Below are 72,089 nucleotides of genomic sequence, written 5' to 3'. Positions count from 1 at the left end.
AACCACTGTAGCAAAAGCAAGCCGGGCCCCAGGCCTGAACACCCCCATTTCCAAGGGTGGAGGGCAAAGCCCAGTTTCTTGGAATCTGAATCACAGTGAAGAAATGGTGACAGATGGCAGGTAGGCCAGGCCTGGAGCAGGCTGAGGTCTGGTTCTCTTAGAGGGGAAAGGAGTTGGACTGGAGAGGAGACAAGGGGGCCTATCTTGACCTCATCTGCCCAGGAGGCAGATTTGTAACAGTAATGTCCTTGAAGCTAGAGATCCTAAGACTTGGAACCTAACAGAAGGAGATCAATAAAATGACCTCATGAATTACACACTCTAGGAACAGAGCCAACTCCCTAGGTCCTGCTCCCTCTTAGGAAAAGCAGGGTTCCCACAACACCAGGTTCTCTGTGTGTGCTGCCCAGGACCCCAAGTCTCACTGGCCTCAGAGATGATGTTCCAATGTGGCTATTAGCTGGGCATTGTGGAGCTTGGGTGTGTGAGGGGCATCCTTTAGGCTCAGAGGAGAACCAGGATAGTTTGAGGAGGCACAGATCACTCAATTCTGGAAACAGCTGAGAACCGAGAAGTTTCCACCATGGTTGGGGACCAAATCTAACTACAGCCGGTGGGGCTGCAGGAGTCATGCCATGGGTTTCCAGTCTGGCAGCCTGGATCTAAGGCGCCCTCTCGCCCTGGTCTCACATCTGTCACTGGCCAAGCAGGGCAGGTGGCTCGGGTCAGCCATCACAGCCTTCCAAGCCGACGCTCCATCCCAGCTGCGGGGCAGCTCCCAGGCCCTCCCTTCTCTGGGCCATCCTGCAAGCGGGGCTCTTGGGTGCTAAAGACCCTCTCCTACTGAGCCACCCTCCCGGCCTCCGGCCGGACTGGCTCGCGCGGCCAACTAGTCCCCGGCGGAGACCGAGGCTGCCATCTAGCGGGTGCCGCGGGTGCCGTCGGGAACTCGAGTCCGCCCCAGAGCCAGAGGCTCCCTGGTCTCTGCGCTTTCTTGACTGGTTTGGAAGCCAGGACTCTGGGCCTGTCAGAGTCCAGCTCCAGCTGTGTGACTTCATCTCCCGAGCCACTCTGGGTCAAACCTCCTTTCCCCGTAAACCAGAGGGTTGGGGGGGGGGGGGGGCGACTCCATTCTGGTCGTCGGAAAATTCGGGACTTGGTCGTCGCACCCTCCTTCTCCAGACCACTTGCCCCACATTCTTTCTCTCTCCAAGCAAACAGCCCATCTGGTCCCCCAGACAGGAGAGATGGAAGGAGGCGCTGCGGAAGCCCGCAAAGCAGAGATCCGCTCTGAACAGCAGGATCATTTTCTAGGAATTGTAAACCCAGAACTGTAAATAAAATGCTAATGATTTATTCGTGCTCAAACTCCGGGGGCTGCGTTGCAGCTTTTGAAGACAATTCCAAGCGTGGCTTTCCAGGAAGGCGGGCCTCCCTGCGGCGCCTCCTTAGGCTCTTCCCCACTTGCTGTGGGTCGGGCTGAGGATACCGGTTGTGTTTACCTGAGACCCTGGAACCAGGTCTGTACTGAGACCTGGACCAAGTCAAGCAAAGTAGTCTTTTCCTCCAGCCAGTAACTCCCCAGGACTCACCCTGTCTCCACTCACCCAAGTAAAACGACCTTGGTAGTCAAAACAGTCAGTCTTAGGATTCATATCTTCTAGGGAAGCTCGATTAAATGAACAACCTCACAAATAAATACATACTTAAAAATTACATCAGACAGGCAAGATGGCTCAGCAGGTAAAGGTGCCAGCCACCAAGCCTGACGACATGGGTTCAAAACCCGAGACCACCCACAAAGTGGAAAAAATCAATTCTAGATCAATTCTAGCACTTTGTTCTCTCTCTCTCTCTCTCTCTCTCTCTCTCACACACACACACACACACACACACACACATTCATGCGCACACAGTAAACTATTTTTTGTTTAATTACAGAGATGGGCAGGAGATGTAGTTCTCTCGATAGCGTTAGTCTAGCAAGCACAAAGCCTTGGGTTCCATTTCCAGTACTGCATAAACAGAGCATGGTGGAACACAGCAGAAATTCCAACATCCTGGGGGTGGAGGCAGGGGGATCAGAAGTTCAGGGTCATCCTACATAAGGAGTTTGAGGCCATCCTGGACACACAAAATCCTGTCCATCCTCCCCCCCCCCAAAATAGGGGGGATATGCACTGGTCTTTTACTTCTGGCATGGATTCCATGAGAGTTATGGGAACCTTCATAGACTTCTCTGTAAGCCTTGATTGTCCTGCCTGTGCTTATGTATTTCTTTAAATGGTGAGCTTTAAATAAGTAAACAGACACTTGAAAGCTGCCCATGGAGCACAGGTTTATCTGTGGCTGCTACTGGGCTGCCCAATGGTTGGGTATGCTAGGTAAGCTGAGGGCCAGAGGGTAAAGAAAGAGCTCAGAAGATTGCAATCCAGCCAGCCCAGCTGACAGGGACAGCAAAGATGGCTCCACTTCTCCCCATTCAGCAGAAGGTTCTGAGAGAGCTCCTGGAGAGAATCGGCAGCTGTTGCGGGATTTTTGTACACCTTGTGAAGATGTATTGCTGTGATTGGTGTAACAAAAAGCTGAACTGCCAATAGCTAGGTAAGAGGTATAGGCGGTTTTTCCGGGGAGAGAAAGGAAGAGGAGGAATAATCTAGGCTCAAGAGAGAAGCCAGAGACACAGAGAGAAAGCAGGAGGTGCAAGATGGAAGAGAGGTAACACCACGTGATAGAATGTAGATTAATAAATATGGGTTAATTTAAGTTATACGAGCTAGTTAGGAACAAGCCTATGCTATGGGCTGAGAGTTTATAATTAGTAAGAATCTCTGTGTCATTATTTGGGAGCTGGCTGGTGGGACAGAAAAACACACGTTACATGCAGCCCCAGGCTCAGAGCCATAAGCCCTCAACCAAAGGCAAAAGGCACTCCCCACAAAGGCACACCGATGACTTTGCTTGTTTTAGCAGACTTCTCTTCCCCAGACTCCTTTTACAGGCTCTCTGGAGTCATGGTGAGTCTCTGGTTCACACAGCCATTTCTTCTATAGTGTTTGGATGTAAGATATAGTGACCCAAGGGTGTTCAAGACCCTTAATGCCGACATCAAGAGGATACAGTGCAGGCTGACTTGAAACCCACTCATGATCCCCCTATCTGAATCTTGCAGTGCCAGAATTGCAGGCATGCACCACCACACATATGTGGCAACCCTCCACATTACCAAGGGAATGGTTAATGGCCACCAGTAGATCTGTATACCACACCACTGGGGAAACGTGTGTGTGCTACAGAGGCCTGTGCAGATAGCTTTACTCCTCCATTCACTGGAAAGCATATTGGTTGTGAGCCTTGGGGATATCATCAGATAGATAAAACAGCTGCAGTCCATCGGGGATCCTGTTATTTACCTGTCCCCACCCTCCATCATGGAGTTGTGGATCCTAGCACAATCGTGTGTTCCCAAAACTGGTGGGTATTTAAAGGTAATTCATGAAATAATCAGGTCTCTGAAGCTTAAAATAAAATGAAAAGTCAAGACCAGGTTTAAAAAAGAAAGAAACAAACAAAAAACTCTTTGGGACATCCAATACCCACCCTGAAGATGTACTATCTCATACTCCAGTTCATGTGGCAGGATTGCAATAGGCTTTTTAGAATAATTTTTATGGGCTGGGGACACAGCTCAGTGGTGAGACTCAGAGTTCAGATCCAGAACCCATGCAAAGCTAGACACAGTAGAACATCTGTCACCCCAGTGTTCCACTTGAAAGGTAGGAGGCAGAGACAGGAGAATGTCTGGAAGTCTGGTCAGCCACCCTGGTGTAGACAGCAAGAAACAGGAGACCCTGCCTAATACAGGGTGGACAGAGAGGACCAGTACCCAACATTGTACTCTGAATTCCACATATGTCATGGCATGCATGCATGGCACTCACGCACAAACACAAAAGATTGAAAAGAATTCCATGCAAAGGAAAATGAAAAAATATAATAGCAAGGAAAATGAAACAAATTCAGCTATTCACTACAGAATGGATGATTTCTGCACTGTTGAATCAAAGAGAAAAATCAGAGAAAAGCACATATCCAGTGTGGTTCTACTTATATAAAGTTTAAACAAACAAAACAAGGAGCTATAAAATAATGAAGACAAACAGAGAAATGGTCATCACTAGAATTGGAGATATAATTCAGGGATAGAGTCATTATCTAATGCTACACCTAGTCCATTGTGCACCATGAGGAAGGAGTGAGAGAACACTTGTGGGTTCCAAAGATTTTAATAAATCACCACGTAAGTGGGTCATTGATTGATCAGGGCTGCAGGACAAGGACTCAGGACCCTAGTTTCTCCTGACAGCCCTAAGCAGGGGCAGAAGTGGGGTTTATAAGCACAGAAACCAGAAATATTTGTTACCAAGTTACAATTACAATTTCCACCAATCAGGCTTTAGAAGTCAGGGGCTTTCCTTTTGTGTTCCATCATTGTCAACCGACATACTATGCAAGTCTTTTAGTCCAACCAATCAGATCATTTGTTCTTTCTGTTGTTAGGAACAGCCATAATGTTTCTAGAGAACTAAAGACACACAACAACTATTTCTCTGGTTTAGGGAGGAGGTTGGTCAGCTATGGGAAGGTTCTCAGTTCCCCTAGGACTTGGGAACCTGAACTTTATTTCACCCTACAGGTAAATGGAGTCTGAATTTAAAATGGCAGTACTTAGGCCAAGGGTTTCATGCCTGCTCCTTTCACTAGCACTGGTGGGGGCCCTGGGTTCTGTCTGCATCACCACCCCAAGACAACAAACAACAAAAAGTCACCAACATCAAGGGTTAGCTCACACCTGGGCTTTTGTAAGGCTGGAAATGCTCAAACTTTTTGTTTGTTTGTTTGAGACAGAGTCTCACTGTGTAGCTCTGGCTTCCTGGAACTCATTCTGTAGACCAGGCTGGCCTCAAACACACAGAGATCTAACTGCCTCTGCCTCCTAAGGGCTGAGATTAAAGGTGTGTGCCACCACACCCAGAATAACACTCAATTAAAAAAAAAAAGATTTACTCATTTTATTTTATATGTTTGAACCTTTGCCTGCATATATGCATGTGCATCGTGTGTGCGGTGTCTAAGGAGGCCAGAAGAGGGTGTTGGATCCTCTGGAACTGGAGTTACAGCAGTTATGGGTGCCATGTGGGTGCTGGGGACCAGCCTTGACTCTCAACAGGCAGCAAGTGCTCTAAACAACTGGGCCATCTCTCCAGCCCCCACCCCATTTCATTTTTTTCATTGTTTTGAGACAAACTCTCAGGGAGCCCAGGCTGACCTGGAACCCAATAATACATAGCTGAAGATGGCCTTGAGTCTTGAATTTTCCTACATCCAATCCCTAAGTGCTGTAATTATAGGTATTTGCCATCCTGCCCAATGGCTCCTATCTCTGCATAAACTAAATGGAAACTTTAAGTTTTATTATACACACACACACACACACACACACACACACACACACACACACACACAGAGAGAGAGAGAGAGAGAGAGAGAGAGAGAGAGAGAGAGAGAGAGAGAGAGAGAAGAAGGAATAAAAGAAATGTCCAGCCTTTTTTATTTTGGGTCTTGTTTTGTCTGAGACATGGTATCATGTAAGATGGCCTTAAATGCCACATGCAGCCAAGGATTACCTTGAGCTTCTGATCCTCCTGAGGGCTAGGATTATAGGCATGAATCCACTCCTGGCTTATGTGGTACTGAATACCAAGCCCAGGAGTTTATGCCTCCTTGGCAAGCATTCTGCTAATGAGCTACATTCCCTACTCTCTAGACTATTTTCAATATTTTCATATTTTGTGTGTATGTGTGTGCATGCATGTGAGTGCATGTGCATGTATGTGCATGTAGGCACACTATAGCATGTGTGTGGAGGTCAGAGGACAACATGTGTGTCAGCTTTCCCCTTCCACCATGTGGATCCTGGGAGTCAAACTCAGGTTGTCAGGCTAGATGGCATGCTCCTTTACATACTGAACCATCTTGTGGACACCCCCTCTAGTCTGTCAGTCTATCTATTCATCCATCCATCCATCCATCCATCCATCCATCCATCCATCATCTATTTATCTACTTGAGATAGGGTCTCACTTTGTAGCCCTGGCTGTCCTGCAACTCACTATGTAGACCAGGCTGGCCTTGAACTCACAAAGATCCGCCTGCTTCTGCCTCCCAAGTACTAGAACCAAAGGTATGAGCCGCCATACCCAGCTCAGTCTTTTTTTTTTTTTTTTTTAATATAACTTTCTTAAACTGAACTCTTCAATCCAGGTATCCACACTCAGCCTAAATTCTCTATAATTGCTTGTGTCAACCTTTTGTTGGCTGTGGCCATTTCTAACTCTACTCAGCCTTAGACATACAGGGAGGGTAGAGAGGGCTTTGGGATAACCTTGCTAACTCACGGCAGGGTCTTTGGTGCAGCCTTTCCCTCTGTTGGCCTCACTCCCCTAGTATACTGTAAGGAAGAGTAGAGAATGATTTCCTAGGCCTCTGCCTATGCAAAAATGTGCCTTGTGTGCCTAGTGAGGTTTTCCCTATTCTAGACACCTATCCCCAGAGCCCAGCGAACTCTTCAGTAGCATCCCATAGCCAGAGCAAGTGAGTACCCTAAAACAGACAGCCAACACCCTGGGAGCATCTTTGAAAAGGTCACAAAGACTGCTCCTGGGGGGCAGGCACCCATGTCTTGTCTACTACCAGAACTCACAGATGGAGACTCACGGATCCTTCCTTCTGCTGGGGGCAAGAGCTATCTTTGGGCCTCCTGTCCCTTGGGGGAGCAAACACGGCTAAAATCCCATTGATTAATCGGGTCCCACCCTCAGATCAATGGCTGGCATTAGTCAAGCTTAGCACCGTTTTATTAGTCTGGCTGCCCTCTTGCAGATGTTATAGATGAAGAAATAAAGTGAGAAGGAGAGGGAAAAAGGACAAAATCATTAGTCTGAAAGGAGTAAAGAGCATCTCGTCTGTTTTGTATTCTGATTCAGAGCTGGGCCGTCCACAGCAGGAGCTCACACAACAATCCATTTCAAAGCTATTTCCAGAAGTTCTGCCCAGCCTCCTGATTTCCCATATACTCCGGATAGCTAAGGTCCCAGGAGCATTTGGTCCATAGCAACCACCAGCTCTGTCTCTGAAGCCATTTGACAAGGCTCCAAAAACACCTGCAGTCCCAATTCATTCATTCATTCATTTCTCACAAGGGTCAAACTTTTGCAGGATATAGGAAAACAGGCCTAACCATCGGCCAGACAATCTGTCTTGGAAGTGTCATCTCTGCCCGGAAGGGACTGGATCCTTCTGCAGGACTCCAAGAGGAGCCTGCTACGTGGTCCCCACCCTGCCAAAGCTTTGGTTCAGCAAAGGAAACCCATGGGCCTACTTCCCAAAGCACTCCAGAGAGGTGCTTTGAATTAAGACCAGAAATGCTTTTAAAAGACTCCAGTTTCTGGTCTTCTAACGATGACCTCTTCCTTAATTTTGTGATAGCTTTCTCTGCCTTTTTCGATCAGCTAGGTAGCTATAAAAAGCTAAGCACCTCCTGCTAACCCCATCAGGATGAAAGCGGAGGATTTTATTATTCATTTTTAATAGGAAGAATCTCAAGCCCCCCATCCCCAGAAGTATAAAAGGTAGGGTTTTGATGTATCTGGTTATGGAGAGAGGTTACAATGGAGTTCACCCTCCAAGAGTGGGAATGCTGGGGAAAGCTTGAGTGACCTATCTGTGCGCGAAAGGAAAGTGGGTAACCTCAGCCATTAGTCCCCTCCAAGGAACCTCTGCCCCACCGTACAGGCGGGCTGACTTCAGGACCTGCCTGAGAAGCCAGGAATCACCCAAACCCCCTAGAGCACAGCCTCCTGGTACTTGTGTGTTAAACATTTGCAACACTCACACAAAGGTAACTAAACCGAATGGCTACACCCCCCCCCCCCCCCAGGACTGTGCTATTCATAACGGCAATAAAGCCCTCGCCACAGACAGTGTCATTATCCAAACGCCATCAACATCAATATTGGTATCAAATTCCATCTGGCAAAGGAGTCCACAAACTGAAACCTCTCCTTCTCTGGGACTTCCCAGCTTAGTGGGGAGGGGTAGCCCACAGCTTCCTCCTCCCTCCACTGATGTCCAGGGCACAGGGATCCAGGCCTGCCTGAGAACCTTGGGGCCAGGCTAACAGCTGTGCCCTGGGGAGAGGACCACGGGATTCAGGGAAAAGGAGGCTGCAGGAGAGTGAAAATCACAGAAGTGTACTGTTTCTCCTTGTCATTGACTTCCCTTCAAGTCTTAATTAGGAAGATGCAACCAACTACTCTTTCATGTTGTCATAATAGGGAACTGATTGAGTGTTTATAGAAACCTCAGCGGAGTCATTGTTGTGTAAAGAAACAGAACTTAACCTCCCGCCAGTCCCCAGGCTGCCTTGAAGACAGCAGCACGGTACCAAAGCCTATACTTAAGCAGAGGGAGCTCTCTATGGGGACTAATTCTGTGACCCCGGAACATCAGCTCTTCCTGGAGGGAGAGGTATGTGCCTGGGCCACTACCAGGCTCCTCTTGTAGACTAGAACTGACTTCCTCAGCCACCACATCAGGTTACCCTTGAGACCCAGAGATCAACCCACCAGCCATGAATCTCAGCAACCTCAAGCCTGGACTCTGGCAGGAAAGGAAGAAAGCTGAAACCTTGGCAGAAGTGCTGCTAGGCACAGGCAGGAAGCAATTCAGGAGCAGGCTTTGAGGAGATCCACTAAGCACGGCCCAGCCTCATCTGGCCCACTGTGGATGTTAGCTATTGTGATTATCAGGGAACACATGAGTACCTAGCATGGGGGTCCGGGAAGATGTGGACAAATAAACAGTGATGATGATGATGATGATGATGGTGGTGGTGGTGGTGGTGATGACGATGGTGGTGGTGGTGGTGGTGGTGATGACGATGGTGGTGGTGGTGGTGATGATGATGGTGGTGGTGGTGGTGATGATGATGGTGGTGGTGGTGGTGGTGGTGGTGATGATGATGGTGGTGGTGGTGGTGATGATGATGGTGGTGGTGGTGGTGATGATGATGGTGGTGGTGGTGATGATGGTGGTGGTGGTGGTGGTGGTGATGATGATGGTGGTGGTGGTGGTGATGATGGTGGTGGTGGTGGTGGTGGTGGTGATGATGATGGTGGTGGTGGTGGTGGTGGTGATGATGATGGTGGTGGTGGTGATGATGGTGGTGGTGGTGGTGGTGATGATGATGGTGGTGGTGGTGGTGGTGGTGGTGATGATGATGGTGGTGGTGGTGATGATGGTGGTGGTGGTGGTGGTGGTGGTGGTGATGACGATGGTGGTGGTGGTGATGATGGTGGTGGTGGTGGTGATGATGGTGGTGGTGGTGGTGGTGGTGGTGGTGATGACGATGGTGGTGGTGGTGATGATGGTGGTGGTGGTGGTGATGATGGTGGTGGTGGTGGTGGTGATGATGGTGGTGGTGGTGGTGGTGATGATGGTGGTGGTGGTGATGATGGTGGTGGTGGTGGTGGTGATGATGATGGTGGTGGTGGTGATGATGGTGGTGGTGGTGATGATGATGGTGGTGGTGGTGGTGATGATGGTGGTGGTGGTGATGATGATGGTGGTGGTGGTGGTGATGATGGTGGTGATGATGGTGGTGATGGTGGTGGTGGTGGTGGTGATGATGGTGATGATGAATCACAACTACCCTGCTCTACACATAAAATCAATTCACATTTTTCTGCTTAGTCCTCATAATCACATGAAGTTAAAAGGTAGTTATTCCCGTTTTTTTAAAAAAAGATGGAGAGATTCTGAGAAATCAGGTAATATGGCAGAGGGAATCATGGAGTTTCAGACTTCACCTCCTGAACTCAAGGTCTGAACACTGAACCATTATTCTGTCCCACTCAAAAGCATTTTGTAATCTCTGATGTCCGGAGCACAAGACCCTGGCTTCTGGCTCTACCATGTTCCACCTGCATAACTTTAATTGCTTTGCCTGTCTGGGTCGCCTGCCTCTCGGCAGTGAGGATGCCCTTCTGCAGTGAAGGCTGAGATTGCCTGTGCCTCCTTACAGGTAAAGACTCTTAAGATGAGGGCCAGGGCTGTAGCTTAGTTGGTCGAGAGCCAGACTAACATGCGTAGAAACCTGGGTTCAGTCCCAAATTCTGCATAAGCCAAGTGTGGTGGTTCATGCCTAATCTAGCACTGAGATGGAGGCAGGAGGACCTAGGAGCTTCAAGGGTCATCCTCAGCTGCATACGGAATCTGAGGCCAGCCTGGGCTACATGAAACTGCTTTTTTTTAAAAAGGCAAGCTTTACAGATGAAAACATCAGTCATATCTGGCTTCCCAGAACATGGCACAGTTGTGAACAGCTGGGAGACAGATGGGGTGGTGGCCAAAGGGAGTGGCTTTAGATAACACCAGGGAAAGAGGCTCTATGAGCAGGGCATCCATCGCCAGCCCAACAGACTTTCAAAGGAATACTCATGGGCCAAAGAAATGCTTGGGCTATGTGCTGCCTGGGCCCCTAAATAATCCACACCTCTAGAATCAGGCACCTGATCACTGGACACAGAGGACACAGCTGCGGTCACACCGGCTGGTGCAGCATCTTTCATATTACGACAAGACTGGCTGGCACCATGCTGTCTAGACCTGCACTGGGGCCAGAAGGGAAGATGCATGGGCATGCTTTTCACCCTCGACTTAAACCCTTTCTTACCAGGCGATGGTGAAGCATGCAGAGGCAGGCAGATCTCTGTGAGTTTGGGGCCACTCTGGTCTACAGAGTGAGTTCCAGGACAGCCAGGGCTATGCAGAGAAACCCTGTCTTGAAAAAACAAAAAACAAAACAAAACAAAAAACACCCTTTAAGGAAACACACAGAGGTCAGAAAATCCAGAAGATTAAAAGAAGTGAGCTTTGCAGTATTGGAGGCCGAGACTCTCAGGTAGGTGTCCCTCCAGGAAGACAGCAGGCCTTCGAGCCTAGGACTAGATTTTAGAATGGCCCAGCACAAAGCCTTCCCACAAGAGACAGTAATAGGCTGAGGAAGGGGACACTCTACCCTCTGGGACTCTTGGGTCTTTGGATTCAATATGATACTACTCATACAGTGTCTGTCTCCCACTGCAAAGTCTAACCAGCCATCAGCCCCGGCAGCAACCGGCATGGCCCCTGGAGCGTCAGAGCAGAACAAGTCAGAGCTGGGTTTCCCTGGCCTGGGAAGGCAGAGGGGAGCAAAGTCAGAGCCTGGCTCACAGCCAGATCAAGGTTATAGGCAGAGAGAGGCTGATCCGGATCTGAGAAGTGAGCTCATCAGAGGCAGCTCACACCCACCCACCCACCCACCCAAGCTCACCTTTCCGGCAGGCAGTGAGGACGTGACTCACGGCTTTGTCAGCACTGTGCAAACACTGGGGAGGGCGTGTCCTTGGAGCAAAGAGAAGCAGCTCTGCCACCAAGGGCACAAGTGCCCAACCCTGCCCTTGTCCACTTGACCACCTGCAGTGGCCACTGAAGAGCCTGGACACTGTGTCCTCGGAACCCAGCGTCCTTTTCTTACTGCAGCGAGACAGGAGCGCCATTAATACTTCACAAGGAATGAAAAAGCAAAGGGGGAAGCCTTTCTTCACTGTATTTTTTAAACATTTGGGTAAGGAAAGTCAGATGTCAAAGAAGAAAGTCCCCATTTACATCTTTTAAAATATGAGCAATTAATATTTTCTGTGGAGGTTCACGCTTCCTCCCTTCATTCCGTTTGCAGGGCATTGTTCAGCCCAGCTTTGTAATTTGTTGCGTGCTTAAATATTCAGTCTGTATTTCATTTGGGCTACACATTTAATTCAGCCAACATGTTCATTTGAAGATCAATACTGTCATAACTATGTTGAAAAATTAAATTATTGTAACTTTATTTACATTTCTTAAAAGTACTGTGAAAATTATTCTTAACCAGGACCTAATCAATGTTAGAGTCTAAAAATATGCCACTCTGCATGAAGCTATAAAAAGATTAATGTACATTTTTTTACAAGAAATTAGTAGCTTAATGAAGTGGATAAAAACGCTGTCACAATTTTTATTGGATCTAAATTGCATAGTAGTGGAGGTACAGTAAGTGCCTTCTACATAATGACATAATGAGTCATGACTAGCGCTGGAAGGCTAATTTGCCCTTAACTGACACAAAACCAAGGAATTAACATCCTAGTCGCTCTACGCCAATAGCAGATGCATTATTTCATTGCCCAGCAGGGTTTTTAACTAAACTCTTAACTGTAGAAATATTGATCCATTCTTCTGTGAAATGATGAAATTGGAATTTTTTTTAAAAAGGACGTCTTAAATTATGGCTGCCACGGTGACATTTGCTTTCACACTCCCGTTCCTGCCTACAGAGCAGATGCAACTGGAGAAGTTATGGAGGTTCCCACCTGTGTCTCAGGTCCCCAGTCAGAGGAGGAAGGAAAGGGGGAGGGGTGTTGCATGGAAGTAAAAGCTGGCACAAAAAAACAATTAGACAGCCTCTGGGAGAAGCTGGGAATGTGGCTCAGTCGGTAGGTGTTGCCTGGAGTGCACGAAGCCCTTGGTTGGACCACCAGCCCTGCATAGAGTGGGTGTGGTACCTATGACCTGCACCTATAACTCGAATGTAGAGGCAGACGAATTAAAAATCAAGGTCATCCTGAGCTACACTGGAGTTTGAGGCCAGCCTAGACTACGTGAGAGACCCTGTCCAAAAAAAACAAAAACCAAAAAAATCAAAGAGCAAAACACACACACACACACACACACACACACACACACACACACACACACACACACCCATTGAGAACATGACAGTGACAGCCCTTCTACATGGACCCAGGTTCTTTAATGAATGTTCTTGAGCATTCTCTAAGCCCACAAGTTGGTTTACTTTGAAGATGATTTAGTGTTTGCTGGTCACTTGGGTACAACATTCCCCCCAAACAGTGACATCCACCTCATGCCCCAAGTAAAAGTTGAATGGTGTCAAGTGGAATTGAAGGGGCTGAAGGGGCTGGAGAGCCTAATAAGACAAGCAGGAAGTGAGAGATGCCATCCTGTCCTGGCTTTCGGCTTCTCATGCATCCATTCACCCTGTGTTTATTGGTTACCTAACGCAGTGCCAGCGAGGAGGAAGTTCACTACCCTTGGTGGATAATTATTGCTTCTGTCAATAGAGTGCCATGGAACATATTTCTTTGTTCAATTAAGTGAGTCAAAATTCATCTTGCTTTGAAATTCTCACAATAACCCTTGTACTGACTCCTGGTACTCTGAGCTGTCACAACCCAGGAATTCAGAAGAAAACAGAGCAATGTACTGATTAACAGGTACACATCTGATGCCTCATGCACATCTGTTTGGCACACACACACACACACACACACACACACACACACACACACACACATTGAACCTTTGTGTTTGAAGTGCTGGGAGACCAAACCCACTTATTTCAACAAGCCTACATTCTGTCCCACCACTGAAGCCTAGGCACAAATGACTAGATACAGTCATCAAATGTCTGAGGGCAGCACTCCCAACACCAAATGACAATAAGTCACATGGCAGCAGCCTTGCTTGGCTGGAGGAGGATGGGCCTGGCATCACTCTATCTTAGTCACCCCAGGAGACTAGGGAGTACAGCTAGGTAGGGTCATGTCACCATGGAAAACATGAGCAATGAAGGGGTGAGCTCTGCATGCACAGGTCCAGGACTCCCGGCATTGACGATTGGGCTCCAAACAAGAGCTGAGACAAGGACAGTCGCAGAGGGTGGACAAGAGCACACAAAGGAAGGGCAATGTGACACTTTGGAAACTGCAGATGAGAACTCTGCCCCCTACTGAGTTGAGAACCTTATTCTGATACTTGTAAAACCAATAAACATCTCCTCGTTTCTCTTCTATTTTTGTAGTCTTTTAAAAAAATGAATATATGTATATTGTTAATTATAAAAAGGATACATATTCATTTACTCTAGAAAAACTGGAAGACGTTGTTAATATGGTTTAAAAAACCCGAAAGTTATAAAGCTTTTCAAATCTATGTTATTTTTATAAAAGTAGAAGAATCGATCTATTTAAGAACATCCTAAAATGGGTTGCTGAAGCTTGTCTGAAAGATCCCATTTGTACCCCCATCAGCATGGAGTCTCGTCCTTTGAAAGAGCGCCCATTTGATAAAGGGAAGGAAAGCTCATTATTTTAATTAGCGTTTCTTCTATCATCAGTGAGTTTATGGTTCTTCATATTTTTGGTCTCTTCTACTTTATCCATGCGTATCACATACTAATATCCTTCCCTGTTTTATTTTTGGAGTGTAATTCTTACTGATTTGTGAAAGTGTATAAAAATATTAACTTTGTCTATTATGCACGGCGAACATTTCTCCTGGTTTCCCTTGTTTTGTTTATAGTACATCCTGACAGAAAGAAGCTTTCGTTCTTACATAAACACAAACACACAATCAACACAGTTCTTCAATCCCCTCCCCTGGCTTGCTTCCCCTCCCCCTCTTTGGTAGGTTGGTAAGCCCATACAACTTCCAATCAGAAAATCCACATTCACTCACCAGCTGCATGATTTAGGGGAAGTCACATCCCTCCTCCGGAGTCACTGTCTTTCCCCTCTGTGTCCTAACTTTCGTCACGATGAAACTCAATCAACACTGTTATATATATATATATATATATATATATATATATATATATATATATATATATATATATATATATATATATATATATATATCACTGAGATAGCTCCAGAGCCCAGAACAGAGCCCTGTGACTGGTAGGCACTCCATAAATACATGATGGATGCGTGACTAAATGTCTGGCTCTACCCCAGCCCACAGCCACAGACAGTCAGTTCTTGTGATTGAGCCTGACTGTCGTCCACAGCAGAGCCCGGAAGTCGCGGCTCCTATGCAGTCTTCCATTACGCAGGAGCCACCTCTGGTAGTCCTGTTGACAATGGTGCCATCATGCCCAAGCTCAGTAAAGTGAAGTCTGGACTGACTGCACAGTGGAGCCCAGAGGGAGCCCAGTACTGCTCTGAGGGCAGCACAGAGAGGAACCAGAGCCCAGGCCTGCCTTCAGCCTAGTGCTAACCTTGTCAGGTTTCATTAAACACACTGCACCAGAACACCACAAGTGACTATTGAGTAGGACACTCTCATCTTCCGAGGCTCACGAAACACAGGGATATGAGAACAAAAAGAAGATGTGAGCCAGAGGAAAGGGTGGCATGCTGTAGAACCCAGAGGTCTGAGTGGGGACTGGCTCTCCACAGCTGTGTATTACCTGTACAAGATTCAGTCCATCAACATTCTGTCAGAGGAGGTCGGCTCATGAAGACCCAGCCTTCCCTGAGGGTCTATAGGCAGTTAGTGGTTCCTGCAAAAAGGACAAGATATTGTCTCAGTGGTTTAGCCACTGGTAAGGTGCACACGCTCCTGTAAACAGCCCTCAACAAGCTCCTCTAGGTAGCTGATTAAATGTATAGATACACACACACACACACAAACTAGCCAGGTGGTAGTGGTGCATGTTTTTAATCCCAGCACTCCACAAGCAGAAGCAGGGGGATCTCTGAGTTAAAGACCAGCCTGGTCTAAAGAGCAAGTTCCAGGACAGCCAAGGCTACACAAAGAAACCCTATCACAAAAAAAGAAAGAAAGAAAGAGAGAGAGAGAGAGAGAGAGAGAGAGAGAGAGAGAGAGAGAAGAAAGAGAAGAGTGGGAAGAGAGATAATGGTGAATATGATCAAAATACATTATATGCATGTATGAAAATGTCATAATGAAACCATTATTGTGCATAATTAGCATATGCTAATAAAATGTTTGTTTGCTTTAAACATCAACACCATGAAAAGAGGAGCTGAGCCAGATACAGTAGTGTCCACCTGTAATCCTAGTATTTGGGAGGCTGAGGCAGGAAGATTGTAGGTTCAAGCAAGCTTGGGCTACCTGATAAGAGACTAGGAAAATGACTCAGTGGGTAGATGTAAATGTGGCTTTGCAACACCCGTATAAACAGCCAGATGAGGCAGCAGGCATGTGTACCCTCAGCACTGGGGAGGTAGAAGAAGGTGGATCCCTGAGGTTGCTGGCCAGATAGTCTAGCTCAGTGGTTTTCAACCTGTGAGTTGCAACCCTTTGAGGGTCAAACCTTTTGTTTTGTTTTGTTTGTTTTTCAAGGCAGAATTTTTCTGCATAGCTTCAGATCCTGTCTTAGAACTCGATCTGTAGACCAGGCTGGCCTTGAACTCACAGAGATCCACCTGCCTCTATCTCTCGAATGTGGGGATTAAAGGTGTGCATCACCACTGGCCAGTTCGAACAACCCTATTACAGGGGTTGCCTAAGACCTTCAGAAAATACATGTAAATACATTTACATTACAATTTAAAATTATAATTATGAAGTAGCAATAAAAATCATTTTACAGTTGGGGTCACCACATGAGGGACTATATTAAAGGGTCACAGCATTAGGCAGGTTGCCCTGGTCTAGCTGAATCAATGAGCTCCAGGTTCAGTGAGTCTCAAACAATGAAGAGAAAGACAGCAACATCTAGCTGACACAGACACAGAGGGAGAAAGAAAGGGGGAGGGGAGGAGGAGGGAGGGAGAGAGATGGGGGAGGGAAGCCAGGAGACTTACTAAGAAGGGAAATCAAATCGAGGAAAAGCAGAGTCTAAAGGCTCACTAGGGGAAGAACATGACCAGGGACCCCAACAACTGACAAAGGACCTCAAATGTCGACCAGACAGGAAGAGGCTGTTGGCCGAGAGGTAAAATAATGACAGATGCTTGCTTTGGTCCCTAAGACTATCGGCTTAATGTTCTACTTGACCACAGGACAGTTGGTTTCAGACTCATGACTTCCTTCCCCCAGACGATTGCACTTGCTCAACAACACTTGTGCCAAGTGCTAATGTATCAGTTTCAAGAGAAACTCTCCTTTTATAGATTTTACATAGATAGGGGCAGAATTGGAAACCTCAAGGGGAAAAAAATGTAAAAACCTGAACGTGCAGCCAATTCTGATTTTGTATTTCTGGTCTAAAGGAGCCTCCCAAACGGCTTATGCTTAGACTTACAGCCAGCTGTTCATCTTCTTGAATGCAAGTGAGGTCAGGCAGGTTCTGGCTAGCAGGTCCAGAGGATGTTGCACACAAGTTCAGGGGCTTTCAGAAGCCTGTGCCCCGTCCATTGATCCCTACACTCATGTGGTGAACTCCCTGTACTAGAAGTTTATCTTAAAGAGCATTTCCCTGACCTCAGCCTTCATATTCTATGATTTGACAGACTGGTTCTGGCCAAGGAGTTACATCATTGTTGAATTTTTTAACTTGACACAAAAACTGGATCTTTCCAGTTCATTTCTTTGCTGAAAAACTAAAAATAAAATATTGAGGGGACAGGGTCTGTATAGTCTAAATTGGCCTTGAACTCATAATCCCTCCTGCCTCCACCTCCCAAGTGCCACAATTACAGGCACCACTGTGCCTGGTTCTTGGCCATGATTATTTCCTCTCCCACTGACTACCTGTCTGAGTTCCTAACCAAGGATCATAACAGTGTGCAGATTTATATGTCAGGCAATGAGGAGCTGCTATAACAAACTCTCAATCTCAAAGGCTCAGCACCAGAAAAATCTGCCCTGCATACATATCCATCCATCCAATGTGAGCATTTGGGATGAGCCTTCTACAGTAGATCCACATATCTAGGGTCCTTCCTCACGGAGACTGAAGTTTTAGCATTTTTGTGCTCATCTGCGACACTCTAGGCAGAGGGATCAGGACTGGGGCCTGGACCTTGAAGCAATTCCAATTTCTTCATCCCTCTGTGTTGCTAGAACTTGCACAAGAGCCCCTAATGACAAGAGAGGTTGAGAAGACCTATCTTGGTCACAGGTCTCTCCTTGTGACCAAGAAGAGAAAGTCTGTCTGTCAACCAGATACTAGGCCTCTGCCCTGGGTGGTGCAGATACCTCAAAGAGTTCTAAGATGCACTGTTCCAAGTCCATATGTAGCCCTTCTGCCACCAAGATGTGGAGCTCTGCTTGGGCATTGGACAGATGAGACTTCAAGTCCAATCTCTGCCAATAAAATTAACAATATGCAACAAAGAGAAGAAAAATCTAACAATATGGAGCTGGTTGTGGTGGCACATGTCTTTAATCTCAGCACTAAGGTGGGATACATGAGATCATGCTTCAAATACGCACACACACACACACACACACACACACACACACACACACACGTTCTTACAGGTTCCTCCTCTCATTGCCTCAGTTCCCTCATCTGTAACATAGACCCTAACAACAGTTCCAACCTGATGGAGTAAAGAAGATGTGTGAGCAGAGTCCTCAGCATGATTGCTTATAATAATAAAAACAGTCTGATAGTCATTAGAACCTAGCCTGAATTGTCCTTCCTGAGGCAGGATCTCACTATGTAGCCCTGGCTGACCTGGAACTCACTCTGTAGACCAGGCTGGCCTCGAACTCAGAGATCCAGCTGCCTCTGCTTCCCCCATGTTGAGATTGCAGGCGTTCACCACCAAGTCCCGTGTCTGTGATGCTAAGAGCAGGATCCAGGCCTTCATGCATGCTAGGCAAGCACTCTATCAACTGAGCAACTCTGCAAGTTTTAATAAAAGAAAATGATCTAAAGGAAGGCGCTTTGGGGCTAGACTGGGGGAAATGAGCATACTAGTTCAACAAGGATTTTTCTGACCATTATCTTGGACCTGAAAAAGAAGTCAAAAATCAGTAACTCATGACCTGATGATGTCTGGGAAGAGGAGAGTCAGAAACCTCCAGAGGTGCACATACATACACTCAGGTACACACAGTAGCCCAGGTCTCTAGCATGAAGGACTTTTGAGGTCACTAGTATCTCTAGGCAAAATTAAGGCCTGTTATCTGTTCTCACTCCCCAAGTTCCTATGCTGAACCTTGGTGGTAAACATCCCTTGCCAGCCATCTGGTTTCCCTCACTATCTGCCAAGAGCATCCTAACTGCCATTCCAGCCTTCCTCCTCCCACCAGAGGTCCACAGTCCTCTCTAAGCCCACCCTGCATGTGCCCTGCCTGGCTCAGCGTGACAGCCCACCCTCAAGCACAGCTGTCTGACCATCACTCTGGTTCTCAGAGGACATTTCTTGCTTGCTTGCTTTCTTTCTTTCTTTTTTTTTTTTTTTTGGTTTTTCAAGACAGGGTTTCTCTGTGTGTAACGGCCCTGGCTGTCCTGGAACATCACTTTGTAGCCCAGGCTGGCCTCCAGCTCACAGAGATCCACCTGCTTCTGCCTCCCTTCTGCTGGCACGGAAGGGTTTAAGGTAAGGGTACAAAGCATGTCCTGCTTTGTAGCATCTTCACCTCTGCTGACCCAGTGCAGGTCTGGACAGTTCTCAGTGTGGTGCCAGCCAGTCCCATCTCAGTTTAAAAGATGCTGCAACAGACGGTCAGAGGACACTTCTATTGCAATCTAGCAACTCAAACCTCACGAGCTCCTTTTTGCCAAACAGCGTGTCTTTCTCAATTATCCCATTTCTGCCAAGAGGACTACCACAGGGGCACACAGTAGGGACACAGAATCCAAGTGCTCTGTCTTAAACATTAACCCAAAAAAGAGAGACACTAGGCCACAAAGGCAGCCCCCATGCGTGGAAATTATAAATCGCTCCATTACCAAAGTCAAGACACATATTAGAGAAAGGGTTGGTAGAGCTCTGGGCTGATTCTCTGCCCATCTCCCAAAGTTGCCAAGCCAGGGCTTTTTCTGGAACAAAGCCTCTATTCAGAGCATTCCAGCACTGCGTTTTTGGAATAATATAGGCCTGGTCTGCTCAAATACGTTAGTTACCATTCCCCTTTGAGCTGGCTCATTACCTGGAGTGCACAGTGTGGCAATTTGGCTGGAGGCAGGAGAAACCTCTGAAAGAATTGTACACAGCTCACCCAAACCACATGTGCCCCCGCCTGATTCTGAAAGGCACACAAGGAGCTGCAGAGAAGGCCCAGCAATTAAGAGCACTTTTCTGCTCTTGTAGAGGACCAAGGTTTGGTTCCCAGAGCCCGTATGGTGCCCCTCAACCATCTATGACTCCAGTTCTGGGGAATCCAACACCTCTCCTGACCTCCTCGGATGCACATAGCACACATACATATGCTCAGGTACACACACAAAACTAAGTTAATAGTTTTAAAAGAAGTAAACAGAAAAAGAGCATTGCAGACTATTAACATTCTGCTTTTACAGCCATGCTTCTGTCCATTATGTAGGTTATTATAACAAACGGAACCAATCATCTCCCAGATGCCTCCATGTTTGATCAGGTAGCTCAGGTGATGCTTTTTAAAGTGTGAGAAACTTTCCAGAGAAAGTTGTGACACCTTGAGAGCTGTGGTTGGTAGATGCAGACACTTTGAAGTCGGGGGTAGAGGGGTAGGGGGAGTAGGGGGATAGGGGGGATGGGGGGTCGGGGATGAGATCAGGGGTGAAAGTGGTTTCCTATCATTCAGTTCCTTATTCTGTACTTTATAATTGTTTCAAATTAGTATATTTTTGGCAATTTCTCACACACACACACACATACACACATATATATACACATATGTATATATATGTGTGTGTGTGTATATATATATATATATATATATATATATATATATATATATATAAATGTGTTTTGTTCATGTTCAACCCTTATCTTCTCTCATCTCCCTCCCCTCTGAACCCTTTCTTTTTCTAACTAGGCCCCCTTCTACCTTCATGTGTGTGTGTGTCTATCCCATTGAGTTTAACTGGGGTTGTTGCATATGCAATAGTCTAAGTTATATCTGGAGGTGCATTGATGTATCTATTTCCTTTTACATTAAAGTTTGTTTTTACAGAACAAAGTCACAGCCCTGGAAGAAGGCAGGTACTGGAGGGTCATATGATGCTGGTCTTTTCCTTTATGAAAATTTTATCTCTCAAGTTCAAGTGTGAAATAATTTCAATAAACCTCATTTCAAGCAAAGGAAAGTGATGAAAGCTGGTATTTTAATTTAAACGTGTGGCATTTCCTCCCATGGGAGCCTTTAAAGGTACTCACAACACATCTACAACAAATGGTTTAGAGTGTAGCAGATTCTGGTCGCTATGGGAATTCCGATAGAGTTATCTTCTTAAGGACCCTTTGTAACTCATCATACAATCGATGTTGTGACCTTCATCCTAGCTAAACCCTGTTAATAAGAGAAAGTTGCAAACCGTTCCACTTCCAATAAAATTTCTCAGATAAGTCTTGAATACCTTCCCAGAGGAACAACTTCAGAAAACCATTGGGTTTCTAAGTTAGGGGAGCCCTTAAGTGGTACAGGCAATAAAAAACTTTCAGAACTTAGCAAATAAGCAGACAAGAAACTATGCGCTAACATAATACAACACCGCCACCTAGGGGCCAGATGCTAAAGCACCAGACAGGACAAACAAAAAAACTAGGCATACCACCCAGACCAGGACAGAGCTCTGGCCTTCACAGCAAAGCCTGGGTGTGAGGCAGTTCACACATGCAAAGGCTTTTCCTTAGTCTCCGCATGTTGAGAAAAAGCTAGTCAAATAAGCCTGTCCCTTCATTCCCTACAAGGATTGGTGCAGAACCAGCCAGCCAAGAAACCAGCTTGCTTCACACAAGACACTTAGAAAATGGTATTTAGAAAATCAGTTCCAGGTTGGGGATGTAGGACAAAGGTAAGAGAGCAAGCATTCACCTCCCTGAGTATGCCCTCACCCTGGCACCAAAAATAAAACCCAAATTCCAATCCTATTAAAATGTTTCAGTGTGGCCTTGTGTGTTGTTCACACACTGCTTTATGGGCATTTTCTAACGGGTCAAATAAACAGGCATATGAAATATGGCGTCAAGGTAAGCAGGCTTCTTTATTGCAGATCTCTTCAGGTCCTTCAATGTCTGTACAATGACTGTACAAAGCCCATCTCCCAGAAGAGATGACAAGATGTATGCTTCCAGATTGACTATTAGAATTCCTTTTCTGCCCTACACACATGAACAGCAAGGTCAAGCGTTAGTGTAAGGATAGGGACTCTGTAAACAGAGTCGTTTCTAACTCCAGCACTCCAGTTTGCTCCTCTGTGCCTCCATTTCCCCATCTGTACAGCAGGAATGGAGTGGCTGCCTCACTTTATGAAGATGACTGTAGCAGCTGCTACTCCCTCACGTCCTTGGGTGTCTGGTGCCTTACTCTGGGGTAAGGCAGTTCAGAGAAGCCATTTTGTTAAGGGAAACACATCACTTTAATCCCAGCACTTGGGAGGCATAGCCAAGCAGATGTCTGTGAGTTCGAGACCAGCTTAGCCTAAGCAGAAAAAGGAAAGGACAAATAGAGAACCTTACCAAAGTCTATCAATCTCAGGGCTTTTCTCAATAAGGGTTGAGAATGATGCTACCTTTTAAATCACATTTCTCTGTATCAGCATAGAGCTCGTGTAAAATCAACACAAGTCACAAATGATACTGATGTACGTACACGTGTATGCAAAACATATATAACACTCATTTATAATTTATAATCTGTGTGTATCTATGTGTTGCAAAACATGTAAGTCACATTTATAATCTGTATGGGCATAGATAACATTTATATCTGTGCACCTGTGAATGTGGGGCACAGGAAAGCAGCCCTTCTGAGAACTAGCTAGCCGCCTCACTGCAGAGGAAGTTAAAGGTGCTTGGCCAACCTTCCCAGCTCTGAGGTAGCTGTAGGTAAACAGCCACTGGGGCCCACACATTTCAGGTAAACCTTCCTGAATACTTTCCTTTCCACATCTTTTGTTTTTAAGCTTTTTTCACTTTTTTCCTTTCTTAATCACCCCTGCATTTATAATTTTGTCAAGGTAGGAAAAAGGAATATATTGAGCCCCTGAGTAATGTGTATTAGTTTGGTTTTGTAAGACAGGGTCTCTACTCTGTAACTCAGGCTGATCTAGAACTATGTAGAGCAGCAGGCTGCTCACTGATTCTCCTGCCTCGGAGCTTTAAATTATGCGTGTGGGCTTTGTTTTGTTTTTTCAAGACAGGGTTTCTCTGTGTAGTTTTGTGCCTTTCCTGGAACTCGCTTTGTAGACCAGGCTGGCCTCGAACTCACAGGCAGGCGGATCTCTGTGAGTTCGAAGGTTTGTTTTTTTAAAGTCACCCCACAGTTGCAGAGCACATCACTTAAGTGACCCTTCTGAGTAGCTAAGGCCACAGGTGCATGTCACAACAGCTGTGCTATGCAAATTGTGAAGCAGCATCTCCAACCCTGGGCCCGAGACAGGAAGCAAATAAGTACATGCGCTAGGCTGAAGGACATGTCCTCCTCTGCCACCGATCGCATGTGTGACGTTTGGCCACTGGTTTCCCCGAGCACCTCTGTACAGCTGTGGCCTAGGGGAAGGCCATCCCCTGCTTAGAGTTGAAGGTGCACACCCTCCTTCCTATCCAGAGCTCTCAGCAAGGCTCTTTATCATCTGACCTATTTCCACTGTGAGAAGACAGGGAATGGCTGGATATATTTAATAGATGTTTTTTTTTCAGACAGCTTGTGACTTCTATTTTGAAGTTTCAAAACTTAAGTTCTAAATTAGTCTAATTATGAAATTAGACATTCTTCAAACAATACTTTCTTCTAGTTAATGACTATTTCTTCAGTCGCCTTAGACTCACCGAACTATGCTTTTATGTAAATATTGACATCCAGAAGTCAGTAATGAGTACTTAGGAGACTTGGTACCATGATTTTAGGGGTTGTTCTCTTACTTATGTTTGTTAGGGGGCAAAGGCAAACATGAGAGACCATGTATGTGTGGTGCTCTCTCCTTCCACCTTGTGGGTCCTAGGGACTGAACTTAGGTCATCAGGCTTGGTGGCAGCCCCGTCACCAGCTGAGCCATCTCCCCCATCTTCAACTCCTGAAGTCCTGAAACAAGGAACGGGACCCGCCTGTGGCAGTAAAGGATGGGAACCGATGAGGGAAGAACCGCTGTCTGTCCGCTAAGCACTCTCAGACTTCACACAAGAAAAAATTTTGGAGTAAATACATTTATTGATACCCATTTTACATATAGTTCAATGAAATCTATAAATATAAAAGCATTTTTCCTTTGGATATCACTGTGGTCCATGTAAGTATCAACAGTCAGTCATCTGAAGGAAGCACCCCAGGTCTCATTGCTAGGTTACAGACCTGAGCACGTTATTCATCAGCGGCACTGATGCACGCAAGTGGCCCAGTGGCTTTGGAATGTGACTACTGGGCATGTGCAGTAAAGAAAATGTGTAAGTCTAAATCAATGGGAAGGGTATCAGCCATGAACAAGAGAAACAATTATGAATTCATATCCCGGGCAAAGGAAAGTACCACAGCTGACACTTGGTGTCAGAATCCCGGAGACAGGTTATGTAAAGTAACACACTGTCCCACCGCATGCTTCCTCCAACCCACAGTGGACAGTCTACCAGAGCCTTAGGGTCATCTATGGTCAAAAACAATTCTTAAAGAACCTACATAGTGTAGAATAAAAGGCATGGCATCAAAATTAAAGAAAAGTGAGCTAAGTACTTCAGTGACATAATGGGTTTGCCCCTCACCGTGGGGGACTGTGGGAAGGAAACCTTTCTGTCTTCAACTCCCTTGTTACACTGTGCATGATCACAATCAAACGAGGAGACTGCATCCGTCTGCTACCCAAAACGCCGGCTTGGAAATTCTCTCCTTTCAGTTTTTTCCTCACCACAGCCAGGGAACTGACGCAGCTCTTGCTTGCTGAGCCTGGCTCTCTCTGACGCCACACAGAAATCTCCTTTTTTCTTCAGGACAAACACAGAAGCATCCTTTGCCGCATCTTCTGAGGCAGCAAGCTAATGCACTTCCACGGTCTGAGAGGTACAGTGAGATCTGAGCTCTGAGAGGCAGTGTTAGAACGTAAGCAAAGCAAGGTCTTTACACGCTACTCAAGTGAAAGGCTAAGGGAAGCGGATAAACTTGGTTTTCCTACTGTTGGAGGCTGGAATTGACAGCGACATTCACTGGTAAAGATGGATAACCAGTATCATCTCCAGGTCCAAATTATTCCAACTATTTAAGGTAGGACCCAAAGAGGAGAAAGCCACACTGAGTTCTGAGGTCTCTAGAGTTCTTTTGTGCCGTATTTTAAAGAGATAGTAGCTTCAGGTGCACAGAGCCGGCTCCAGGGCTTTCGTCTAAATGAGAAACTTCCCCATCGTCTCCAGACTCCCATAGGCAGCAGCTCCCGTGTTCTGTAGCACATGGCATCTGATCCTGGAGTGAGGAGTAAGCTGGCACTGGGCCTCAACTGCTGACATTCAGACTAGATGGCATTCCGTGGTGTGCCATTGTGTGCCAATGCTTTCAGGCTCGGGGCACTGGTCTGGTGACTGCAGCTCCTATGAGAAGTTACACCCACCTCAAACACCTCATGGATAGCTTTTCGGAAACAGTGGAAGTTGTAGTCTATCAAACCTGTGAGAGAGAAAAAGAGCCTGTCTACTTAATGTCAACTGTGAAGCTCTCCACCATCTGAAATTCTCTCCATGATTGCAATCATGGTAAACCAAGAACTCAGCTGCTAACACTGTTGCCTTTAAGGCAGGAGTGGACAGGGCGGCTGGGTGGTGGTGGCACAGCCTTTAATCCCAGCACTCAGGAGGCAGAGGCAGGTGGATCTCTGTGAGTTTGAGGCCAGCCTGTCCTACAAACTGAGTTCCAGGACAGCTAGTGCTGTTACACAGAGAAACTCTGTCTCTAAAAACTAAAAACAAGTGGGAAGGTGGATGTGTAATGCAATCTGAAGTCAGGATAAAAGTCTTTCCACTACTGAACTGCCCTTTAGGGCAGTTAGTGAGGCTCAGCGGGCTCCAACAGCCTGCACCCATCTTGGGAGGGAGACTTCCTCTCCATCTGTTTTAGGAACTGAACATCCACTTGAGACTTTGGGTGAACAAAAGTTTCTCTTGTGACAGAAAGGGCAGGTCAACATGCCCCCCTTCACTTGTACACCTAGAACCCCAACTCTGAACGAGCAGCTGATATTGAGCTCAAAACCTTCCATTTCTCAGTCTCCCCTGAGCTAGATACAGGCACTTGGCTTGAAATTCTGAAATGCTCAAACTGAACATCAAGCTCTTCAATTCTTAGAACCTCCATATATATACCCACTGGCGTAGCAAGACCTCCCACCTGCACTTGTCCATATCAAACACCAAAAAGCACCGTGTGGCCTACCTAAACATCATGTGACCTTTCAGTAATTTACAGCAGACTGGATAAGTCACTGAACACTATTGACAGCATGATAGCGGATGTAATGTGTCAAAAGCAGCAGCATCAGGTCCACACTTTCGAGCATATGCTAGCAGGGCAGAAAGCCAAAACACAACAAATCAAAACAATCTGCCAACTAAAGAAGTCCACAGAAGGGAGAGCTAAATGCAGGCAGGGCAAAGTTGGCAATGAAAACTTCATGGATGAGGCTGAACTTTGGATATACTGGCTAGATTTCACTAAGTCTAGATTTCACTTTTGTACACATGCACACATATACACAAATAAATTAAATGTGATGAAATTATAAAAAACAAGTTACCAAAAAAACCTGAATGTCTACGAAAAGGTGCTTGCCATGAAAAGCGATCTGTCCTAACTGGCAATTACGTAAAAATGAGATACCACGTCACAGTTACAGACTCAGACAGTATCAAGCATTATAAGGAGACAACATGATGAGAACACCCTCACCCTGCTATGAAGGGTGAACTTGGTAAAGGCACTAGGGAGAATCTTCGTTAATGTGTCTACGAGTGTGTATTCCTGCACACTCACCCTAGAGACAGACGACACATGTGCACAGCACATCTGTTCCTGGGCATTAATTTTGGTTGGGGTTTGTTGCTGTTATTGTTGTTTGTTCATTTTTTCAGGCAGTCTCTCATGCAGCACAGGCTGGCCTCAAACTCATTAAATAGCCAAAAATGACCTTAATTTCTTGATCCTGCCTCCAGCTCCCAAGGGCTGGGACTATAGGTGGGTACCAGTTTATGTGCTGCTAGGGATTATGAACCCAGAGCCTCCTGCATGCTGCAGAAACTCTCTAACAATGGAGCTGCATCTTCAACCTGTTTGTTTTTTGAAATGGCATCTTGTTTTACAGTCCTAGTGTGCTGGCTAGTTTCATGTCAACTTGACACAAGTTGACACATCTGAAAAGAAGGAATCTTATCAAGAAAATGCTGCCATAGGATTTGCCTATAGGCAAATATGTAGAGAACTTTCTTGATTGATGATTGATTATGGGAGGGCTAGCCCATTGTGGGTAATTCCATCCCTAGGCAAGTGGTCCTAGGTTCCATAAGAAAGCAGGCAGAACAAGCCATGGGAGGCAAGCTAGTAAGCAGCACCCCTCCATGGCATCTGCATCAGCTCCTGCCTCTAGGATCCTGCCCTTCTGCTTGAGTTCCTGTCCTGACTTCCCTCAGTGATGGACTGTGATTAGAACTGTAAGCTGAAATAAACCCTTTCCTCCCAAAGCTGTTTATGTTATGGTGTCTAATCACAGCGACAGTAACACTAAGACACCTAGCTGGCCTCAAACATACAACAATCCTCTTGCTTATGCCTTTCCAGTGCTAGGACTAAAGATATGAGCCGTCATATATGGCTTATTCATAGTTATTTGTCAAAAATTAGTGGTACCTTTAAAACAATCTAAATGGGAGCCAGACAGTGGTGGCACATGTCTATTATCCCAGCACTTGGGAGGCAGAGGCAGGTGGATCTCTGTGAGTTCAAGGTCAGTCAGGTCTACAAAGCAAGTTCCAGGACTACACAGAGAAACCTTGTCTCCAAAACAAAACAAAAAAACCTAAATGTCTAGCAACAAAAACAAAGTTCAATGTGCAACAGTGGGAAATCTCAAAAATAACCTGAACAAGGATTAAAACACATGTTGCAAAAACTCAACTTCAATTCAGCGTCATTTGCACAATATTGCTTATGGGTAGTTATGAAACAAGAGTAAGTTATGCATAGGAAAAATAAAATACACAGCACCAAAAGAGGGATGTAGATCAAGAAAAATATACAGAAGACTGCAGTTGAATGCCATGCCAGCTGTTTTCTTAACTATGTGTTTGGGGGGGGGGGGGGGGTGCACCTGAATGCAGTGCCCATAGAGGCCAGGAGGCATAAGATCCTGGAGCTACAGCTAGAGCTGGTTGTGAGCCACCCCACATGGCTGCTAGGGTCATCTGAAAGAGCAGGAAATGATCTTAACCACTTAATTATCTCCCCAGACTCCACATTGGTTCTTAAGGTCAAAAGTAAATACACACCTTGTTTAATATGAAAAAAAAATTATATATAAATATTTCCTTTAAGGCTCAGGCAGAAGAATGGAGGGGTTGTTTTTGTTTTTGTTTTTGTTTTTGTTTTTTGAGGGTTTTTTGAGACAAGGTTTATCTCTGTAACAGCCTAGCTGTCCTGGAACTCTAGCATTCAAGAGGCAGAGACAGAGGCAGGCAGATCTCTGTGAGTTACAGAGAAATCCTGTCTTGAAAAAGCCAAGAAAAAGAAAAAAGAATTGCTACAAATTCAATGAGCAATGCAGAAGAATGAAAACAGGAGACCATGAAACCCATCTATGGACCAGTCCACAAAGGAAAATACCAATGACCTGACCACAAGACACTGAAGTTTGTACATAAGAAAAATGGCAGAAAGCATGCCAGAAGCAGGGTAGGCAGGAATCAGAAGGGAAAAGAAGATGAAGAGGGGTCATTATCACTCAGTGATGGCTACCCACAATGGTCAGAAACAGCTAATACTGAAATGGGGATGTCTCATTAACAGGGTCTAACATGGTACTAGAACATGAGCTCCAGAAAGTTTCAGGGGTAAATTTTTCAGTCACAAACTGATTAACCCAAACCATGAACTAGGGCTGGAGAGCCAACTTAATGGGCAAAAGCACTTCCTATGTAAGCCTAACAAAGTTCAATCCCTGGAGCCCACGGTAGGAGAGAACACACTCCCAAGCCATGAACTTAGGAGTTGACCTGAAGAGAGAGAAGCAAGCAGAAAGATTTGGCACTGAAGAACATGGGATTAGGACAAAGAAAACCAGCCAGAAGGAAACAGGAGACAGACACAATATACAAAGTGATCCAGAGAAGAAAGCTGTGCTCAAGGAAGGGCTGTCAGCCACATGCCCCAGAAGACTGAAGAGCCTGCAGAATGAGTGAGAAAGGCCAGCAGATGCAATAAGAAGAGACAGCTGAGGACTGGTTCAGACGGAAAACAAACCATAGGCAAGAAGAGCCAACAAAGTATATGGAGGAAGACGGGATGGGCTAAAAATGTTGATGAAAGCACAAGATTAAAAGGAAAGAGAACATCTGGACTACATATAGGAGGACGCACGCGCAGAAGCTGACTTGTACGATAGCCAAGCAGTGCAATACTGCTTTCAAGAACCTGAGAAATCATAATAAAAATGTAACTTAAGAACAGCTTTTCAGCTGGGTATGGTGGCCCATGCTTTTAAGACCAGCATTCAGTAGGCAGGTGGGTTTCTGTGAGTTCAAGGCTGGCCTAATCTACATAACAAGTTCCAGAACAGCTAGAGCTCCATAATAGAGACCTTCTCTCAGAAACAAAACAACCACCAAAGAACAGCTCTTTAGGCTTTAGATGGCTCAAACATTAAGAGCTCTGGCTGCTCTCGCAGAGAACCAGGATTTTATTTCTAGTACACACATGGTGGCTACAACCATCTATAATTCCAGTTCCAGGGCATCTGACACCTTCTTCTGGCTTCTGTGGGCACTGCATACAAGTGGTTCACAGACATACAGGCAAGCAAAATACTCACACACATAACATAATAAAAATTTAAAAAGAAAGAAACAAACAACTCTGGGGGTAGAGAGATGGCTTAACGGTTAAGAATGCTTGCTGCTCTTACAAGTTTGGTTCCCAGCACCCAACGATGGCTCAAAACCACCTGTAGCTCCATAGCCTCTTTTGCCCACCTCAGGATCCTGTACCCATGTAGTAGATAAACATACACTCAGGCATACACACAAACATATGAAATAGTAAGTCAGTCTTTGTTTTTATTATTGTTGTTTTTCCAAGACAACGTTTCTCTGGGTAGCCCTGGTTATCCTGGAACTCACAGAGATCTGCCTGCCTGCCTCCTGAGTGCTGGGATTAAAGGCGTGCGCCACCACTGCAGGCTCTTTTTCTTTTTAATGATGGCTTACAACAACACCCTGTAACTCCAGTTCCAGCGGATCCAATGCCTTCTGGCCTCCACTGGCTGCATGTATGTGATACATAGACATGCACTCAGTCACATATGTGCACACATACCTGGACACACACAGCAAAAAAATAAATTTTTAAAAAGAAACAAAATTTACACAGTGAATAATAAACACAAGCAGTTTTTAAAAAAAACTTCATTACCTTTTCGTTCAAAGCTTTCTTCCCTAAGAATGCAAACCAGTGCCAAAAATTTAGTGACTTCCTTTAAATAAAGGACAGTTGTGTTATTCAGCTTGATAATGGCCATCGATTCTTTGTCATAAGCACTTCCACTTCCATCTTCCTTTAATCTATTTTGAAAGAAAGCACCATTTATTACAAGTTTCCCAGTGAGGCATTCTATACAGGAGCAAACTTTGCAGCCCTCCCCAAACATCCTTTGAGAAGGAACAACACTGCCTTAAACACACTTGGACAGCCATCTTACCACTTAGGGTAAGAGTCCTCACACAGCCCAGCTTCTGTCAGCAGCAAAGCTGTGCATGTCCCATTGTCACTGCTGTAATCAAGCTTGTGGAGATAAAGGTGACAGTGATGGTGCTCGAACCACTGACATTTCTGCCATCATGCTGGCCAGGCCACTCGCCTGCCTAGTGCTCAGCTGAGGGCTTTCTCTCCCACTTCCTTCAAGCTACATGACCACCCAGGACCTGCCACCACCTCAGCTAGTTACTGGAGGAGGTATTCTACATGCCAATCTAATCACACCTCTTCTCAGACATTGTTTGTTGTTTCCTTAACACCCCCTCACACACATACAAAAAAAAAAAAAAAAAAATCAAGAAAATTCATAAAGTCTACAGAAGACCAGTCCCAGGCAGAAAGAGGTAGGAATTATAAATCAACAACTTTTCAACAGCCCGAGGGCTGGTGAGGCAGCTTATCCAGTAAAGGAGCTTGCTGCCAAGCCTGACACCTGGAGTTCAGTCCACAAATGGAAACAGAGATGAGGCCCCACGTGTCCTCTGACCTCCACATGTGGCATTATACCATGCATGCCCCCTGTGCCTACTAGGAATTAAAGAGTTGCCAAAACTGTCTCCTTAGTACAGGGGTTTGGGGGCTGGAAAGATGGCCCGCTGGTTAAAAGCACTTACTGCTCTTCTAGAGGAGCCAGATTTGGTTTCCAGCACCCACATCAGACAGCTCAGAACCTGATGTGCGCTGGCCTCCAAGGGTACAATACGCAGTGTACATAAACTCATGTGGGTGCAGACACTCAGAATAAACAAATACATCTGAAAAGAAGTGTTTTTGCCACTCACAGGAGGATGAAAGGTACCTGCTCTCGAGAGTCAAGAGTTGGAGGGAAGAGGATGGAAAACTCAAGGCCAGCCTGGCCTACAGTGAGACTGTTTCAAAGAGAGAAAACTGCAATTCAAAAAGATTGTTTAAAAACAAAAGTGAAGGAAACATACTAAGAAGGAAATGCTACCAACAGGTATTTGGAAGGAAACAATGTTTCTCTCCTGTTTTCTCCTGTCTTTACCATATATATCATGTATTGTTTTCATGAAGGAGGACTGATTTCTTCAGCTGCTCTAAATCTTACAGCTTACCTTTTCACACATTAATTTGATTCCCACAACAACCCAGAGAAGAATCATAACTACTGCACTATTTAACCACTTTAACATGGGGGGCATGGGGGGGCGGGGACAAAACATAGTAATCTAAATACAAATAAGAGAATTATGCCCATTTCAAAGTTGTAAAACTCCAGTTCATAAAAAGTAAAAAGAGCCAGGCGGTGGTGGCACACCCTGTAATCCCAGCACTTGGGAGGCAGAGGCAGGTGGATCTCTGTGAGTTCGAGGCCAGCCTGGTCTGCAGAGATAGTCCAGGACAGCCTCCAAAGCTACAGAGAAACCCTGTCTTGGAAAAAAAAAAAAAAAGTAAAAAGATATTTGGCAAGGTCTGGACTCAAAACTTTGGGTTTTAATTCAATCACTTGGGGTTTTAATTCAATCCCAAGCAATTTCCAATATGAGAGCAGTAGGGAAGTGGAACCACATGCTTTAAGAGTATAAAAGAGAACTGCTTCCTCCTGCTGGAAGAAGAGGAAATGCAGTGCTCTGTGCTATCAGCTGATAGCCAGAGGTCAAGGAGTTCCTAGTCTGTGCCACACAGGAAGTGAGAGCAGGCACCAGCTAACAACAACCAATACAGACGTACATGTGTGGCTGGACTAGCAGCCTGCAGCTGCAGTTTCTAGTGTTGAGCCAGGTGATTCAGTCACATACTACGTAACACGAGAAAGTTATGTCCTGTAAGATTGATGACCTGAGTTCAATCCCTGGAGCCCACATTAAGGTAAAAGAAGTGACTCACAAAGTTGTCCTTTGACCTCCATGTGTGTGTGCTATGGTACACACGTAAATAATCTTTTTAATGAAAAAGAACATTAAAGGCACATTCTTGGCTGGGACACTGCTTTGTAAGCACTGCTTAGCAAATTCAAGGCATAGAGGCAGAGAGAACAAGAGACATCTAGACAGCTATTCATGTCTATATTGGACAGATTTTGATGACTAATAAAGTTAAGAAATAAAATATGCTAATGACCTTTACAAGCAGACTCAAAACTTAGAAGGTTTGTTTGTTTGTTTTTGTTTTGGTCAAAACTCTCCATGTATGGTTTTCAGGTACTTAAATTGGGGACATAGCCAGCTTCCATCGCCAGCACCACATAAAAGCATGTATGATTTTCAGGTACTTAAATTGGGGATATAGCCAGCTTTCATCGCCAGCACCACATAAAAGCAGGTGTGTGTAGTGAGGGACACTTGTAGTCTTAGCACTTGGGAAGTGGGGACAAGAGGATCAGAAGTCCAAGGTCACCCTCTACTAAATATATCAAGTTTGAGGATAGCCTGGGCTACTTGAGACCCTGTCTCAAAAAAAAAGACTTTAAAGCAAGTATGCTAATCTGAATTTTAGTCAAATATGTCCAAGCAGGAAGATCACAGCCAAAGGAAGCAGATTTCGAAGCAACACACCCTAAAGGAATTCAGTTGAGAAGAAGGGAACCTGGCTAGTGCTGAAATTCTCAATGAAAAGATGATGATAGCAGATATTCTCAGATAAAACAAATGCCAAGTATCAACCACCACATACACTTCTCATGTGACCCATCAGACACCACCAGTATCTTGTGTATTCACTCCCTCATATTTAGATGTACTATAGCTTACAAATGAAAGATCTAAAATATGAAAACTGGTATTAGTTTAAAAAAAAAAGTACAAAAACCAGGTGATAGGACCAGGAAAATGTCTCAACTTGTAAAAGCACTGCCTGCACAAGCCTGACATCACAGCTGCATGATGGGACTGGAAAGGTGGAGACAGGAGGGCCAATTGAGCCCAGAGTCCACCACACAGAAGAAACAAGGCAGACCCTGTCTCAGCAAGGCAGAAGGTGAGAACCCACTCCTGAAGTTGTCATCTGGCCTTCCCACCAGGACCACAGAGGACAAACACACAAAAATAACAGTGTGGAAAACCTAAGACTGGTTTATAACACGTTGAAAGTTTATTGAGTAGCAGACCACCTCATTTTCATTACAGAAAGTGGTATAACAAAGGACAGCATCTAATCAGTGCGAACAGATGGAAATTGACAAGGTAAGGTCTTCTACTGGCAGGCAGCTGAGGGAAGGCACTGAGAGCAAAAGCAAACGCACTAGAAAGCATGCATGCTGGAAGTCCCACCCCCCCCACCCCCACCCCACTCCTCCCACCCCCGCCCCCAGGCATTCCGATGCTAATACACAGAGGAAAGAGGGCCAGTCGACAAGTTCATTTGGATTGACAAATCTCTACACAGAGTTTAGGGATTGTCCGTATGTAAGAACCTGTCTGTATTTGAGAGACTTATTTCAGAAATCACACGTATACGTCAAATATTTTATGTGTAAGTCCTTCTAACAACTAAAATCCTGATTTTTTGCTTGTTTGTTTAAGACAGGGTCTCATTATGATGTAGCTCTGGCTGTCCTGGAACTCATTCTGTAGACCAGGCTGGCCTCAAAATCATAGATCCAACTGCCTCTGCCTCCCAAGTGTTGGGATTAAAGGTGAATGCCACTATGCCCAGCTAAAATTCTGACTTTTTTTTAAAAGACACTGTTAAGATTAAGAATCCCGACGGGTGGTTGGTGGCGCACGCCTTTAATCCCAGCAATCGGGAGGCAGAGCCTGTGAGTTCGAGGCCAGCCTGGTCTACAGAGTGAGATCCAGGACAGGCACCAAAACTACACAGAGAAACCCTGTCTCGAGAAAAAAAAAAAAAAAAGAGTAAGAATCCCTCACTCTACCAGATGTGGTGGTATGTGACTTTAGTCCCAGCACTTGGCAGGCAGAGGCAGGTGGATCTCTGTGAGTTCAAGGCCAGCCTGGTCTACATAGTGAGGTCTTAGGCCAGCCAGGGCTACATATTAAAACCATCTCAAACAAACAAACAAAAGCCCCCAAAAGTCCCTCATTCCATGAAACCTAAGTTTAAATTAGGAAGTAGCATTTATTTAGATCATTTTAGTGTGATTTAAAATTAGGAAGTAACATTTATTCAGACCTTTTTAGTGTGTTTTATTTACTGCTGTTTGGTTAGATAGGCTGCCTATGACTTCTGATCCTCCCAAGTGTTGAGATTCTACAAATGAGCAGTCTCATCTGGCTGTTCAGACCATCTTGGGGAAAGTTTGAGACAGGGTCTCACTCTGTAGACCTAGCTAGCCTGGAATTCACTATGCAGACCAGGCTGGCCTCAAACTCACAGAGACCTGCCTGCTGCTGCCTCCACACCTGGTCCCCAGACCATTTTAAATAAATTAATCTAGTAGAGTTCTTTGTTTAAACCTTGCCAAGTCCCAGGAGAGAGAAGATCATACAAACTCCCCCAGTACAGAAAGAGACTTCCCAGGTGTTCTCTGCTATCCTCTCTGAAGGTCCAGCTTAGGAGACATCATGTTCTAAGATGACACACATGTTCTAAACAATCCCACTTCAGGTTGTTGAAATGGCTCAGTGGGCAAGGGTACTTGCCACCAAGCCTAACAACCTGAGTATCAATCGCCCAGACCAACAGGGTAGAAAGAACCAGCTCCTGAAAGCTGTCCCCTGACCACAACACAGGCAGCATGGCAAACACACCCACAGGAAAACTTTAAAAATAAATTCTCATCTCATTCAGTGTAAGACAGAGGTAGGAATTAGGTAAGTTTTCACCTATCTGGGATCTTACAGAAATGTGTAAAACACTTACCCATATATACAAGACACATCAATTACAACATCAATCATGTCACAGCAAAGTTCGTAAGACTGCATATCCACAGGGGAGCTGTCTGTTGCAATGTAGATTTTGCTGACAACATCAAAGAGAAAAGCTTTTTCAATACCTGAATTCTTGGAGAAACAAAATTGGGTAAGTGTTCAGTTTCTTTTAGGAATCACAATTTGTAATTTTTCAAAGACATTCTTAATTTTAAAAGTAATAGTCCCTGTGGTTTTGATTTTATTTATTTATTTTTTTATGGTTCTGGGATACTGAATGCAGGGTTCAATAAATGCTCTACCAATGAACTCACTCCAATCCTTCATAGCACCTTTAAGTATACAATTAAACATCAAAAATAAATGATGCTTGGTTGGGAGACTTTAGACAGAGCCTTACAAGGCATTTATCTCAATTCTCCTGCCTCTGTGTCTTGTATGATGGGATTACAGATGTACAACATCACATCAGCAATAATTCATTAATTATTACTTTTCTCTGTGTGTGGTGCTAGAAACTGATCCTATGGTTTTCCACATGCTAAGCAGTGCTCTAGCACAAAGCTACATCCCAACCTTCATGAAGATGCTTATAATTAAGAAAGTACAGGGAACATTACCTAAAAGACCAAAAAAAAAAAGAAATCAGAAGGAAACAACTCAAGCTGTATTTTATGCTATTATTTATCATTTATCTTACATGTTGAGTCACTGATCTTTAGTTCAAGTCTCTTTTCTTGGGGGGAGAATTAAATGCAAACACATTTAACAACAACAGAATTGGAAATTATATCAAAGTAAATGGTACACTCACTGATATAAAGATATTTAATAAGTTTTCCAAAGTTGGCAGTTGTGGAATGAGTTTCTGTACCACCTTACTGAAGGCTTCAAATATTGAGTGGTCATAGATGCTAGTCAAATAAAAGCTGAAAAATACAACACAAGATGGTTATTTCATAAAATAACTTTAGTAACCACTGTCATAATGCCTTAAATTCATGTTTCCTAACGTTCCAACAGACCCTGTCTACTAGCCCCATCATTTCTGATAGTAAGACCACTTCCCAACCTGGCCGTACCAATCATCCACCCCCTTTGCTACATTACACAGAGGGAACTGAGGGAACACCCAAGAAGGCTCTTCAAAAGAGAAACCCTGAGGACCACATAAGCTTTGCAAACCACCCCTTAAAGCTTATTCCCCAAGCACAAAACTGAGACAAAAGCTAAGACCAAGGGTCATTTGTTTTTATTTATTTTGTTTTTGTTTTTTTACAAAGAGTAGCATGGAGCCCAGGCTGGCCTGAAACTCACTATACAGCTGAGGTGGTATCTAATCTTCCTGTTCCCACTTCCCTGAGTAAAGCTGGGATTACAGGCTTTTGTCATCACACCCAGCAGAGTAATGTGGTATTTATTAAATAATACAATTCACATTTCTACTAAAATGTCACCTCAAAAAGTTCTTTCCTGCCAGCCATAGTGGTGTAAGCCTGTAATCCCAGCACCTGGAAGAGGCAGGTGGATCTGTGAGTTTGAGGCCAGCCTGGTCTACACAGCAGAGCTCCAGGGCTATATATTAGAACCTGTTATTTCATCTCCGGCACCACCAGCCTACCTGCTACCCTCCTGCCATAATCTGTTCTTCACAGCATTGGTAAAGACTTAAAACTCCACCACACATTTCTTATAAGCTGTGTCCTTTTCAATCCTAAGCCCCAGGTGAAAAGCAGCTCTGTCATCTCCCTCACAGTTGCAAACCCATTGCCATAAGGATTTGCTGGGTAAACAACTTAGTCTGCAGCCAGAACACCTAAAATACCCAACCTCTTCTCAATAAATGACTACACTGGTCCTTAGGATTAGGTAATTAGCCTAAGGAGGATGGAGACCTATAAAGAGCAGGAGTTGACTCTAAATGGATTACAGTAAAGAAATCACACGTAGATTAAACAAAACAGAAATTTGAGAAAGGGGCCCTTAAACACTATGGACAATTCCACCTACTTTTTTCATTGAGGACATTTTTCATCACTTAATTGTATTCATGATCTATTTTATAAACACATTACCACATCAGAAGTGAGGAACTGTGTTTATACTTTACAGATAATTTAAAGAAAATTACAAGGAAGTAAAGTAAGAATTTGATCAAGGGGCTCTACTCTAGAGAGAGGTCAGAGTATCAGCAATAAGGCCATGTGACTCCTGACTCTAGCAAGGAAGGGGCTTGTCAGTGTTTCCTCTAGGCAAAAACCTCAGTAAGGTTAGAGTCCTCAGGATGTGTGAGGACTGGAGATGGTTGGGAACAGATAGAACCTGAAAGGCACAGAGCATGTTCATAAGCTGAGTACCCAGAAATGGAAAAGCAAGCTGCACCTTATCCACAGAACAGCTGGTGCTAAACAGAGGTTTGGGATGGGGAGGGGAGAGCTCAAGAGTAGAATGCTTGCACACAGAATGCACAAGGTCCTGGACTCAATCCCCAGCACACATAAACAACAAAAGCTTGATGCAAAATTCTACTGAGGCTAAAAGGCTTAATGTAGGGCCCTTCTGAATACAGGGGAAATCATAAGGATGTCCTGTAGAGCTTAACAGGAAGCTTGACAGGGAGTAGAGAGAATCATAATGGTTCCTTACCAGTACAAGGAAGATGTTTTAAATTCTGGCAAAAAAATAAAAATAAAAATAACAGATCCCTAAGATTGAGAAATTTTACAGGATGGCACTTTTACTTTCTCTTATAAACATTTATTACTTTTGCCTTTGAAGACAGGCTCTAACTAAGTAGCCTTGGTTGGCTAACTTCAAATTTACAAAGATCCTCCTGCCTCTGCTTCCCAGTGCTGGGATTACAAAGGCACAACACCATGCCCTGCTTTTATAAAGTCTAAGTGTTTTAAAGGTTTTAATCTAAGAGGGTCAGTGAGATTTCCCCTACAATGTTTTCTAGGAACTACCTGAAAGCTTTTACAGCCTAAGGCCCAGAAACCTTAGGGACAGGACAACTGGTTTGAGCATAGGAAGTTCTTATACTACAGCAAGGATAAGGGAATTACACATGCATCTCTTCTCTGCTTCCCCTTTAAGCTGTTTTTATGGTCGACTGGACATCCTCTTACACACTTGTAAATATTCACTTCTTCTCATCATCACAAAAGATATACAATAACATTCCTCATACACTTTTAGAATATAAATACAAAAAATACGTAACCATCAATCCAAATTAGTATGTGTTCTTTAGGGTAAGTTCTTCATATTTAACTGTAAACCAGCAATCCTTCAAACTCAATAGCAGTACTATGTAAATGCAGAAGACAACATACCTAACTTCAGAGTTTCTAGGAAGTATAAACTGTTTTAAAAGCTAACACACACTAGAGTCAGTCCATACTTGAAAGTATACACCTTTAAAAGGCTCTTCCTACTGAGACATTGACAAGACCCAAACTCAACTTTCACAAAAATTATGACAGATTTCTTGAACAAAGCCAACCAGGGTTAAAAAGTGAAGAAACCAAGAGGGGAGCAGTCCCAAAGCAGACTCATGCCGTGAGGAAACAGCCTGACTCCAGTCCCTTGAGATGAATCTGCAAGAGCGCCAATGGAAACACTTCACATGACTTCAATCATCAGGAAAATGAAAAGGGTAAAAAGTAATTTCTCAGTAACACAAAGCTTACAAAACAGCTTGGAATTCAACAAAGAAGAGATTATAGAATTGGGGAAAGGTCCACCAGTCACAGAAAGCTGGTGTGTATAATGACAGAGATGGGAATACATTTACAGGGCTCTCATATCAAACACGCATGTTGTTACCTAAGATGGAGCTTTTCTAGCCCAGCATCTGCAAGGTCATCATTGGCCCTTTGATGAATGTCCCTCTGTGTTTCTATTTTGTGATCATCAGACAGACCATCAACTTTGTGAATAAAAACCTCAAAATTCATGTCTGGGTTAACTTTGTAGGCTTTAGAAACAGTAATGTGAAGTCGTGTTAAAGCCTCCATGTAGTCATCCTGAAAGTCAGAACAAAATATTTTTAACAAGGAATCTTATAAAACATAAGTAACAAGTTAAGAAAGTCTCAAACCACCTTTTTCCCCAACCACAGAAAAGTCACTATCCTAATTACTCATAAATATTCAGACGTGCTGACATATAACCACTAAATAACTCTTCAATTTCTTAAGATAGAAGCTCAAATACCAAGTCAATGCCTGAATTTTTAATGCTCTTACTATAAAGAATGGAGAAGCAAAATGCACATTTTTTCCACATAGGACTGTTAAAGTAATCCCAGCTCTGCCATTTGTCAGGTGTGTGGCTCTGAGCAAGTTGCTTAAATCTCAAGTATCTGTAAATGGGAATAATTACCCATACAATATTCTGTAAATCAGATTGTGTATGAGAAAATACTACTACGGAGTTGGCATCACTCAGAAAGCATTCCCTACAAGAGTAAGCTTCAGCTTACAAAAGGTAAGCACTAGGGTAGGGGCACAGCCCATCCATCTGCCTGCCTGCCACACACTGGGCCCTCGGCTAGATTAACTTCAACTTAAAACAAATCAGGAACAGTATAATGGACTAATTTCTCATATTCTTCCTTATATTGTAGCCACTGATGGGATATTTCAATGGGTGAGGTAACCACTGTAATAGTTCATAAAGTACAGCAATATCTACTATTAGCCAATAAAAGTAGAAAGCCAATGGTAACTGCTCATTAACTGGCACTCAAGAAATGTAAATGACATCTCTTAAGCACCTGAGGAGTATGGAATTGTACAATGACAGGTCTGCTCCCAAAAATCCCTCTGCAGCTGCATGTCTTAAACTGTCAGGGGATCTACTGGAAAGAGAGAAGCTTCAAGCACATGACAAAGGAAACCAACAATTTTCCTCTGTTTCTACATCTTTTTGCAACCAGAGAAGAGAAGCACACAACATTATGCCTAACTACCTGTGCGTCAATGACATATATCAATGCTCCTGTCCCCCTGAAGATCATTTCGTAGTCAAAGGTTGGGTCAAAAAAGTCCATCTGTCCAGGAAAATCCCAAATCTGGAAGTTTACAAAGGAGCTATTGGAAATGTCGTCTTTATAAATCTTGTTTGTACTTTCCAAAAAGAGAGTCTCATTGGGTGACATCTTATGAAACACCACCTGTTAAGAGAAACAGAAACAATTTCACAACTACTAAACTACAGAATTTATGTTAAAAATCCTATGGCAGTAAAATTTGACCTTGATACAAAATAAATAAGTAGATAGATAGATAGATAGATATAATGTCATCCAGCCAGACTCTACTGTGTTTTGTCAAAGATTTAAACTTGTCAAAACCTGCTTTAAGATCATGAAGCTATTCCAGATAAACTTTAAGACTTTGTGTGCATTCAAAAATAACATAAATACCTATCTCAGGCTCTAAGGAACAAGAAAGAAAACAGATTGGATCCTGCCCTCACTGAATTTACAATCTAAACAGAAAGTAGAATTGTTTGGAGTGAGAAGTCAGGAGGCCTGTGGGAGGAGAGAAGAGGCAGCTCCAAAAGAAATGGCAAAGACAGTGAGTTGTTGGCTCACACCTGTAATCTCAGCACTTGGGAGGTAGACTCAGGATCAGAATTCCATCAAAGCCAGCCTGAGATACATGAGAAAGAAAGTGAAAAGAGAGAGAGACAGAGACACAGAGAGAGACAGAGAGACAGAAACAAACAGCAGGGCTAGAGATGTTGCTTTAAGGCTTGCCTAATACAATCCCAACATACAGCAAACTTTCCCCCAAAAGCCCAACTTTTGACACAGACAAGAGAAGTATGGCAAATAAAACAGTAGTCCAGCAAAGGCAGCAGGAGGGGGTAGCTACTTTTTAAAAACATTGCCATCTACAAAGTACCAGAGATGTGGATAAACCTTTGTGCCAGAGTGGAAAACAGGGAAAGCCAGGGTGTCGGTGACACCAGTTTTACCAGAAGTTCTCTGTTTGCAATGGGGATGGTTGATGAAGAAATAAATCAACCTTGCCTCTATTTTTCAGTTCACTAAAAACAAAAAGCCTTAGGCATTCTATACGATTTTGACAGACCCAAGGTGAAGACAAATGCATTGATGTCCGTTTGCCTGCAAAACACTTATTTCCAAAGATCTTTGTGACCATTTACAGGGGACTGTCTGTCACCTGTAACTGCAATCACCGGGCGACGAGAACTAAATAAAGTAGGTGCAGTAATGGGACCCTCCCCGGAATAAACGTTACAGAAGACTTCAACAGACTAATAACAAAAGGTAATTGATGCAAGGTGTCTTTGCCACAACTCTTTCTAGAGCTGCTGCGGCCCGAAGCTTGGGAGAGGAATCCTTGAAAACTCGGGTCACCAAAGTGAGATGCTGCGAGAGAGCACGCTCACCAAGTTCTCCACGTGAGAACCGGAGAGGACAAGTCGGTTTCCTCAACGCCACAGGGGCTGCGACCCAGAGGGCGGAGATCTAGGGCGGTGCCCGGCACCTGCCTCCACCCTCCAGCCAGCGTCGCCTCCTCGCCCCGCTCGGACCTCGGCGGGCAGAGTCGGACGTGGAGACCCAAGTCGGGGACCCTGAGCGGGTCGCGCCCAAGCTCGGCGCTCGCAGGCGTGGAGGGTGCCCCGGGACGCGGAGCCAGGCCGCCACCCTCTCGGGCCTCCCGGGAGGCCGCCACCTGGGCGCCGCGGGCCGAGCGAGAGCGAGGGCGGGAGGCCCGGCGCGGGACGCTCACCTTCTGGATGGAGGACTTGCCGCTGCGCCGCAGCCCCATGAGTAGGATCCTTGGCTTGGAGCTGTCAGCGCCGCCCGGGCCGCAGCCCCCGCCGGCCCCCGCGCCACCACCGCCGCCCGCCGCTGCCTCCTCTTCCTCCTCCTCCACACCGTAGCCGAAGTCCTTGGGGAACGAGTCGGCTGCTCCGTAACTGCCGGCCAGGGGCGTCTCCTCCGCCCCATACTGCAGGGACATGGTGCTGGACCGCCGCCGCCCGCGCCCTGACAGGCCAGGCCAGGCCAGGCCGCCGCCTCCCCCTGCCGCTGCTGTTGCTGCCGCCCCCGGCAGCCGCCGCCGCAGGGCCCGCCCCCAGACCCGGCTCTGATTGGACTGCCGCCGAGCATTGGCTTCTCATTGGCTGGGTGGGCTGCCACTTCGGAGCAGCAGGGTAGGTGGTGTGCATCACGTGCCCGGAATCACCTGACTAGCAGCGGCTGCTGGGGGGGCGGGGGGAGGAGGAGTCACGAGGAGATCCGGCCCGGCCGCGCCTCTTGTCGGGCTCCGGGCCTTCGCCCTGGGCGCATCCCTCACGCACCTCGGCCTGCCCTGCGCGCTGCGCTGCTCACCGCTCACTGCCTCCTTCCGGGCTCCGAGAGCACCGCAGGGAAGATGCTTCTGGGCGTCTGGGTAAGAATTCGTTGCCCCCCGCCCTCCCCCCCGTCCTGTTGCAGCTGCCCAGCCAGTATTTATATGATGCCTGCCAGGTCCTGGGTACCACCAGGAAGGCACTCGAAACTGAAACAGAGTTGCCCCTGCCTGCTCTCGAGTTGCTTGAACAGAGATTGGACATCTGTGAAAGTAGACTCAGTACAGATTTTATGTGAGGAGGCCATGAGCACAGATGAACTGGGTGAGGAAGTCCACAGGAGGTCGTGTCTAAGCCGGTCCTGACCAATGATGCGGTTGGGATGTGCGAAAAGTGTATTAAGTAGGAGCCGGGCAGAGACAGTTTGGAGTCCCAGTGATAACTTGCCCTATATGGTAGCAGGAGCCGATAAGGAAAACAAATACAAGCGTGCTAAAACACCTTCTTTCTGCAAGCAGATCGCTGATAGGATCCTGCTGTTTTTATATCCACCGGACTCTAGCTTCCTTGTTCCCACCTAGTCAAAGTGCTCCTCCACTATCCCATCCAGCAACTGAGTACTGCATCATCTTTGACTTCTTTGTGGTTAGAGACCAGAGGAATTAAGAATAATGAAGGCAAATGCTGCCAAAGTTGGCTTCAGAAAGCCATATGAGAATTTTCACGTCTCGGACTCCAGAAGTGGAAGTTTGACAAAGTACGGCTCTGTACACTTAAAAGGAGATGGGGTAGGGGGTCTTGGTTTTACACGAAGACTGTATTGTTTGTAGGGCCGGGGATGGAATTCGGGGTCTTCTGCCAATGCTAGGCAAATTCTACCACTCCGCCCTATCCCCTACTCAGAGAGACTAGACTGACTTGACTGTGGAGAAAAAAAGCAAGCTTGTGTAGGTCTGACACATTGGTTATGCCTGATCTTAGAGGTTAAAAGCAGGGCATATTTCATCACCACCTCACCTAAAAAGTTCCAAATCCATAGTATCTAATAGGCAGAATGCACTTAAATGTACATATCCCTCACTATGAGAGACTACATACAGGCCACCCTTAATCTCATGAACAGATTGGAAGATGATCAAGTTCCTTGCATGTGAACCTATGCACACAACTCACGTACTTTATATCAGTTCTGCATTAATTATAATGCCCAATACAAAGACATGGTGTCTCAGCCAGGCATGGTAGCGATAACACACACCTGTAAATCCTAGTACTTTAGAGACAGAAGCAGGATTCCCCAATAAGTTTGAAGTCTGCTCTACCCATCAAGTTCCTTGGCAGCCTGAGCTAGAAACCTTTTTTTTTTTTTTTTTTTAAGAAGTCATGGGGGAGAATGTGAAGTTGTTGTTACATTGTATTGCTTAGAGTAGGGGCAAGAATAAAGTCTAAATGTGCTCAGTACAATTTTCTCCCCAAAATTTCCAATCCAGTTGGCTGAATCCATGGATTCAGAGAACCAACTGCTTACCAGAGGAGAGCAAATTTAAGGGTAGCTGTGGTAACAGTTTTAACAGTTTTAGGTGGGGTGTAGGAGTAGATAGAAATCTGAGGACAACCTCAGATATCTTACCTTTCACCTTGAGTTTGGGGACAAAGTTAGTTCTTTGTTGTTTAGCATTGCGTATGCAAAGCTAGCTAGCCTGCCAATTTCTGGGCTGTCCACCTCTCATCTCACAACAGGAGCACTGGGATTACAGACACAAACCTGCTCACTTTTACCTGAGTTCTAGGGATTCAAACTCAAGTCCTCACTTTTATGTGACCAGTGCTTTACCCACTGAGCCATCTCCAAAGCTCTGTTTGCTCAAAATTTTATTCTGGGCTGGAGAGATGGCTCGGTAGTTAAAAGCACTTGATGCTCCTGCAGAGGACCTACATTCAGTCCCAGCACCCCTGTGATGGCTTACAACCATTCATAGCTCCACTGTTGAAATCCAATGCTCTCTTCTGGACTCCAAGGATACCAGGCATACACATGATACACATACATACAAGCAGGCAAAACACTTATACACATAAAAGAAAAATACATTTTTATGAAATGTCTTATTTAAAAGGTTGGGAATGTAGTTCAGGTGGTAGAATGCTTGCTTAGCTTTTATGAAACCCTAGGTTCCATCCTCAGCACTGCATTCCCCAGACCTGGTAGCACCTGCCTGTATTCAAAGCAGCAAGGAAGCAAAAGAACCAGAAAGTTGTTCAAGGTTATTCCCCGCCATAGTATCAGTCAGTATCAAAAAAGTCATACTCCTCAAAGCCTTCTTTACAACAGCCCTTCTGCTATTCAAGCAGACTTCATTACACACCAAGTCTTCTCTGTTCCCTGCTCTCCTCACTTCCTTCAGTCACTGCTTCTACAGTACTGTTCAGGAGAACATCAAGGGTAGAAACATTTATGTCTGTACTGTTCAGGAGAGTACCCGCTGACCACATAATGCTAGAAACCAGGCTGCAGGGATTGAGGAACTGAGTTTTTGTTTTGAGTTAACTGCCCCGTGTAACTGGTGGCAACCACACTGAACAACTCAGCCATGCTTTCACATCCCTTTCCCTATTGATCATTCTTCCTTAAAATGCATTCATGCTTGTCAGCATCCCTCAGATACCTGGTACCTACAGAGTAACCAGCAGGGCTTTCAGACCCATTCAGCACCTGGACCTTTCTATTCCCAGATAGAAGTTTAAAACATTAGTGATCACTAGAACTAGTATTTTGTCAGAACCCTACTCACTAAACTTGTGTAACTACATTTTTTAAATCACTATATGACTTGGTATCTTTAACTTTTTTGTTTAGGTACTCAAAGATTATCAGGTTAAAATCTGTTCCAAAGTAGTCTACCATCCAGTCTTTCCAATTCTGTGGTATTGACAGATGTGGCATTACTACAACTGATCTGTAGGTAGCCCTTTACAGCTTGCAAAGCACTTTTATACCCACCATGTTTAATCTGATCCTAACAATTACCTTGTAGGGTAGGTAAGAAGTACACACACACACATACCTCTTTAGGGATTGGAGTTGAGACAAGATCTTACATAGCCAAGGCTAGCCTCTAACTTACTATGTAGTCAGAGATAACTTTCACATTCCTGACCCACTTGCCTCCGAGTGCTAGAATTGTAGGTATGGACCATCATGTCTGTTCAGAGTGTTTATATTTTATTGTGTGCACGCAGCTGTACACATGTGGAAGAACACTCTTGGGAGCTGATTTTTCTGCTACTTTATGGGATCCAGGGAATGAACTGAGTTCTTCGGGCCGTGCCCAAGCACCTCTACCCACTGTGCCATGTCTGTAGCCCCTAATTTTTATTTTATAGATAAAGCAGCTGAAGTGTAGCAGGAACTGAAGAGATGACTTACATTTCCACTCCATTTAGCATCATCTTGTATACAGTCTTCATTTAAGTCCTTGACAGAAATGATGGAAACAGGGCTCAGGACTGCTTCTGGAGAAGACCCCAGTTTAGTTCCCAGCACCCATGTCAGGTGCTCACCACGCCCGGTGACCTTGAGATCCTTTTTTCTTTTTTAGGATTTATTTATTTATGGTTATTTTGGTTTTTAAATCTGAGTACTCTGGGTACATCTGCATGCCAGAAGAGGGCACTGGATCCCCCTATAGATGGTTGTGAGCCACCATGTGGTTGCTAGGAGTTGAACTCAAGACCTCTGGAAGAACAGCCAGTGCTCTTACTCCAGCCCCAAACTTTGAATTCTTAAAGATGAGTGGTTGGCCCAGGTCAGTTCCACCTACAAGCGGTAATCAAGCCCACATTCAGCAACTAGAGACAGTCACAAAGCACCTGACAAAACATTAGACCAGCATGGTGCACACACCTCTAATCACAGCACTTGGGAAGCAGAGGCAGGAGGATCTTGAGTCTGAGGCTACCATCTGCTACACAGTAAGTTCCAGGCCAGTTCCACCTACATATAGTTAGCCTGTTTTAGAATAAAAAGAACAATAGTACCATGAAAGGTGGGGAGAAAAAAAGAGACTGCCAGAAAACAAAATGCAGTTGTCTGTATCAACAAAATGGCTGCCATACAAACTGCCTAAAGAAGCTAAGTCCTCTCCCTTCCAAATTCTCCTCAGGACCTCTTTTGCTATTCTTCCTACAATTCTTAGCACATCCTACCCCACCTTGTAGTTGTTTACACATGTCTCATAATAAATGAATCTTTACCAAAACAGCACTTAGCCCAGGCTATCCACCTAAAGGCACTCCGATCAGTAAAAAGAGAATCCGTCCAGCTGAATGTTCTTCCGCTAGTAGCTGGGCAGACCATTGCCACGCTCCTGCCAACGTGACTGATTACAGTGCCCCGTGAATGGCCTAGCCAGTTTCTAGCAGGTGTCAGTGCCTCAGCTGGTTAAACCAGCTTTGATTGGATGTGTGCTGTGGTCAAAATTTAAATACAGGCTCCCTAACAATACAGATAGAAGACATAAAATAGAAGGACTTCAGTGTCTGTGAGTGAGGAAAGCAAGTGATCAACACACATCTGATTGTGAGTCTTCCCAGAGAAAGGAGAACAGGCCAGATGTAGTCATGAATGCCTGTAATCCCAGCATTCAGAAGTTGGAGGCAAGAAGATCAGAACTTCAAGGCCAGCCTGGGGATACGTGAGACTGTCCCCTACCCAAAAAGAAAGAAGAGGACTACCAAAACAAGTGGTACTTTACCATTTACAAATCTTTCATGTACATTATCTCATTTGACCTCACAACAACCCTGTGAGGTAGGCAGCACATGTTCTCATGGTACAGATGAGGAAAGGGAATCTCCAAGCCATTAACTGACCTGCCCAGGGTTCTACAGTTAGCAACAAATTCATATAAATGTCAGTCTTTGGCCTAAAAATTTCAGCACCCACCTCCCCTCATATCTGCCCTACCTACTTCACAGGGATAATAAAGATAAAATTAATCCAAGGCTCAAAAAATACCTTTAAGAGGAAAAAAGCACTATATAAATTACATATTATAATCATCTGTGACATAATGGTTCATCCCTTTCCCGTCCCAGTTTGTGCGTGAACCCAGAATTTTATATTATCTCTCTTCTGTGCTCAACTAAGGAACTAAGTAAGGCAGGGTAGGAGTGTAGTCCTGTTGGAAGCTATGTAAATTACAATCCAGTAGCAGCAACATTAAGCAAACTGAAAACAACACAGACTGATGTGCAACCAGGACGCACTACAGCACACGGCACAGCAAGGCAGCATTATCAGATGGGCATTATTGCATAGAAAGGAAACGTGGTGTCAGAGTCCATACTGGCACACACACAGTTATCTAAGGCAAAGTGGTGGCAAAGAAGAGTTACTTGTTCCGTATTATATAAAGAGCAGAAGATGCATGGGAATCCATGCAGAAGCATCATACATCACAGATCTGTCCAGCTGTCCACTGGGAATACACTGTCAAGAATGAGTGTGCCTACTATGCTCACGTCCTTAGCCAAGGAATAGCTCCATGCTAAATCTCCTAGCTAAAATACAACCAGTACCATCAATCCTAATTGGATAATAAATAAAATGTCTTTGAAGATAAAAAGTTATGTGGCTCTTTAGCTTTTCTTCGAGATCTACTTTGGATTCTCCTGCTTTAAGACCCAAAGAAAGTTATATTGAGTTTTTATTGGTGATTCTATGTATATGTGTTTATAACATTAAAGTGTGATGAGTGGATTTAACATATTAAAAGTTTATAGCATCTTTTCAGGAAGATTATATACTATACAAGCTATTCAAGTGATACAAAACCAGTTTTCAGTGTCTTTTCAACTGAGAAGAATCCTATTCAGCACGCTTCTCCTCCTGAGGTGGCTCATACTGAGCAAGCTATGGGGCAAAGACAGAGGATTTAGATGAATTTTATTTAAATTGGGTAAAAAACTTAGTAACACAATGAAATTAGATATTATATTCAACTTTGTTATTGAGTCAATAATCAATTCCTAAACTTATCTTTCTTAAACCATATGCTTACTTAAGATTGAGTACAATTAAAACTAACAAAATCTTTTTTTGCATAAACCTTTAGCAACTAAACTTTAGTTTCAATTCATGACTGAACTGTTCAAATACTAAGTACATAACAGTCTATCTTTCCAAAACTGTCATGCTGTGTAATATGGAACTGTTTTGTCCTAAAAAACAAAGAGTTGTGTGATTTCTATTAGTATAGTCAGTCAATGAAGTGACTTTAAAAGTACCAGAAGGGCCCTGGCATGGTTCATGCCTTTAATCCTAGCACTAGGGAGGCAGAGATAGGGGTTTCTGAGTTCGAAGCAAGCCTGGTCTACACAGCGAGTTTATCTCAACATCTTTGATAATCTCAGTCACTGCATTTTTAAAAATTTTTTATTTATTTATTCCTTTATAAAAGCTTGTGGTTCCTTACAAGAACACTGGATTTCATAAGGTTTGACTTCTTTGAATTAGCTGTCAGATTTGGAAAGTGCATTGTGTAGTTCCAAATGTAATAAGCCTCAAAGACTATGAGTTGATGTTCAAGTTTATGGGAGTTTGAACAAAGGGAAAACTTCAGCTCTAGATATGATCAAGTCTGTCCTTGCCTAGAGCAAGCATGCTTAAGGCAGTGTGAACTATGCACTGCCACGTTCTAGGTGCCCTTTAACAAAGCAGTGGCCTAGGCTGACCTGACCTGAACTGCCTAAGAACCTTAAAATTATCCATTTACTTTAAGCAGTATTAGCCAGTATTCCCACCTTTTTATTGATGCAGGTTTTCAATTCCCTCTTCTTGACCACTCTTTGCTTATCCTATTTATTGTTGGTCTTGGGATTTTTCTAGATGAGGCTTAAGTTTGCCATGCATTTGATTCAAACTGATACTCACTGTCCCTCCCTGCTGCCCATTTAGTGAAGTTTTGGGGTTGTTTACTCTGGTTTTATCATGATATACAGATGGAATTCAGGACCTTTGCATATGCCAAACAGATGCTCTACCACTGAGCTACATCCCTGGCCTACAGTAAGGATTTGGTCAGATAATCATTAGAGACAAGATTGTTTTTTAATTTGAATTTCTTTTTTAAATTTACCTTTGCTTTCAGTTTTTTATTTTCTTCTACAGTAGCTTCATATTTCTCTTTCATTTCTGCCAATTCTAGGCGAAGCAGCTCTATTTCTGGGTTTTCCGGGGTAGCAGCTCCTAAGTGATGCTTTAAAAAACTAACATCAGTGTTAAGAATGTACTCACAGCAGAATGAGGCTGGGGGACAGTCACCCACCACACCACCAAGGTTATTCAAGGTCATGTGAAGATTCAAAAGAACTTTTCAATAAACAAACGTATTTAAAGCTTATTATATATTTGAATAAATTAAAATGTCAAAAATATGGTCTTTTGACTTCAGAGATGAAAAGGATACTCCAGAGCACTGGTGGGCTTCTCTGGTTCTTCATATAAGGCTACCAACACTGCAAAGAGAAAGAAAAGCAATGAAGTCCTCAATGTAGATGGCTAATATTCTGAAACTCAGTAAATACTATCTACCTGCTGTATGGCAAGCAGATTGCTAACTGTCCATAGGATGGTGAATAATTCAGACAGTGTTCTTGCTTGCAACAAATTTACAGTAGTCCATGGCAAAAGATAAGGAAGGCAGAGAGTATTGAACTGCAATGGTGGTTACTGAGTTTCGAGGTGAGACTGGAGAAATACTTAGCATCAGAGGCAGATCTGAGACCTAGCTGTGTTTCAGATAAAAATGGGAAAGCTCAGAGCACATACTAGGGAACTAATGTGTCAAGTATGTTGTATGTAATGGTAATAAATGGAAAACTGAGAACAGCTTAGTTGAACTTTGATCCTAAGGGCTACAAATATATTTCGACAGTTTTAAAGCAAGGGGGTGGCAAGATCACTCTTGACTGCTGTATGGAGGTCTGACTGAAGTGGGGCATGGAAAATGGCAGAACAATTAAGAAAGCTGGGTGTGCTGGCCCACGCCTGTAATCTCAGTACCAAAGAGGTGAGGCAGGGGGATAAGGAGTTTAAGAACATTCATTTATGGAAAAGCAATGAGCTGCAGAACTGGGCTACAAAGAACCCTGTCTCAAAAAAAAAAAAAAAAAAAAAAAAGTCTACTATAATCTAACTAAAGAAATTTCAGTTCCATTCAGAATATTCAACAATTAAGTTTTATATATGACAGGCTAGACCAACCAAAATGTTACCAGTAATCAACATGCTCAATTGGCATTTAAAAATAGGTGGCCTCATATGAACACTGTCTCACTCATCTAGTGAACAAGCCCTCCTGGAATTCAATATTCAGATGGCAAGTTACCCAAATTAGTGCTGAGGACCCTTTACAAAAATCTCCTGAGCTTGTAGATGCCTGAACCTGTGTATAGTTGAGACAGCTAACCCAAGCTGGCCTAGAATTCACTATGTAGCCCAAGCTGGCCTTAAACTCATGACAATCCTCCTGCCTCAGTTCTCCCATACGAGTGTGTCACCACACCCTACTTTGAAAATCTAACAATAGCAAAACTACAACTGTCCAATGTGTCTAACTTTTAAGTTAAGAAGTCCTGTTTTAAGCCAATTTACATGTCCTTTATTAGAGTTTTAATAATTTAAATACAGTATGAAAAACAGCAAGTGAGCGGGTACTTTTAACTTACACCAAAATATACAACTTTTTGAGAAATCACATTTATGCCACCACTATCTGCCAATCATCTCTTATTCTGTTACAATACTCAAGACCCTATTTATTACTTTTTAAATTATTTACTTCCACTGATCTGTACGGAATCGTAACTTTCATCTACTTATTTGTAAAGACCACATCTCTCTACACATCCCTAGCTGTCCTGGAACTATGTAAAATAGGATGGCCTTGAACTCAGAGTGCCTCTCTGAGTGCTGCCTCCCAAGTGCTGGGATTAAAGACAGGCACCACCAGGCCAGCTAGAATCTACACTTTTTTAGGTGTGACTATTGATGCTCTTGCATTATTCCTCAGCTTCCAAGTTCCTGTCAGTAGTGCATGCAAGGCTGATGCTACAAAGTGTTAAGTTTCTTGTGCTTTTCTATGGGATGATTGTACTTTCTATCTGAAGAGAATTCAACCAAATCATATTTCCTTTTGCTTTAGCAGCTAGATTTATTTTTATTAGTTACATATGGGGAGTGGTCAGAGGATAAATTTCAAGACAAATTCTGTACTCCCCTCCTACCATGTGAGTTGCAGGAATCAAACTCAGAACCATCTGGCTTGGCAGCAAGCACCTTCACCTGTTGAGCCTTCTTGCTGGCCCCTAGCAGTCAGGTTATTTAAAGCCAGGTATTTTATAGGTTGATACCCTGCTCAAAATAACAAAATGCTACTCAGCCAGGCTGGCCTGAGACTCAAACAGTCATCCTACTTCAGTCTATCAAGTACGACTAGAAATAAGACAAAATGCCTTCATCTTTTGCATGTGCCTTAGACCTTTTGGGGCAAGATCTCTCACTTAACCTGGAGCTTGCATTCTTGGCTTATAGCCAACAAGCCTTGAAGACCATCCTGAGTCTGCTTCCCACCTCCCAGCACTGAGATTACACACAGAGACCCTGTCTGATTTACTCTACCTGAGGGCTGGTATCTGAACTCTGGTCCTGATGGTTGTGCACCAAGTGGTCTGAACCTCTGAGCCATCCCTCCAGCCTAGCTCTAGTTTGCTTTTTTGAGTTCGGTCTTGTTATGTACCCCAGACAAGCAGTGAATGAAAGATCTGCTTCCCCTTACTAGAGCACTAAAAACATGTCACCAGGCCTGGCTTCTTACCATGTTTTCACATTAAAAACCATTTTAAATCCTCTCTGAAATGTTTGCTGGATAGGAAAATGTAAATTTGTATAAGACATGTTTGAACCTTTAAAATCAAGTTTTAAATCATATTAATAGATACTGTGTTGTCAGATGTTATTTAGGAGACTAGTGTTTACAAAGGTTGAAGGTAGGAGCATGCAAATGTTTCCGATCTCTTACACAGCCTGAAGGCTGCACATCTTCTCTGTATTCAGTTGTCTCTGTCCTCCACCTGCTTTTTACTGCTTTTCTGTCCACTTGCTGCATTCAAACCCCTCCCCACCCCCACACACCGAATACCTGGGACCAGAAGTATTTCAGTGTTTATCTGGAATATCTATCTATACATACATATACATACATACAGACAGACAGATATACATACATAATGAAATATCTTGGTGATGAGATCCAAGCCTGAACAGGAGATTCATTTATGTTCCATATGTGAACATGACAAGCAAATATTCCTCGGCTCCTGAATTTTGACTGACATAAGTTATGCAGTCAGGTATGGGATTTTCCACACCAGTGCTCAGTAAGTTACAGGCTTTGGAACAATTTAGATTTCAAATTTTCAGATTAAGGATACTTATCTGTACTTTCTGTCCAAAGGTCTTCCCTCTACCACTCAATGTAAAGTGTCACATCTTTATCCCCTAGTCTTGCTATGGTTTAAATTACACATTTACTACTAGCTGGCACTGTGTTTTAGTGTGTGTGTCCCTAACTAAGCTACAAGCTCCTGACAATGGGGACGTTTCCATAGTTGTATCCCTTGGTACCCAGAACACAAGGCTAGAAGAAGATCATTACCTGAAACAGACATGAGGGGTTTTTCCCTGAATTCCAAGCATCTGTGACACTTCTGAGGCCACAAAGTACAATGGTTTCACAGAGGAGTTCTTATAGTTTGCTCACGTTGACTTGCAAAGATATAGGAAATTACTATCTGAGTCGAGAGTAGATATTAAGTAAACTTGTCAGCTCCTCCGTGTGAGGGAATTAAAAGTCCTGTTTTCTGCTAAATTCTCCCAGAATTTCCCCTATCTTTTGTTTCCCCAAAAGCAGATACAAATAGTTTCCCAGTCACTTCCCATTCTCAAAAGGACCAAAGTTTCAATCCCTGCCAGCAATTCCATTCTACTCCTTTGAAAACACTACGCAATGTTGTGTTGAGTAACATGTAGTAGACATTCACTGTACTTACTATAGGCTAATATAGCTGTATTCTCTGAGGATCCTCTGGTTTCAGTCACCATTCTCTCTAACTTTAAACCCAGAAAGGAAGGGATACACTAACAGTAAGCTTCCGTTTTTGGTTTTTTGTTTGTTTGTTTGTTTTTTGTTTTTAAGGTAAACGATATAGTCATTTTTATGTGCTCTGGTGCTCTTCAAAATCTAATTCTGCTATAATTATGAAATCTACACAAAGTAGGAATTACTACAGGCTGAGGGAGTTGAAAAGCCACGGCCCAAATTGTCTATGAGTCCCCAGTTTTGAGGACTAATAGTAACCCTCTTTCAAATTCGGTAATTTCCTTCGTTGCCTTTTGTCCGAAGGAAAATGTGTAAGATCCCGCACACTATGAGGCGGGAGCAATTGGGATCTCAAGGTCTCTGGCTAACGTATCCACTGCGGCTGCTCAGGAGAAAGCAACGGAAGTTGGAGAGACTTTGCAACAGCTGCAAGAGTTTCAGTCCCGGGCAGAGAGCGGCCACGGGGGCGAGGTGACGTCCCGCAGCCGGCGTGCGCCCGACCTGCGGGACCCCAAGGCCTCACCGGTTCCCGGGAGGGGCCCACCTGGTCAGGAGCGCGCGGGCGCGGACAGGCGCCGTTCCCCCGGCTCACCTTTCGTCAGCGTGTCTAGCACTCCCGACTTCTCCAAGTACCTCCGGAACTGCTCGCGCTTCGAGTCGGCGGCCTGAGGAGACACGGCGGGTCAGGGACCGGAGCCCGGGGCCGGAACAGAAAGACGGCGCGCCCCGCCGCCGCCCCAAGCCCTGCACGCGCCCCAACTCCCACCCGGCGCCGCCCGCACGCCCCGAGCCACGCCGCGCCCCCCTCACTTTGTAATGGGCCATAGTGACAGCCACAGCGGCGTAGCTGGCGCCGGAGACACGGGCTGGCGGGCTCCAAGCCGCACTGCTCATGCGCGGAACCGCACGCGCGTCTGCGCACTGGGCGGGCACGGGCCGGGATAGCAGGGGTGTGGCCTGTTTTCATGGCGACCGGGACGCTGTGTATCCCTGTCTCCGCGGAGCCCAGGGAGACTGCGTGTGCCCGCCCTCCGCGGTTCCGGGCAGCCCTGCATCTTCCTCTTCCGGTCGCTGTGGAGACTCGGTTGCCTAGCAAGAGGCGAGGTTTCGGTAAATCGCGACGAGCGTCCTGTGGAGTCCTGAGTGGTGTGGCCTGGAGTTAGCGGCTCTGGGCGGAGCTTCTCCCCACGAGGTAGTGGGCGTACTCCTTGTGTGTTTGGGCCTTTGGAAGTGTTGGAGACCGGCCAACGCTACGTTTCTTGGCTCTCAGAAAAACACCCAGCACGGGGATGGTTAAGGCAGGAGAACCAGGAAAAAGTTCAAGGTCACCCTAGGTTGAACTCCGTGTTCAGGGCCCGCATGTAAGCACTAAGCACAGTGAGGTTTACACCTGGCTGGGAGAAAGCCCTGTGGGCTGCGTGCGTATCTATATGTACAGCAATATTGGTGGTGCTGCCTCTATTAGTTTTCCCCACTCCCACCCCCAGTGGTTAACATTAACCTCGTTTCCATATATATTCTGCGTGGTTTTGTTATTATGTGAGCCAATATGTTGAAAATAATTACAAGTAGTATTAAGTATGTACGTCTCTTTAGTACCTTTTCCCGTCATCCAAAATGCTTGTCCCACTTTATCCTGTGATCGTCAGGAGCTACCGGGAGTGCGGAAGATGAATTTAAACGTGGGTATGCTGACTGGAACATTTCTTGGTGCAGATGTGCCCGTTACTTGGCTAGATTTTGTTTTGACTTCTTTGCATAGAATTCATTCTGGGCGCTGGGCGCTGGTGGTGCACGCATTTAATTCCAGTACTTGGGAGGCAGAGGCAGACTGATGTGATTTTGAGGCCAACCTGGTGGAGAACAGCCAGGGGTACACAAATAAACCCTGTCTCAAAAAAGCAACAAAAAATTAATTTAAAAAATAGAATTAATCCTATTCATGTTTCAAGTGTTTATTGTCTCCCAAGCCCCTCCATCTAGATCCCTGAAATCTAAATGGAATTTTTTATTAGGGTTTTTGTGGGGGTGGGGGAGGGGATCCGGGCCGTGGTGCAGTTGGAGATCTGAAGACTTGCAGGAGTCTTAAGCTCTCACCTATAATAAACTCCTCATGGTTGACTGCAGTCACCCCCACCCACGGAGCCATCTCCTCAGGGCTCCCCTCATGGCTTGTATTTAATTTTAAAGTTAGTGTACTAAAAAGAGACTAGATGCAAGGTAGATGCTATATTAAACTGCTCTGTTAGTCAAGATGTAGGAAAGCAGTTTGATGTGATGACAGGAGAGAGAAGGAAGGAAGGGTAGACGGTCAGGGCTTGCTTGAGGCCCATTAAGGGGAAGTTACTTCCCCCTACCGAAGAATGGAATTTGACTTTGACCTCTGGCCCTAATTGGAGAAATGACAGTGTAATCTTTCAGAAATTGGAACAGTAAATACTATCGTCTCCTCCCTTAAGAGCTAGTCTCTCTGGGCCTGTCCGTCACTTGAACAAGCGACCACTCCTCAGGAAAGCCAGTATGCCTGTGGACATGCTGAGGAGAAGAGAGGAATAATTATTCCCTTAATGAGATAATTTGCTTAGTCATCCCAGGAGCCCCCCTTTGGAGACAGGTGCTGACAGGTCTTCACAGCTAAACCTGCCACCTTTCTGAGTCTTAAAAATGTAACTTCCTTTTTAAATCTCTTCAGGTAACTGAAATTAGATAACTACAATCCCAAGCCCTGGCACTCGGTTGCTCACTTTCCTCTGGAGAGCATCCCAGTCCTCTTGGTTGCAGACCTCCATTGCTGACCCTACTCAAAAGACATGACTTCTCCATCTTCCTCTTCTCCGTCTCCCTTCTGACATATAGTAAAAACAGTGTGTGTGTATATGTATATATAAACAGTGTGTGTGTGTGTGTGTGTATAATTTTTTTTTAAGGTTAGGCGTCACTGTTAGGATTAAAGTGGTTGGGAATACCAGGAATGAAAAGTAAAAGGCCTTGTAACTGAATATGAGATAGCCAGAACCAGATAAGAGAAGCCCAGCACTCTGGGGAAAGGCTCTGGACGGCTCCCATGAACTGCAACCCCATCTCAGGGACCTAGTACGCAACGCATTACCACCTTTTCACAGTGCTTCCTCCTAATACTGCGGGTTGTAACAATCTTGAGTATGGCTAAGAATGGCTTCTAAAAATCTCCACCTGTCCCAGAAAGGCCACTCCAGACTCCTGTACACAGGTGCTGGATATGAGGTAACCAGGAAAAGCTGCAGCTACATCATATTAACTATGATAAGAGTACCCCCTAAGTACATGATAAGTCCTTAATAAAACTTCAAGCTTGCTGGGCAGTGGTGGCGCACGCCTTTAATCCCAGCACTTGGGAGGCAGAGGCAGGTGGATCTCTGAGTTCGAGGCCAGCCTGGGCTACAGAGTGAGTTCCAGGACAGGCTCCAAAGCTACACAGAGAAACCCTGTCTCAAAAAACAAAAAAACCAACCAAACAAAAAAACTTCAATCTTGCCACATAAATGTGAAAACGAGATACAGTTTAATTAATGACTAGTGGACCCTACCAAGGCCTGAGACTAGCAATATCTTTAAGATCAGCAACTAATGAGAAGTAGCCAGCAGATCAACTGCCAACAAGGGAAGTCAGAGATGGACAAGAGGGAGCTTCAGCCACCTCCTGAGTTGATAACAGATGAACAGCCAGCAAATACCACACGATCATCTCCTGGGTTAGAATCAGAGAACCCTGCATAGAGCAGATGGGCTTGCCATCAGCTGAACTTGATGCTCAGAGTTGACAAGTCTCAGGCACATTCCCTAGTGTTTGTCAAGATTCCGCCTTAAGTCCTGTAAAAAGCCCCTACCATGTAGCTCTGGGTTTTTCCCCTTCGTGGAGCCTCCTCCCATATTAGAGCCAATCTAACCTGTCACAGCCCTCTCTTGAATCCTCTATGGAGCCTTGGCTGCTGTCCTGAGCTCTGCTTTCTTCAGCAAAATGAAATCCTTCTTTTCTTAAACTTTCTGTCTATAATAAAACTCTTTTTTAGACCCACCCTTGGGTAGGCCAATGAGATGGTTCAGTGGATAAAGGCACTTGCCTTGAAAGCCTGACCTGAGTTTGATTCTTGGAACCATTATGTAGAAGGAGAAATCCAATATTTCAACATGTCCTCTGACCTCCACATGTACACCAAGCACACACACATAAGTACACGATAAATTTGATTTTTTTTGTTTTAGTTGTTCAAGACAGTTTCTCTGTATATCTCTGGCTGTCCTACAACTCTCTCTCTGTAGACCAGGCTGGCCTCGAACTCAGAGCTCAACTCTGCCTCTTTCTTTTAGAAAACCTTCACCAACTGAGAGTGGTAGTGTGTGCCTTTAATCCTAGCATTCCAGAGGCAGGGGGATCTCTGTGAGCTCAAGTCCAGGGCCATCCAGAATCATACGCTGAGACTGTCTCAAAAACAGTAAAAACAAACGGCATCTCCGTCTATCAGCCATGAATTTCTGGTTGCAGACAAGGACTCAGAGCCAGTGGAGCTTTCTGTGACGGAGCCTCTTAAACTCTTAACTCCTGAGCTGAGCCCACATGAGATGAGAAAGTCTCCTTGTGCCCCCCTTTTTCTGCTCCCCCATTTTACTGACATTATACCTTGCCTGCCATCTGGTTTTCCTCTTAAAGTCTAGTAAAATGGACCTCAAGCTTTATTCTGAATTCTTTTATCAGCAAGACTAAGGGCCTGCAAAAGGGAGCCCTGATGCCCAGTAATGTGTCTTGTGGCTCAGCTCTTTGGGACACAATCTGGACATCACACCAAGGGACAACCCGGCCCTGTCCAGTTACACCAGCCTTTCATTACATTTACTGACCTTTGTACAGAGTATTGTAATGAAACCCCAAGAAGTGGTGGTTTTTGAAACTGAGACATGGACATTATTTATCTAATGGTAACACAAGCCAGTGTATTTATCAGTTCAGGAGATTGTTTTTAGGTTTGTTTGTTTGTTTGTTTTGTAATTTTTAAATAGATTTGTTTAAGTCTTAGGAATTGGAAGGAATTTGGACTTATTTCAAATGTATGTTTTGCTTACCTATAGGCCAACTTGAATTAAACCTTTTGGAGGTGGGGGGTATTTTTATGTAACATATCGAAGCTAAAGGTGGCACACAGAAACATACACAGATAACAAGAAATATCACATGAGCACACAGGCTAGCAGCTGGGTCAGCAGACAAGATGGTACTAGCAAGTTCTGGGCCTATTTGCCTGTCTCTGTCTCCCATCTTCCTGCAGGAGTTCTGGGGTTACAGATGAACGCTGCCATATCTGGCTTTTTACATGAGTGACCGAGACCAAACTCAGAGCTGCAAGCTTGTGAAACAAGCATTTTTACCCACTAAGCCCTCTCTCCAGCCCTAAAACTTGTTTTGCAGACAAAGGTCAAGAAATACCCTAGTTAGAGTCCATTAGGAAATGATCAAGTACAGAGCTAGAATAAAGGCCCACTGCTATGGTGGTGGGACTTCCTGACATTTTAAAGAACACAAATTGGTTCTTCAGTATTTTGGTTTTTTTAAGGACCTGAGTTATTTGTGATTCCTGTATTAGTTAATGTTCTGTTGCTGTGATAAACCATGACCAAGGCAACTTATGGGGCGGGCGTTGGGGGAGTGGGGGGGGTGGAGTTTACTTAGACTTACACTGTCATAGGGTTAAAAGCCCAACCTAGGGCTGGAGAGATGGCTCAGTGGTTAAGAGCACCGACTGCTCTTCCAGAGGTCCTGAGTTCAATTCCCAGGAACCTCATGGTGGCTCACAACCATCTGTAATGAGATCTGGTGCCCTCTTCTGGCCTGCAGGGATACATAATAAATTAATTAATTTAAAAAACAAAAACATCCTAGTGGGAAAGTGTGGCACTGAGCAGCAGCAGCAAGCTGGAACTCACACCCTCAGTTACAAGCAGGAATTAGAGCGTGAGCTGAAGTTTGTGAGGCCTTTTATTTCCCAAGCCCACCTCCAGCGACGTACTTCCTCTAGCAGGTCTGTACCATTTAAATTAACCTCACCAAACAGCACTGCAGACTGGGGACTAAGCATTCAAATGCCTGAGACTAGGAGACATTCTCAAGCAAAGCTCAATACCCATAAGTGTTATTCTGTATTTGCAGGGGGCAAGTTTCTCCTATTAGTATTTTTTTTAATAGACAAGACCTTGAATTCCACTGCATGAAAGGGTACAAATATTCTAACGAAGGAGAAACACATGTTTTGATTTACAATTTGAACCTAAAATTGTAGGGGAAAGGGGCTGGCTAAAGAAACTCACCCTGACCCTGGAGCCCAGAATTAGGGAAGGATGGCTCAGATAAAGCCAGTGAGAGAAACACAGTTTAGCTTAAATCAGAGCCATCTCTGCCCCTATCCAACTGATTTGTGAAATCAACCAATCACAGAGCAAGACAGCAGAATCCTGGCCCTAGGGCCCAGGACCAGGAAAAGCCTGTGTTTGGGACCTGAGCCAGAGAAATGAACACTTTATCCCCAAACCCAGAACCCAGGAAATATGCCCTGACTCTGAAACTAGTACCAAAATAACGCTCTTAGCCCCTAGAATCAGAGTCAGTGAAAGAAATGTGCCCTGGCCTTAGCGGTAGTGTCAAAAAGCCAAGAAAGGCCAGTGAAAGAAACACAGTTTGGCTCTGAAATCAGGGCCATCTCTGCCCTTTGCTCACAAAACTGGCCAATCCCTGGGCAGAAAATAAACTAACCAATCACAGTTGACCCCGCCCCTAGACATCCTATATAAACCGCCCTACCCAGCCAGTTGTGAGTTGTTCTTCCCACCCTGGTAGAGGCAGCTACTCTCCTGGACCTCTCTGTTCCAAATAAACCTCTCTCTCAAGAGTTTTGGGTGAAGACCTTCATTGACAGCTGAACAGAAGAACCTTGCTTGGATGTCCCATAGTGGGCTGAGTGAGAGAGAGCTGGAAACACTGAGCCAGAGATTGTGGCTCTCCAGGAGAGGAGCAGGATTGCTGTGTCCTGCAGGTAGACCATCCCCCATCACACCAGGTATAATATCCTGACTTTCCCGAAGAATCAGGAAACCCTTTCTTGCTGAAGCAGTTCCAGGCCTGACTCCCAAGAAGTCAGAAAAGTTTCCTTTCCAAGGTTGCGCTGTTTCTTTGCAGTCCCAGCCATCACAGCTGTGCTAAACAGCTCCAGGTGTTCAGGACACCTTCAGGACAGAGCTCCTGTTCTGAGTAGCTCGAGGTGTCCCAGATACCTCGCCCTCTAGCGCTGAACTGTCTCCAGTTCAGCCATCAATTTGCTAATATTTTGGTGCTGAAACCTGGGACACCAAACCCAGGGTTTTTGCAGTTTTCTTACAAAAATGCCAATGTACATAGTAAGTCCATTGCTTGAAATAGCAACCCAGCCTCTTCCTAAGCCATGCACAGCAGCTTACATTTGCACATTCCCTGCAGGAAGAGGACGAAGGCTGTTAGCTCACATCTCTGTGAAGCTCGTTTCAGTTACAAGCAAATGGTAAATTCCATATTTGCTCAGATTTTTGTTGACAAAACTGCCAAATCTGCAACAGTTGTCCTAAGCAAGGTGCTTTTTAACCATCCCGAAGCTATACTGCCATTCTGCCAGCAGATGGCGCTTCATAGGTGAGGGCGGTATGGGGGGACAGGAGCACACCAGTTTTTAAACCTGCATTGGAAATATATAGTGTATTTAATGGAAGGGGGGAATGATAATATCAAAGAATTTAAAAATAGATACATTTAAAACCTGCAATTAGTGTTAAGGGTAAAATATAACCATTATTTGTAACAAGCCATTACGAACAAACCAAATAAGAAAAAATTAGGTCATGTGAAAAATTATTAAGAAGTTTATATGAAAAAATACAAGATTAAATACAAACTTTGTTTTAGAACTACTTAACACAACGTTGAGGTAAATTCTCATTAAAAAGAATAATGGGCTTGGTGTCAATCACCTTCAATCCCAGCACTCAGGAGGCAGAGGCAGGCAGATCTCTGTGAGTTCGAAGCCAGCCTAGCCTACAGAGTGAGCTCCAGGGTGCAACCTTTTCTCCAAAAAAAAAAATTGATCAACTATGACAAGATGAACAGACAAATGCATAAAAACTTTATAATCAGCCACACCCACTGCTTCAAAAGGTTTGTGAGGATAAAATCAGCACACATTGGAAGAGCAGCAGTAAGGGAGAAGACCACCACCACTTGAATGGCTTCTTCATGTTTCTTGAATTGTAACCTCTAAAGAAACACTTTTGGCCCTCCTTTTAATCATGAGACTAGTCCAAGAAATTGGACTTTTCCCAGAAATTTCACTCAGGGGAGGTTGAAGTCTGGATCCAGTGAGAAGAGGGACTCATCTTAGGGAAAGGGATCCCCACCATTCTGACATCTTGTCTGACTGCTTGCAAAAAGACTCCAGCCAAGACAATGAAAGGCCAGTGCTGGATGGACCCATACCTCTACCAGAACTGCTTAGCTGTGCGTAATTCTGGCCCTTTCCTTACACCTAAACCTCATGCCAGGACTCCAGTTAAAGACCCAGAAGGTCATTGCATCTCCTTGTCCTATTCCCAACATGGCTACATTGAATAAGTCTTCCTAGTTTTCACTATCAAGTCTGTCTTTAATTTGCTTTGAAGATGCATTACTAAGCCTGGTTTGTTAGGACACTAGGGCTCTATTCTAATAGCTCCAAAACATAAGTATACATCAAGACCAAACAGAGCCCTGGCTGCTCTTTTGGAGGACCCAGATTCGATTTCTGCAGTAATGATGACTCTCAACCATCTGCAACTCCAGTCCTGGAAATCCGACGCCCTCTTCTGGCTTCTACAGAGGCTGCATGCGTTTGGTGCACAAATATTCATGCAAGCAAAACACCCATACACATAAAATAAAAATACAATTTAAAAAAACTTTAAATTAATCTCTCCCAATGGCTGCTCCCTGGCACTTTAAATTTTCCTTTTGGAGCAAGCTCTGCCCACATCCACCCACTTGGCCATGATCTCTGTGAGGTCTGCTGTAAGTGGCCGATCCTGTGGGTCAAGCTGTGGTCTTCAGTCGCCCTAAGGATGGAGCCGCCTGTCGCTGTGCAACCCATTCTTCCATTCTTGCCCAAGAGCTTGTTCACCACAGGACTTGCAAAAGCCTTGAGCTCCAGGGGTCCCATCAAGCTGTGGAGCAAAGTCTTCCAACACACAGTGGAGCCGGTTAGGAAAGGACCCAGTCTTAACAGAAAGGAGCCGCGTCACTTTCTGACACCGGAAGGAGGGACCGTGAAGCACGAAAGCACAAATGCCACAGCACTCTCACAGCCCTGTCTAAGTCCCAACTGGATGGCATGGCTGTCCTCATGCTCAGGACTGATGGATGCCGCTTCTCCATACCCAGTGCTTTAGTATCTTGACGTCCATATTTGCCAAATGGATTCAACGTCATCAAAAACTAACCGCATTAGGAGATACACACCAGTATTTTCATAAAATCAAATAGCCTTTTGAATATCGCCAGCTTTCAAAGAAATGAGTGCCTTTAGTGCAAGAGCGTCTGCCCATCCTTGGCCACCTGACACTTGGTTTCGGGGGTAGGTAGGGGATGTTCAGAGCTTCCTAGGAACAAGTTTCATGATTCCTTGCCTTATTGAGTAAGTCTACCTCTTCCTCAAAGGCTGGTGTGACCAAAGGCTGGTGTGACCTTCACCTCCTCCTCACCCACAGACTTCTCATATTCTCATCTCTCTGGCCCCAAGCCAGCCTCACCACACACACACACAAAGCTTAGGAAGTTTGTGCCAATTCTCATTTCATTGCGTCTGCTTGGAATTACTCAGTTGGCTTCTGTGGAGCACCCTGTTCATTCAAGCACAGCTCGCCAGCAGTATCCTCCCACTCTGTCAGCATTTTAGGCCTGCCCCAGACTTCTTCACTAACAGGCTTCTTGTAACTTCCTCCTTGTGGTAGTCATGAGCTAAATAGCTCTAGCTGGTGTTCTTTGGCTGAAATCTCCAAGCCCTAGGACTTGGTTTGTCCCCTCCCATGGCCTTGGGCCCAGCCCCTTGGTCTTCTCCTGCAACAGCTGGGACTGTGCCTCCCCTCCTAGGCTAGGCAGTTCACTTTCACCTTCTGGTGATGGCTGCAATTCTCCCTCCTGCTCTCCAGTGTTTTCTTTTGTGGTCACTACTGTGTGGTGTATCTGAACACCACTTGTGGCCCTCTGGGTTGTCCTAGCTCACTATGTCCTCTGAAAGCTTCTTCACACCACCCCCTGGTTCTTCTTCCCTCAGTCACACTGGGTTTTATTTTTGGTTAGATTTTCTAGCCAGGACTTGGTCTGGACTTCTGCACATACTTTGTGTTCCCGTATTTCCCTGGTATTTTACGGATTGGGGTGGTTGTGTATTTTTCTTGTTTGCTAAGCAAGGCCATGATCCTTAAATGTAAAGCAGTCTTCATTGTTATTGTTGCTGTCTCTGTCTTTCCTTGGGGGGAAGAACATGCCTGGTGGCTTTGAAGAGTCGCACTCTGTAAGCCTGCTCCCAGACCCTGAGCAGTTACCGGAGCCTCCCTACAGTTCCTCTGTGTGACAGATGTGAGCAGGCTGCTGGAGGCACGGACCTGGCGGTCACGAGCAGAGCCTGCAAGCATGGAAAATGTCATGGTTTCCCCTATCTCTGCGGGGAAAGATGAGGAAGCCCTGCCTTGCTGACTTGTAGTCACTTGTGGGTGGGACAACACTGAGCAGTTTGACCATTTGGGAAGCAAAACGAACCCTAGTAGCTGGCCCAGAGACTTGCCAACCCCACCCCTGTTTGGGGGGGTTCGCAATAAAACTCGTTTTCAAGTGTGGGAGCCCAGAGCTTGGAAATTCATTCCTTGCTCTCACTCTCCCAAGAACCAAGGCTTTTCCCCCTCTCAAGTCCTCCCCTGTGTGGATCAGAGTTTTTTGGGGTCAGTAGTTTTCTTAGCATTGTTATGCTCCTATGACACCACTCATTTTCAAAGTTTCCCCAGCCTTTGGCCACCACACCACACCATTGCCCTGGTCTGGGAACTAATGAACTCGCTGCACAGCCCCAACTTTAACTACCCTGCCTGTGTATAATGCAGAGGGCAGAGATTGGAGAAGAGAGCTGTGATTTAGGCCTATCCTGAGTCTTCAGTGCCTTATCTCTCGACAGGAATGGCAGCATATGTGAATAGCTGTATGTGGAAAGGCACAGGCACAGGTAGATGATAGGGGAGCTGTGGCAAGCAGAAGGCCAGGGACAAGAGATGGAATTCTCTGAGGAGCTGGAGGATGGATGGCCAAACCTGAAAATCAGAGCTGCCAGAAAATCACAGGCTCTGACTTCGGTAACTTCAGTAACAGCTGTCAAGCCAGCCTGGAGGAAAGACACATTTTGGCAGCCATTGGCAGCAGGCTGACCCTGAATGAAGAGCAAAAACTTGACCGGCCCCAAACAGCTTCTAGAATTGCTTTTTCCAGGGAGTTTTTTAGCCTCCAGCTTTAGCCAGCATCGTCGGCTCCGTTGGGTAAAGCAGGGAAATGAGCGTTTGGACTTCATTTGGGATGTTTTAGGAAGCTTGAGCCTTTCCCTATCTTTCCCCAGCCAGCCTTTGGCTTTCCTTTAGATTAGAACTCTTTTGTGTACTTCGGGTTCTTTTTAAATAATTTTGGTGACTGACACTTGGTGATTGGTTTTATCTTTCCTGGTTCATCTGAGCCGTTTCAGTTCTATATTTGGGCTAGTATGCCATTTGTGTGATGGGCCTTAAACCATTTGGGTGTCTGGCATGGGACAGAGGAGGTTTGAGGAGGTCTGCTGGGAACACTGGTTCTCTGGGGAGTCACCATGTTAGATCATTGGCATGCCTCTCAAGACACTGGTGACTCTAAGCTGACCAGATCTCAGACTGAAAAACTCAGACCACGGCCCCTACAGCTCTCTCCCTGAAATGGAGTGTTAAGAAGTCATGTTGTGCTATGATTTTTTGTTTGTTTTTTGTTTTTATATCCCCTAACTCATGGTCCTACCCTGTACCTGGCTCTTCATGCTAAGGAAGGCTATCCCAGACGAAATAGTCAGGTATGCTATTCCACCAAATCCCATGGTGTGAAACTTCCCACCACCCACTTTGGGAGGATTTCCCACAGCTCTTTCGGCATCTCCCACCCACTCCTGTCCACAAGAGCTCTCTTGTTTTAAGCCATCTTTTCATGGTGCTCCACTCGAGTTTTGAAGGGCAGCCTCTCCTCTGGCTGGCATGGCCTCTGACAAATCACACTGCTTCTTTGCAATGGGGTCTCTTCCTCCCTATAAAACTCATTCCTGAATGGTAATTGTGTGACTGCTGCTTTCCCAAGCCAACCCACTGCATCCCCTGCCGAACATGTTTGAGATCAGGAAATGAGAGTTTCGAGGACATTTCTGTTGCCGTTATGTAAATAAGAAAAATATCCCCTTGGTGCTCCCTAGAAAAAATTCTGACTAGCCTTTGGTAACTCATGATAGTTTCTAAAGCAATATGGGGCCAAGCCAATCTTTCCCGCAAATAACTTACTACTAAACCCAGGCCACTTGATTTGTGAATTTTTCTTTATCTGCATACTAAAATTGTCATTCTTAGTGTGCCTGTTTAAAAGGTATATGTGTGTAAGCATGTATATGTATAAATGTGAGTCTTTGGGAAACATTTTTGGACTGTTAATAAATTGCAGCTACTGACTCTGTATTTTTCACTCTCTAAAAATGTGGCAAGCTAAGATGGGTGAATTTAGAGTATTTGACTTTGAAACTAAAATGAAAACCAGTTTTATAGAATTTTACTTCAAGCAGTCCTATCTAAAATGTTATCTAATTGAAATGTTGGTTTTGTGCATGTTTCCTTGTGAAATGGGCTGGCTCTGGTGCTGATAATTCTAGAAACTAAGGCTGAAAAAACAAACCATATGGGATTTACAGGATCCTAAAAAATGTAAAGTTACTTAAATTGTTTAAAAAAAGGGGGGGGGGATTTTAGTAAATACTCAGAAACTCTCTAAACTTTATTTCCTAAACTTACTTTTGCTCGGAAAAGTTAAAATAAAGTTGAATTGATTGGCTTGGCCTCATACATGATTTCCCAGCTTTGATCTACATGACATATGCATATATTTTGTCAGTGTTGAAAAGGGGTAATTGTCCGATTTAGGTCATTGCTAATAGAGTCATTTCTGTTAACTCTAAGATATTTGGGTATTGTCACTAGGGAATGGGGGTTCCCTTTTGTGGCTTGCTAGTTTCCTTGATAAAGAATTTTAAAATAGACTTGGAAGAAACTAAGGACTTTTATTCTAGTTTGAGAGAAAATGGCAAATCAGGCAAGCCAGAAAGGAGGGGCTAGACAAGGAAGGGAAAGCCATGCCTTTTGAGTCAGGGGTCAGGTGAAGTGATGGGGAGCTGTAAGGGTTCTGTATGGGGAGGGGTACCCTTCAGAAGGAATGAGAATGCCCAGAGTCAGGACAGACGTGCTTAGGATTCGGGCTGCTATCTAAGTGGGCATGGTACCTACCATACTTAGGGCTGGAGAGATGATTCAGTGGGTAAGAACACTGTCTGGCCAATTGTGGTAACATATACCTTTAATCTCAGTACTTAGAAGGCAGAGGCAGGTGGAGTTCTATGAGTTCAAGACCAGCCTGGTCTGTATAGTGAGTTCCAGGACAGTCGGGGCCATTGTCCTGGCCAGCGGGATCTTCAGTAGAGAACATAGAGGGGAATGGCGAATGAAAGGGACAAGAGACACAAATAATTGACAGCAAGACAGTATTCTGATCAAGCTGCAAATTTTATTTTTCTCAGGTGGGTTTTATAGTAAGCAGACCAGCAAACTTTCTTTGGGAAAAGATCAGGGCACTGTTGAGTTGCCACAACTCAACCAAGCACCCCAACCACAAAACATTGTTACTAATGGTCAGTGTAGCAGAAATATAAGGAAATGTTAAGTTATTTTTTAATAACTCAGGACTTGTCCAAGCATGTCAAAAGTTTCTGAGGGTTGGGGATTTAGTTCAGTGGTAAAGCACTTGTCTAGCAAGCACAAGGCCCTGGGTTCAAAAAAAAAGTTTCTGGTTAGTGGCTCAATACTGGACAACAGAAACTTAACTCAGGCAGGCAATATGGCATGGCTCTTACAATTGTCCCCAAGGACCCAGCTTTGTCTCCCAGCATCCATATGGCAATTCACGTCGGTAATTCTAGTTCCAGGGAATCCAGTGCCCTCTGCTGGTCTCTGTGGGCACTAGACATGCACATTGTGCACAGAAATACAAGCACACAAAACATCCACACACTATCAAGTAACTTAAAAAAAAGAAGAAAGAAAGAAAGAAAGAAAGAAAGAAAGAAAGAAAGGAAGGAAGGAAGGAAGGAAGGAAGGAAGGAAGGAAGGAAGGAAGGAAGGAAGGAAGAAAGAAAGAAAGAAAGAAAGAAAGAAAGAAAGAAAGAAAAGGAAAGAAAGAAAGAGAGAAAGAAAGAGAGAAAGAGAAAGGAAAAAGAAAGAAAGAAGAAGCAAAGGGAACTGCTAAAATCTGTAAACAACTACAAAGGGAAGAGAAGGCAGTGTGTGACGTTACACTGTTACAGGCAGGGAAGAGAAGGCAGTGTGTGACGTTACACTGTTACAGGTAGGGAAGAGAAGGCAGCGTGTGACGTTACACTGTTACAGGTAGGGAAGAGAAGGCAGTGTGTGACGTTACACTGTTTACAGGCAGGGAAGAGAAGGCAGTGCGTGATGTTACACTGTTACAGGCAGAGAAGAGAAGGCAGTGTGTGATGTTACACTATTAGAGACGGAAGAGAATGCCATGCCCATTCAAGACGAGAGGTAAAAGTCAGATTGTATTCTTTGACAGAGACAAAGACTCTCTGTCTTGCTTGGCCACAATAAAGCCTTGATATTACCACCATACTTTTCACATGATATTTTCAATCTTTCTATGTCCTGGAGCTCACTGTGTAGACCAGGTTTGAACTCAAAGGGATCCTCCTGCCTCTCCTTCCCAATGCTGGAATTAAGGGCATTCTCCACCATGCCTAACAAGGTATTTTGAACATTGAGGGACAGTTACTGTGATTCGTTTCCCTATTTGTTCCCAAGGAAATTCAAGACAGGGTCCATCCTCAGTAGCTTCCACACCTGCTAATGCTTATCTCTTGTCTAGCTACCTAATGATTTGGTGTGTGTGTATTGTAAATGTTATCTCCAAAACTTGAAGAGCAATGTTAGCTTTAGGGTCCTTGATAATTTTGCTCAAAATTCATTTTTATAAAGAGAAAATGTTCCTATGGCATATATCATGAAATGCTATATAATGCTGACGTACACAGCATGCTATTAAATGTCTTCTTCCTTGACTCTAATTACAGCTTTTTTCCTGTAGGAAACTATGGTTTTGGTTTTTCACAACGGGTTCTCTGTGTATCCCTGGCTGTTCTGGACTCACTCTGTAGACCAGCCTGGCTTTGAACTCAAGAGATCTGCCTGACTCTGCCTCCCAAGTGCTAGGATTAAAGGTGTTCACCACCATCACCCAGCGGGCTCAGTATTCTTAAACATTTATATGAGGTATATGGAAAGCCTTACTAAAGGGGAGCTAATACTATTTTTTGTTTGTTTGTTGAGACAGGGTCTCATTATGTAAACCAGGCTATCCTTGAACTCACAGACATCTGCCTCTACATGCCTCCTGATGCTGGGATTAAGAGTGTGCACCATCACATCTGGCATGGGAGTGCTAATATTTTTTAAAGGACAAAAAGCATTTCTAAAAATAAAGTTTATATTATCTGTTCTCTGTCCTGTTTTGATTTAAACATCTGTGGCATGATTTAAATTCAGTTGTCCTTTTAAAAGCAGGCAGTGAGCAGATGTGGAAATAGCTTGTGATAGCCTCTTCCCTTTGCCACAATTTCTTTTAAAGAAATATATTCTGGAATCTAGAACAGTTTGCATGGGTAAGAAAAACAAAGACTTCCTTACAAATCAAATGAGCCAGGGTCTCTAAAATTGCTGCATTTTCTTTCCTGGAAGTCTCTCCGAACTGGATTCAAACACCACCAGGGCCACAAAGAAGACAGTTAGCGCCCCATAGGAATGAAAGGCAGGGATCATGGTGATGTAGCACATGTGGCCATTCCACTGGTTAGATGAAGAAGACATGTAGTTGGAGAGCCTTTCTCCAGGTCCCACTAAGCCCCAGTAGTCTGGTAGCCCATTTATAAAATAAACACACAGACATTTATATTATTTAAACTGCTTGGCCATTAGCTCAGGCCTATCATTGTCTAGCTCTTACTCTTATATTTTGCCCATTGCTATTAATCTATACTTTGCCACATGGCTCATGGCTTACCAGTACCTTACATCTTTCTTGTCATGGCAGCAGCTGGCGGTGTCTCCCTGCCCCAGCCTTCCACCTCCCAGAATTCTCTTCTCTCTTGTCTCGCCTATACTTCCTGCCTGGCCACTGGCCAAACAGCATTTTATTTATACAGAGTGATATCCACAGCAAAGACATGATCACCTCTAAGCATGGGAAGGAATAGATCCCTGGGACCCATATGGTAGCAGGAGAGAGCTGACTCCTAAAAGTTGTGCTCTGACTTCCACAAGCCATCCATGGCATACATACAACACACACACACACACACACACACACACACACACACACACACGGTGGTGGGGTGGAAAGAAATTAAATATGTAATTTTTTTGGAACCAGTTTGGGGCTGGAAAGATGGCTTAGTAGTTAAGAGCACTTACTGTTCTTGCCAGGTTGAATTCTCAGCACCCACATGGCAACTCACAACTATCTCTTATCTCCAATTCCAGGAGATATGATGTCTTCTTCAGGCCTCTGAGAGTACCAGGCATACTCATGGTGCACACATATACATGCAGGCAAAACACTCATAAATTTACCTAAAAAATAAAATTGGAACTGGTGTGACCCCCAAAGCTTAAAAAAGAAGTGACTGGCTCTTTCATTCCAGGGCATGACCACCACATAAAATACAGGACAGGGAAGCATGACCTTTAGAGGGAACAGAATCTATAGGGTGGGTAGATAGAGGCTTTGTTTTAAAAGCAAAAAGGCACCAGAAGTAATCCGAGGTCTGATTTGTGAGACTGTGGCATGATTGGGACTCCACAAGTCCACCTGGCCACAAACAGGATCTCGAATGCATTGGGTGTTCAGTACCACTTCCATCCACTGTATCTGAAGGAAGCTGTATCTAAATACTCGCCAGTGACCATGTACTACATTGTTACCCCAGACTTTGATCCAGGTTCAGAACAGCCAGTGAGTGACGTGAGTCCCTTTGAAATGCTCAGTGGAAGGCTCTCCCTCTAATGACTCGTGCCCTGTGAGGAGACGTCAAGGCTGATAAAACAGGTGCCCTCACTGGCCCACTTCAGCAGTCCCTCCACCATCTCTGAGAGGCACAGCTATGCAGTGAAAAAGCCCCTTCACCTTGGGATCTGATAGTGGCCAAGTCCTTTCCTTCATTATCCCCTTCTCTAGAATCAGACTGGGAAGGTCTCACACACTGACCCTGTCCACTCCATCATCACTAGATCAGCAGATATGACTCCCAGATTCCTCATTCTAGGGTCATCCAGACCCAGAGATATCAAACCAGATATGCCCTATGTACTACACCTATGAGCATAACCAGAGATTAAAATC

The 72,089-nt window shown here is 44.7% G+C and overlaps 2 protein-coding genes across 2 annotated transcripts; both read right to left on the bottom strand.

Moving 5' to 3' along the window:
• Positions 1-24,197: 24,197 nt before the first annotated feature.
• On the bottom strand, positions 24,198-42,891 carry Rragc (Ras related GTP binding C). The gene is made up of 7 exons (XM_036177541.1): positions 42,563-42,891; positions 40,768-40,971; positions 39,621-39,820; positions 36,607-36,721; positions 35,782-35,924; positions 30,658-30,806; positions 24,198-25,653 (listed from the first exon to the last, which is right to left on the bottom strand). The coding sequence occupies exons 1-7, from the start codon at positions 42,794-42,796 to the stop codon at positions 25,502-25,504; spliced, it is 1,197 nt and encodes a 398-aa protein (XP_036033434.1). The 5' UTR covers positions 42,797-42,891; the 3' UTR covers positions 24,198-25,501.
• Positions 42,892-47,873: 4,982 nt separating this feature from the next.
• Positions 47,874-55,198, bottom strand: LOC118577398 (MYC binding protein). Its single transcript, XM_036177542.1, has 5 exons — positions 55,100-55,198; positions 54,882-54,954; positions 50,597-50,645; positions 50,267-50,396; positions 47,874-49,041 (listed from the first exon to the last, which is right to left on the bottom strand). Exons 1-5 carry the CDS (start codon positions 55,181-55,183, stop codon positions 48,997-48,999), a joined length of 381 nt encoding a protein of 126 aa, XP_036033435.1. The 5' UTR covers positions 55,184-55,198; the 3' UTR covers positions 47,874-48,996.
• Between the last annotated feature and the right edge of the window lie 16,891 nt (positions 55,199-72,089).

The sequence above is a fragment of the Onychomys torridus genome, chromosome 2, assembly GCF_903995425.1.
Source record: "Onychomys torridus chromosome 2, mOncTor1.1, whole genome shotgun sequence".
Taxonomy (NCBI): Eukaryota; Metazoa; Chordata; class Mammalia; order Rodentia; family Cricetidae; genus Onychomys; species Onychomys torridus.
This window is presented reverse-complemented; position numbering and strand designations above follow the sequence as displayed.

Coding starts and splice junctions, on each gene's coding strand:
- Rragc (XM_036177541.1), bottom strand. CDS start 42,796: ATGTCCCTGCAGTATGGGGCGGAGGAGACGCCCCTGGCCGGCAGTTAC. Junction 36,722..39,620: donor CTAGAAAAGCTCCATCTTAG/GTAACAACATGC, acceptor TGTATTTTTCAG/CTTTTATTTGACTAGCATCT. Junction 25,654..30,657: donor AGAAAGCTTTGAACGAAAAG/GTAATGAAGTTT, acceptor TCTCTCTCACAG/GTTTGATAGACTACAACTTC.
- LOC118577398 (XM_036177542.1), bottom strand. CDS start 55,183: ATGAGCAGTGCGGCTTGGAGCCCGCCAGCCCGTGTCTCCGGCGCCAGC. Junction 54,955..55,099: donor TCACTATGGCCCATTACAAA/GTGAGGGGGGCG, acceptor GTGTCTCCTCAG/GCCGCCGACTCGAAGCGCGA. Junction 49,042..50,266: donor ATAAAAAACTGAAAGCAAAG/GTAAATTTAAAA, acceptor TTTGCCCCATAG/CTTGCTCAGTATGAGCCACC.